Source organism: Hyperolius riggenbachi, chromosome 1 (assembly GCF_040937935.1).
Source record: "Hyperolius riggenbachi isolate aHypRig1 chromosome 1, aHypRig1.pri, whole genome shotgun sequence".
Lineage (NCBI taxonomy): Eukaryota > Metazoa > Chordata > Amphibia > Anura > Hyperoliidae > Hyperolius > Hyperolius riggenbachi.
In genome coordinates, this window is record NC_090646.1 from 257,882,753 (window position 1) to 257,954,841 (window position 72,089).

The window sequence follows — 72,089 nt, forward strand, 5'->3', positions numbered from 1 at the left end:
GGTATAACAAAACAAAATAAACAATACAACAGTTAATACAAGTCAATGGTGCATTACCACTGATGCAGTGAACAAAACCAACTAGAGATTTTTACACAGGGGTGGAAGGTATGCACACACATTATACAGCATTGAGAAACAAAAGGGGAAGAGAGCCTTGGCCAAACAACCTTACAGTCTAAAGGTTTAAGGGATAGGACAGTAGGTAAAGGGCTTTTTATGAGATGGTAGAAATGGCGGTCAGTGGCTGAAGTGTCCTAGGTAGGAGAGTATGCTTGCCTGAAGAGGTGAGTTTTCAGATTGTGCCTGAAAAGAATAAGTGTGGGTGGGTGGCGAATGTGTTGAGGGAGAGTGTTCCAGAGGAGAGGAGTGGATCGAGAGAAGTCTTGTAAGCAGGAGTGAGAAGAGGTGACCAGAGGAAGACAGGAGAATATTGTTAGTAGAGCGGAGATTATGTGTAGGATGGTATCTGGAAGGTTGTGGAGAGCCTTGTAGGCGAGGGTAAGAATTTTAAATTGTATCCTTTGTGTAACTGGCAGCCAGTGAAGGGACCAACAGAGTGGGATAGGGCTGAAGAAGCGGGAGGAGAAGTGAATGAGTCGTGTAGCATGATTGACTGTAGAGGGGCTAAATGGTTGGCAGTGAGGCCGCAGAGCCTCCCTGCAATAGTCTAGTCATGAAATAATCAGGGCATGCACCAGAAGTTTAGTAATGTCCTATTTGAGAAAAGGGCGGACGTGGGAGATGTTTTTTAGGTGGAAGCAACATGCTCCCTGAACAATTTAAGCCAGATGAATCCTGGCAGGAATATGCCTGTGCCATCAGGGAAGAAGAAGCTCGCTGATGGAATAAGCTGATCATTCAGTATACTCAGATAGTCAGCTGACCTCTTTTTCGGCCACATACCATAATCATCCATGCAGAAATAATCCAATGGAAGGCTCCTACCTATTTTATTTGTTAAATTTAAGTAGAGGCTTTTATTTTCTTTTTAGGACAGGCAGTGTATGCTCCACAACCCACCCTAGGCTGTTGGAAATAAATTATGCAATAGAGGTATGGCACCAGTACAATCAAATCTAAATCTATTCCTGTTTTTACCTGGACCTGTTTTATTATATTTTCTCACTTCACTATTGTGGAGATGATTTCATAAACTATAGTGGGTCAGTGCTTAAAGGGTACCTGTAACGAGCAAAAAAAAAGTTATAATTACATCACTAATTCGAGAAGCTTCCTGAATCTTCTGACGTTCCTCCTGCGCTGCGCTGGGACCCTCTAAACAATCTTAGGATACACGAGCCAAAAAGGATACATACGCCCGAAAAATGTACTGCTAAATTAACTTACCTTGGGCTTCCTCCAGTCCCTAGAAGCCTCTGTGTCCCTCACAGCAGTTCTGGCATCAGCCACTTTTCTGCCCCCTCTGTAGTGGCCGGGTCAGGGGCTCCTGCATACGCACAGGCACAGAGAGGACCCCAGAAGAAAGGCTGATGCTGTAATTGCGGGGAGGGACACAGAGGCTTCTAGGGACTGGAGGAAGACCCAAGTAAGTAAATCAGCAGTAATTTTTTTCAGCTCTTTTATCCTTTAACCGCTAAACTACCGGTCCACACCGATTGGCGTGAGCGGAGTGGCAGCCCCAGGACCACTCCATTTGGGGTGAAGTGCTAGGGGCTTAAATGATGGGGTTCTGCTCCGTCATCAGCCTCCCAGCGGCGATCAGCGCTAGGAGACTGTTAGACATCGAAACTGCCATCTAATAACACTGTACAGCTTTGCAATCTAGTTTTTTTATAAATATTTATTTATTTTTAAAACCCCTTTCCCTCCCCCCCCCTTCCCTGGCCAGCCAATCAGCGTGATCGGCTGTCATAAACTTCAGCCTATGACAGCGGATCACAACTTTGCCTCCCAGGAGGACAGCCATGTCGCACTGCTGTCCCCAGTGCAGCGCTGCCTTGCATTGCAGCGCTGTACTAAGTTATTAGACAGAGGTTTCGCCATCTAACAGTCTCCGAGCGTCTGCTGGGAGGCTGAAGGCGGAGCGGAACTCCGTCATCAGAGCTCTCCTGCAATCCCCATTACAGGCCATTCGCACCAATCGCCGTGGAGTGGTCCTGCAGCTGCCGCCGCGTTCACGCCGATTGGCGTGGAGTGGTCGGCTAATTAGTTAACAAAATAAACAAATAAATATTTATTAAAAAAAACACTCCATGAGTGATCAAAGCCCACCAACAGAGAGCTCTGTTGGTGGGCAGAAAAGGGGGATCACTTGTGTGCTGAGTTGTACGGCCCTACAGCAAGGCCTTAAAGCTGCAGTGGCCTATTTTGTCACTAGGGGGTTTAAGACCGCGGTCCTCAAGAGGTTAAAGTTGAATATTGCTTCTGGCCACACTCCCCTCTGTATGAATGTGGCTGCACTGCACAGGCACGAAGTATGGTTTGCTTCTGCAAAGTAACACATAGATGCATGTGCACAGCTTTTTTCTCTGTGCGCACACGACTCCATGCTACTTCACAGGCTTAAACCCACTGGCGCAGTGTGGTTGCACGGATGATGAAGAGAGTCCCAGCCAGCAGAGGAGGGGTCTGGGAGGATCCTGTGGCTTTCCCCTACTGAGGCAGACTATATATGTATATATTTTGCTGATGTGCTTAGTTTATCTGGCATGGAGGCAGCATACAGCACAGACCTACTACCTGTACGGGAGAATATACAACGGACGAAAAATCCCTGTAGGTGTACCACAGATACCTCCTGCTACACTAATCAATTAATCAGGGATATTGATATAGTAAAAACACAGGAAACCAAAAAATTGCAAAAAATACTTTTTCTTTTAATATTCAAAAAAAGTGCAGAATTTTGTATACAAAGACTTCCATCACGTAGAAAAGAGCGTGGAAAGGAAGTTTTTAGCAATTTTTTGGTTTCCTGTGTTTTCACTATATCAATATCCCTGATTAATTGATCAGACCTACCGTATTTTTCGGACCATAAGACGCACTTTTTTCCCTCAAAAAAGAGGGTGAAATTGTGCCTGCGTCTTATGGTCCGAATGTGCAACTACTGCCTCCCGTAAAAATTAATCCCTGGTAGTCTAGTGGTCCCGTCTCTCCTCCCTTCCTCCCTCGGAAGCCCTGCGGCTGGAGACTAAACAGAGAGCAGTGACAGCGGTGCATCGTGGCTGCAGCGTGTAATGTCACTCACGCTGGTGCTGTGGTGAGCGGTGATAGTGGTGTCCCCAAGCTAAGCTCCAGCTTCACTCTCTGTGTGCGCATCGTGGCTGCAGATCGACACTTGCCACTCACGCTGCTGGATCCCGGGAGCTGTGACAGCCGCAATGTCCCTACGGTAGGCTGATACCTCCCGCTCTATCTCCGTGCACAGCGGCTTCATCGTGGCTGCAGATTGTCACTTGCCACTCACGCTGCTGGATCCCGGGAGCTGTGACAGCCACAATGTCCCCACGCTAGGAGAATACCTCCCGCTCTATCTCCGTGCACAGCAGCTGAGGCCCGAACAGTCTGATCAGTCTGATCGCGCTGAAGTGTCCCGAGTGCAGCGGCTCTTCTTTCCATAGCCCGGCAGGCATTGTACTTTACGGTAGATTACTGTACTTTACGGTAGATTACCGTAAAGTGCAACACCTGCCGGGCTATGGAAAGAAGAGCCGCTGCACTCGGGACACTTCAGCGCGATCAGACTGTTCGGGCTGCAGCTGCTGTGCACGGAGATAGAGCGTGAGGAATCAGCCAACCGTGGGGACATTGCGGCTGTCACAGCTCCCGGGATCCAGCAGCATGAGTGGCAAGTGACGATCTGCAGCCACGATGCAGCCGCTGTGCACGGAGATAGAGCGGGAGGTATCAGCCAACCGTGGGGACATTGTGGCTGTCACAGCTCCCGGGATCCAGCATCGTGAGTGGCAAGTGTCGATCTGCACACAGAGAGTGAAGCTGGAGCTTAGCTTGGGGACACCACTATCACCGCTCACTACAGCACCAGCGTGAGTGACATTAAAAGCTGCAGCCACGATGCACACAGAGGAAGAAGTTGGAGCCTAGCCTGGGGACACCACTGTCACTGCTCCTGGGACGAGCAGGGTGAGTGACACTGATGGCGCTTCTCTCCTATCCTTCCTAGGCAGGCTGATTTCTATCAATATTTCTAGGCTGACTCTTCTCCATCTCCACACAGCCTCTCTAATTTTACTTTTTAATTCTTGCTAGCAAGCAGCATTTCCCAGCACATGGTCTCTCACTTCACTGCTCCATTCTTTTTACTTATACATTATATAATAAATGTTATTTTATTCACAACAGTACTTATCAAACATGGTGGTATTGTTTTTTTAAGGTGTTCTCTCCATTTACCTGGTTTCAGCTCTTATTATATGCACTAACTGCACTTTGCACTTAATTGTTTTTTTAAGCTGCTCTAATGTATTATTAATTGATATATTATACCATAATTGGTGAATTCAGCCTAGCCTGACTCAACTCACTGACCTTAGGAGCTCAGGGGGAGAAACTCCACAAGACGCCCTGCACCATGGACGCATCAGGTTTAGTATATTTTTTTTCCTGTTTTTTTCTCCTCTAAACCTAGGTGCGTCTTATGGTCCGGAGCGTCTTATAGTCCGAAAAATACGGTACTACCTGAACAGCAGTAGGTGCTGTCACAAATTGGTTTCCACTGAGCACTAGTAAGTCTCAATAGGATTTAGCTACATACTAACATCCAGGGCCGGATTTGTACTTTTTACCGCCCAAGGCCAACTATACCATCTGTATGGTTGTTATCTCTGTGTGCCCCAATGAGAATTCTTCTTACTTTCCATCATTGGTGTCACAGACAATAGCTATTTTAGTAATATGTGTATAGATTATAAGTTATGTTTTGAAATTCTATGTTATGCTTGCCATCTCATTAATGATGGACCCATTGCGTCACCATGAGAGTTAGGCTGATGTATACCTGCAGGATAGAGCTTACAGGTCTTGCAGGGACGGCACAAGTACAGGACAGAGAGTTCAAAGGTTAAAGCTGTTCTTGTAGATAGGGATGACTGCATAGAACAGCTTTCCTGCCCCTCACTGAGCCGCCCCCTAAACTTCTGGTGCCCTAGGCCATGGCCTATGTGGCCTTGCCAGAAATCCGGCCCTGCTAACATCCCTACTAACTCCCGCTCCATATATGATCACCCCAGTGCAGACCGGGGTTAGGATTTTAATGGATGTCCTCACTGCTGTAGACTGCATCCTGTGGTGCTCAGGTCTATGTAGCAATTTCAGGAAGCAGGGGCTTAAATATATTTAGCAAAAATCTGCCAGCTGGAAGCCCCTCCTTAGCAAAACCCATATGTCCCATAGCCAGATGTCCCCTAACCCCCCAATGTAGTAGCCTGATGTCCTCCCCCCCCCCCGCCATGAAGTAGCCTCATGTGCCCCTTGCCAACCCACTAAATTGTGTGGCTGCTGGCCAGAGGCCCTCCCTCTGTCTCCCTGTAGAGTGAAAGCTTGCCAGGCAATACATCCAAAGCCAACCATGAGTGAAGGGGTAATAAGGAGGAGAAGCATTGACTGCCATGTGAGTATATAGCAAAGATCTCCAGTGATTGTGCGGTCTGACACAGATGAACCCATAGTAATTGTTTTGCTCTAATGCTGGGAATACACAATGACATTTTTCATCAGATTTGCTGTCCGAACGTTTTTTTCGATCGTTTTTACCAATCGTTTTCCATTCACTTCTATGAGAAATCGATCAGAAATCAGATCGGACCTGTTGAAAATTATCTATTGAACCATCTATCTTCCAAAAGGTCTTATGGTGTCTTCCCAGCATTAGAGTAGATGTAGCATTTCATTAAACAAGACCTGATTGTAAAGACCCAACCTTATTTCTCCACCTAGCCCAGTGGAAACTCTTTCAGTTCAAATTCTACAGGCACACATTTTGGGTGGATGTCTACTACAATGGCCTCGATTCATAAAGCATTCCGGCATTCGGAAATGCTGAAAACGACTCACTTTACCGACCACACAGCAAAATCTGTATTCATAAAGGCTTTTTCCGCATGAAAAGCCGACATTCGCGAGCAGAGTGATAAATCACCGCCTTGCGCGATGATTATCATAGCAAAAGTAACAAGTAGTCAATTCATAAAGATTAGAGGTAGCGGTATGCGGACGGGTATTACCGCTACATCTGATGTGGCGAGAAGCGTGCGGAATACAGTGCAGTGAATGGGACAGACCTCCCAAGCAGCTGCAGAGAGAACACGGCACGGAGGGATTCCGCCTGCTTCTCCTGTTTCCGCATGTCTCCCGACAGCCTAACGCCTGCCTACAGCGGAATATCTCCGCACGCCTGTCACAACTAGCAACATTTTTATGAATTACCACCCTGAAGGCGGAAATACCGACAGCGGTGTTTCCCCGCTCGACTTTACCTTACCGACAGCACTTTTATGAATCGAGGCCAATATGTGTACAAATGTCCTCTGGTGTCATTGGCCTTACCATCACTAATCCTGTAAGTTCAAAAATATTCATTTGCTAAGATGTGTCCCAGCTTCCCCACACATTGGGACACTTTCTTCTCATTCTGACTCCTCCCCTCTTCATGGAACGGAACATACTGCTTGGCAGCAAGCTGAGCCGAAAACTAGGGATTGTAGGTAAGCTGATCACAAAATAACAAGGACGCAGAATCATAAGTTAAATCCCCACCAAAGGTAATATCTGCAAGGATTTTGTCTTCTCCCAATGTATATTTGCCCCCACCCTCCCCCTAGGAGACATAGTGGCTTGAAAATTGCATATATTCTTCAAATCTGTGAATAATATCTTGGTGCAATCAATATAACACATGAAATAACATTTATTCTCCCCCCCACCCCCTACTAATTAGCCCATTTAAGTCAGTACATCCAGAGTTGGAGTTTATTAAGCATTAAATCATCATCATTATAGGCAATAAAAAAAAGTATCGGTATACAAAATGGGCTACTAGACTCCATCACGTTTATTCCTCTAAAATATTAACTACACAACAGTATTTGGCAACAAAAAATATAATAAAACAAGATGGACTATACAAATATTTTAAGAAGTATAGCCTTTCCCTAAAATGCAGACAGAACTACAGTAAATAATGATATGATTAGTTAACATTTTAAAATATTTTTTAGTATAAAAATAAAGTGTACCATTTTATCAAAAATATTGTAGATGTATGAATTTATATCTACATGTACCCGATATACAGCACTTGAATATATACAGTACATTCATATGTACCGTAGTTTTGTTTATCATTGCTAATATTTAACTCCTTCAATTACCAATCTAAGAAGGCAGTAAACTATAAATTCACTTACTAATAGCAGTGCATTTTACTTAAATTAATAAATAATTCTGTCAGTAGCAAATCTGTCCTTTTGGAACGTCATATAGTTTAGAACACAACAAAGTACATGGCGTAAGCAGGTTTTCAATGTCGGATGCGCCTTATGCGGGGGATACACGGTACGTTTCTGTACAGTGTATCGACCAGCTGATCCGGCCAGCTGATAATATTCAGCTGGCCCGATCAAGCCGCTCGACTCCCGCCCGCTCGATCCCGGCCGGCGGACAATGGCAGGGAATCGAGCACTGATAAGAAAGCACCGGCGGGGACGAGCGGCAATCAATCCGCGCGGACGAGCGGGGACGCGGCTGGGGTCGATCCGGCAGCTAATCGGCCGCCGGATCGACCCGTGTATTCCCAGCATCAGGGCTCAAACCCACTTGCAGCCTTTTCTAAGTGCTTTTACAATCACAAGCTCCTAGATATGGCTTAGCTGGGCACTAACGGTCCAATTTCTAGCGAAAAATCGTTCGAGCGATCAGAAATTATGATCGGACGAAAAATCGTTCACTACACCATCAACTAACCAATCTTTGCTTCCCATCTATCACGACCACCAAGAAAATCCAAATTTTCGTTCGACGAAAATTCATTCGGGCGACATTTTTTTCACTCGTTCATAATCGATTGTGTCCACCAATGGAGATTATTTACAACCAATCCGATCAGAATTTCTGATCGCTCGAACGATTTTTCACTAGAAATTGGACCGTTAGTAGCCAGCTTAGTATTGTACTGCTAGTGTGTACCAGGGGTTTAGAAAATGCTGCTAGTGAGTTTGACCCCTAAAAGTGGCCACTAATGATCCAATCTCTTTCATCCAATCTTACCAAATCTATGTAGTATAAGGGTAAATTGAGTGAATATACTGAATGGATATTTCAGGCAGTTACCTTATATTACTGTACATAGAAATGGTAAGATTGGATAAAAAATATTGGATCAATAGTGGTCACCATTACACCTATTTGAGTAGTTTGTTCAGTGAAGTTGATTGCTATACACTAACCATTTGCTTCGACAACCATACAGTGCTGAGACTAACTCAGTTTACTTTTTCTCCTAAGTTTTCTCCTAGGAGATAATTTTCATCTTCTGTTTAAAATAACTTTTATGCACTCTGCAACTAGAAAAGTACCAAAAAGTACTTGAAAAGGTACTGTCCACATTATTCTGAGTATTTTTTTTACTTGCTGGTGGCTTAAAAGGCATTTTATTGATAACGTGAAATATAACCTAGGAGAAAACGTTGGAAAAAAAGTGAATGGGATTGGGCCCTTAGACTATTACAGATAAATATGAAAGATCTCCGTCAGTTGGCAGTCATGTCCAGTTATCCACAGTAACATGGTAGCATGGAAGATGGCATTCATTATCCAAATATCTTGTGATTATCTCTTCTTCTCTTGTCAGAACACTCATGAGTGTCTTATCACTGGAATGTGTTTCAGAAATCTAGAGGAGGGAAAAAAAGAGTTCATAAAACATAAAGTGGCTATATGAATATTCCTACAGTAAAGTGTTACTTTTATTACTTCTCACAGATAATGAATTAAACTTAGATTGTTTGAATCAGGAGATTTCTGTAGTCTTTGACTGAACAACAATATCCTACTGCACACCTTCAATTTTATAATATTATTTTATTATAAATATATTTACAATAATATCCAAAATCTTCTACATGCAAGAGGTAAAATTGGCCAGTCATTGACCAATCAAAATTGGATGTGTATGTGCATACGTATATGTAAGCCTCTGGTGAGCCGGGCACAGGGTGAGCTGAATAATGTGTTTCCCTGCTACCACTAAAAATCCCCAGCGGTGTAAAAAATTATACCACCTCCAAGAAACTCAGAGGGAGATGTATTTTGGGGTCCGGGTGAACCTGAATTACCCTTACGCACCTGCGCAGTATGACATTACTGATGTGCGGCGCCTAGTTTCAGCACTCAGTGTGTAGCGCAGTGCGCCAACGCAACCTAGGATATAGTAATGTGCCAGAGCTTCCCGCAGCTATATTCAAAGAAAGTAATATTTTCTCTATCTTATTTTACATGTGGGTTTGATATGGCTGTGTAAAATTTAAAGCTATAGGCTTGCTATACATAGTGTTGGGCGAACAGTGTTCGCCACTGTTCGGGTTCTGCAGAACATCACCCTGTTCGGGTGATGTTCGAGTTTGGCCGAACACCTGATGGTGTTCGGCCAAACTGTTGGGCCATATGGCCGAACGTTACCCGAACGTTCGGCTAGCGCTGTGATTGGCCGAACGGGTCACGTGGTTCGGACCTGAACGCGCTCTGATTGGCCGAACGGGTCACGTGGTTCGGGTAAATAAATACCCGATCCACGTCATTTCTCCGCCATTTGTCTGTGGGTTTAGCTTTGGGTAGGCAGGCAGGGTAGTTCTCTCTCCAGCCAGGCTAGCCAGGGTCCCACCAGTCATTGTGTCGCTGCTGGGAACAGTAGTACACCGCTCACCCACACTATATAGCATTGTGTTTACTGCCACTCTGTGTCTCTGCTGGGAACAGTAGTACACCGCTCACCCTGTATAGCATTGTGCTCTGTGTCGCTGCTGGGAATAGTAGTACACCGCTCACCCACACTATATAGCATTGTGTTTACTGCCACTCTGTGTCTCTGCTGGGAACAGTAGTACACCGCTAACCCACCACTGTATAGCATTGTGCTCTGTGTCGCTGCTGGGAATAGTAGTACACCGCTCACCCACACTATATAGAATTGTGTTTACTGCCACTCTGTGTCACTGCTGGGAACAGTAGTACACCGCTCACCCACCACTGTATAGCATTGCGCTCTGTGTCGCTGCTGGGAATAGTAGTACACCGCTCACCCACCACTGTATAGCATTGTGTTTACTGCCACTCTGTGTCTCTGCTGGGAACAGTAGTACACCGCTCACCCACCACTGTATAGCATTGTGCTCTGTGTCGCTGCTGGGAACAGTAGTACACCGCTCACCCACACTATATAGCATTGTGTTTACTGCCACTCTGTGTCTCTGCTGGGAACAGTAGTACACCGCTCACCCACCACTGTATAGCATTGTGCTCTGTGTCTCTGCTGGGAACAGTAGTACACCACTCACCCTGTATAGCATTGTGCTCTGTGTCGCTGCTGGGAATAGTAGTACACCGCTCACCCACCACTGTATAGCATTGTGCTCTGTGTCGCTGCTGGGAACAGTAGTACACCGCTCACCCACACTATATAGCATTGTGTTTACTGCCACTCTGTGTCTCTGCTGGGAACAGTAGTACACCGCTCACCCACCACTGTATAGCATTGTGCTCTGTGTCGCTGCTGGGAACAGTAGTACACCGCTCACCCACACTATATAGCATTGTGTTTACTGCCACTCTGTGTCTCTGCTGGGAACAGTAGTACACCGCTCACCCACCACTGTATAGCATTGTGCTCTGTGTCGCTGCTGGGAACAGTAGTACACCGCTCACCCACACTATATAGCATTGTGTTTACTGCCACTCTGTGTCTCTGCTGGGAACAGTAGTACACCGCTCACCCACCACTGTATAGCATTGCGCTCTGTGTCACTGCTGGGAATAGTAGTACACCGCTCACCCACCACTGTATAGCATTGTGTTTACTGCCACTCTGTGTCTCTGCTGGGAACAGTAGTACACCGCTCACCCACCACTGTATAGCATTGTGCTCTGTGTCGCTGCTGGGAACAGTAGTACACCGCTCACCCACACTATATAGCATTGTGTTTACTGCCACTCTGTGTCTCTGCTGGGAACAGTAGTACACCGCTCACCCACCACTGTATAGCATTGCGCTCTGTGTCGCTGCTGGGAATAGTAGTACACCGCTCACCCACCACTGTATAGCATTGTGTTTACTGCCACTCTGTGTCTCTGCTGGGAACAGTAGTACACCGCTCACCCACCACTGTATAGCATTGCGCTCTGTGTCGCTGCTGGGAATAGTAGTACACCGCTCACCCACCACTGTATAGCATTGTGTTTACTGCCACTCTGTGTCTCTGCTGGGAACAGTAGTACACCGCTCACCCACCACTGTATAGCATTGTGCTCTGTGTCGCTGCTGGAAACAGTAGTACACCGCTCACCCACACTATATAGCATTGTGTTTACTGCCACTCTGTGTCTCTGCTGGGAACAGTAGTACACCGCTCACCCGCCACTGTATAGCATTTCTGTACTGCCACTGTACTGCTGCCAGTCAGCGTGTACTTTAAGGATAAGTGAAATGAAGAAGAAATCCTGTGAAAGAGGGAGGGGCAAGGGAAGAGGTATTCCCCCTGACGGTTCACGTTCAGGCCACAGTGGAGCACCGAAGAAAACCCACTCAATACCGCCCATGTTGTCCAGGAAATCAACCCTCACAAATCCAAAAGAACAGGACCAGATAATTAATTGGATGACCTCTCAAGCGTCCAGCAGTGGGTTAAGCAGCACCAGCACATCACGCACGAGGTCCGAGTCCTCAGCCAGTTACAAGGAGCCAGTGGGCACAAAGCTGACACAACCGGCAGCGACACCACGCACACAACTGCCAAATAACCAGTCTGAAGAATTTCCTCAGGACACAATGGGGTATTCGCAGGAGCTATTCCCAGCCCAACAAACTTTCACCTTTCAAATGTCAATGGAACAGCCAGAAATGTTGTGCCCGGATTTGACTGTGGGAAATGCAGCGCGCACTGAAATGCAAGGCGAGTCCGAGGAGGACTTTGAAACCCAAATCCCAGAGTAAGTTGGGCAGGAGGGGTTTCAATTGCAGGAGGTCTTTCGAGAAGATCTTGAAGACGACGTTGGAGTGTGCTGCGCAGAGGTTGTTGTGGGGAGCTCTACTCCACGGCGGCGGCCCACAGTCACATATGACGAGTTTGAGGAGATGGAAGAGGAGGAGGGTATGGACAATATTGACAGAGACCCAGATTTTGTATGTGAAGGAGAACATCGCCGTCGTAGCAGCACAGATGAGTCTGTTGAAGAACCCACTGCTGCACGAGTTTGCCTTGTGCCACAAGGTAGGCGGCGCGAAATTTCAGGCACCACAAGCGTGGAAGTTCAAGTGAGACGCAAAAGAGGCGCAAACAGAAATCGCCAGCAAGGCAGGTGCTCCAAAGTCTGGCCCTTCTTTGAAGACTGCAGTGAGGATGGTACCATGGTGATTTGCAAGGTGTGCAAGACCCGCCTGAGCAGGGGGAAACATATTAACAACCTCTCCACCACCAGCATGACCCGCCACATGGTATCCAAGCATCCCACTCTGTGGGCGCCAGGACAGGGTACCAGCAACACTGCCTCCCTTGGGGTCACCAGACTCACCACCAGACCCTCCTCAGCAGCAGCAGTAGCCCAGCCATTGCGTGGTTCACAACAACATTCACAAACATCAGACGACGCTGACACTGTCACTTTCCGGAATAGTGCTCTTGAGGTCTCCCAGTCATCAAACACAACAACCAACAGCCGTTCAGTGTGCAGCCCTACGGTTCAGTTGTCTGTCTCGGAGATGCTTGAGCGCAAGAGGAAATTGCCAGCAAATGACCCCCGGGCCGTGGCACTAACAGCCAGCATAGCCAAGCTTCTGGCCTGCGAAATGCTGCCATATCGAGTGGTGGAGACAAACAGCTTCAAGGGCACGATGTCAGAGGCCATCCCACGTTACGTGGTTCCCAGCCACTACCACTTTGCGCTTTGCAGTGCCTGAGTTGCATGAGCACGTGGTCAGCAAAATAACCTGAAGCTTGAAGAATGCCGTTGCCTGCAAGGTTCACCTCACCACTGACACCTGGACGAGTGCGTTCGGCCTGGGTCGATACATCTCCCTTACCGCGCACTGGGTGAACCTTGTGGAGCCTGGCAGCGATTCCTCACCTGCTACGGCGCGGGTGTTGCCCACGCTGCAAACAGCTGCACCGCCGTCCCTCCCACTGGATAACAACAGCAGCACCTACCTCTCTGACTCCTTCTCCTCCAACGCATCTCAAAGCTGTACCTCATCCGGAAACGCTAACCCAGCAGCAGTAGGATCGTGGAAGCAGTGCAGCACAGCTGTTGGCATGCGTCAGCAAGTGTTGCTGAAGCTGATCTGCCTTGGGGATAAGCAGCACACAGGGGAGGAAATTTGGAGGGGAATAAAGGAACAGATGGATTTGTGGCTGGCACCGCTGGACCTGAAACCGGGCATGGTTGTGTGTGATAATGGGAGTAATCTCATTCGCGCTTTAAGGTTGGCTAAGCTGACACACATCCCTTGCCTGGCGCACATGATGAACCTAGTAGTTCAGCGGTTCCTGAGGACATACCCAGGCGTGGCCGATCTTCTGTTGAAGGTGCGACGAGTGGCCAAACATTGTAGAAATTCCAGTACTGCTTCGGGGGCACTTGCCAAGATGCAGGAGCGCTTCAATCTCCCCCACCATCGCTTGCTGTGTGATGTCCCTACGCGCTGGAATTCTACGCTGCACATGCTAGCCCGCTTTTGCGAGCAGAAGTGTGCAGTGGTCCAGTACACGACGGCGCAGTACCGAGGCGCATCCGGACAGCTGCCAAGCTTCTGTGGATCCGATTGGGCCAACATGTTGGACCTCTGCCAAGTCCTCCAAAATTTTGAGCAATCCACGTTGCTTGTGAGCAGTGACAACTCTTTAGTCAGCATTACCATACCACTGCTGTGTTTACTGAAGAAGTCAATGTTCAAAATCAAGGAAACAGCTGTCATGATGCAACTGGGGGAATCTGAAGGAGAAAATGATCAGCGTGATGATACCAACATCAGGCCATCCGCCTCAGGAAACGCTGGCCCCAGCAGCTATGACGAAGAAGAGGCGGAGGAACAGCTGGAGTTGGAGCAGGAATTTCCTGCCACCACTGACGAGGGCCAGAGCAGTGCACGTTGGACTTCCACAATTCAGCGCGAATGGTCAGCAGAAGCAGACCAGGAAGAAGGTGACGACTATGATGCATCACAACAACTATCACAACGCTCACAAGAGGATGATGAGGATTCTGGCAGGACTCTGGCACACATGGCTCAATTCATGCTAGACTGCATTGAACGCGACCCACGCATTGTGCGCATTCTGGACAACACCAATTACTGGGTTTATACCCTTCTGGATCCACGGTACAAACACAATGTTCCAAAACTGCTTGAAGAAAGAGTCAGACAGGTCAAAATGGAAGAATACCAGCAGGCCCTTGTGGAGACTTTAGAGAGGAGATTGACATCCTCCCCCTCCTCTAGCCAGTTGTACGCCGACAGACTGACTTCCGCAAACCCAGGACGACCAGGAGGGCAGCAAACAACACAAGCCGCAGCTAGTGCCCAAAAGGGAATGGTATCGGCAGTGTCCTTGGAGTGGGAAAATTTTCTGACACCCATGCAGCAGCCCACAGAACAGCAAGCGTGCAGATCCACCTCCAACACCGATCGCCTGGAGAAGATGGTCAAGGACTACATGTCAGATGGCGTAGCTGTGTTGAACAATCCATCTGCACCCTTCAACTATTGGGTATCGAAGCTAGACACCTGGCACGAACTGGCAATGTACGCAATAGAGGTGCTGGCTTGCCCGGCAGCCAGCGTTATGTCGGAACGCTGTTTCAGTGCTGCCGGAGGCTTAGTCACAGATCGGCGTATCCGCCTCTCCACAGAAAATGCAGACCGTCTGACTCAAATTAAAATGAATCAATCCTGGATTGGAAACGACTACGCAACACTCCCGGACCCCAACCAAGTAACATAAACAATGAACATCTGTGATGGGTTAGCGTTTCCGGTCCCTGTTTATTGAACCTCTCATCTGTATTACATTTATGACTGCATGCCGACAAAATGCAAATTGCTATCCGCACGCTTCTTGTCCTCATGCAAGGCCTGGGTTGTTGTGTCTCAAAGCGTGGCCTTCTCCTCCTGCGCCATCCTCCTCCTGTTCCATCACGTGTGCTGCTGCTGGGTTAGCGTTGCCGGTCCCTTTTTATGGAACCTCTTATCTGTATTACATTTATGACTGCATGGCGGCAAAATGCATGCTATCCGCACGCTTCTTGTCCTCATGCAAGGCCTGGGTTGTTGTGTCTCAAAGCGTGGCCTTCTCCTCCTGCGCCTCCTCCTGTTCCATCACGTGTGCTGCTGCTGGGTTAGCGTTACCGGTCCCTTTTCCTGGAACCTCTTATCTGTATTACATTTATGACTGCATGGCGGCAAAATGCATGCTATCCGCACGCTTCTTGTCCTCATGCAAGGCCTGGGTTGTTGTGTCTCAAAGCGTGGTCTTCTCCTCCTGCGCCTCCTCCTGTTCCATCACGTGTGCTGCTGCTGGGTTAGCGTTACCGGTCCCTTTTCCTGGAACCTCTTATCTGTATTACATTTATGACTGCATGGCGGCAAAATGCATGCTACCTGTGCAAAGAAAACAGACATTTCCCGCATTTTAAAGACAGTTTTCCCTTTGAAACTTTAAAATCGATTTTCTCAAAAACTATAAGCTCTTTTTGCTAATTTTTTTTCCTCTTGTACCCACTCCCAAGGTGCACATACCCTGTAAATTTGGGGTATGTAGCATGTAAGGAGGCTTTACAAAGCACGAAAGTTCGGGTCCCCATTGACTTCCATTATGTTTGGAGTTCGACTCGAACACCCGAACATTGCGGCTATGTTCAGGCCTGTTCGGCCCGAACCCGAACATCTAGATGTTCGCCCAACACTAGTTATACACCAGTGGTTCTGGATGCTTGCTTTGCTTACCAAGGGCGAAAAGGGATAATTTGCATATTCAGTAGTAGTGCATTGTGGGTAACCACAAATGTTCACTTATAGCTGAATTATTGCAGATTTCCTACTGTTTTAAGAAGGCAAATACACCAAGCTTTATTTTATAAGGAAATTGTTTGGATATGATAAAGAGAAAGCTTTACTTTAAAGGATAGCAGAATTATTAGACCAAAGGCCACCTATTATTTTGCTCCCAAGAGAACAGCCAGAAATGTTAGCAGTGGACAAATGAGTGTCGCACACCATTCCGTAAAGTATGCAATATTAATCCCATTAAACAAATCATGCTTTAACTGACAATATTTTCATGGCCACTGCAAGTCTTTTTTTTCAGTTAAGCATAACAGTATAGTACATACAGGTAGTCCCCGGTTAACGAATGAGATAGGGACTGTAGGTTTGTTCTTAACCTGAATCTGTTCTTAAGTTGGAACACTGTGCCATTTCTGTCCCCTGTATCTCCTCTGTGCCCGCCTGTGCCCCCTGTGTCTCCCTCTGTGTCACCTCTGCCCTCTGTACCTGCTTATACAAGTTTAAAAGCCAAGTCCAATTTAAAACATTTTTTTTTTACTTGTTCCCATGGAAACACAGAATCCATGCCGTTCGTATCGGTGGGTCGTTCGTAAGTCGGGCGTTCATAAGTCGGGGACTACCTGTACACTTACAGTATGTATGCACTATCTTGTTTTGTTTATCGTAATAAAGTGGACCCACTGTGGCATCACCCAACATGCTTTGTGCTATGGAATACATGCTGGATACTTTACAGAATGCTGTGCTGCCTACATTTGCCTGCTTGGTGGTGATTATTACAAAATACTGGGTTCAATAGTCTACTGCTTGTCTTTCCCCTCCCCACAAAGTGCTGTCATTAGAATCCAGCTTTGACACAGCATGCGACAAGGCGTTTCCAATATCACACCTGTTATTCTTTGTGGCAGTAATGCCAAAAACCCCACTCCCTGGCTTATGTCTGGTTATATTAAGTGATTGGGACAAGAGAATTCCAGTGGCAACTAGTGATGTGTGTGTGTGTGTGTGTGTGTGTGTGTATGTGTATGAGGTGTGTATGTGTGTGTGTGTGTGTGTGTGTGTGTGTGTGTGTGTGTGTATGTGTATGAGGTGTGTATGTGTGTGTGTGTGTGTGTGTGTGTGTGTGTGTGTGTGTGTGTGTGTGTGTGTGTGTGTGTGTGTGTGTATGTGTATGAGGTGTGTATGTGTGTGTGTGTGTGTGTATGTATGTGTATGAGGTGTGTATGTGTGTGTGTGTGTGTGTGTATGTGTATGTGTGGTGTGTGTATGTGTGGTGTGTGTATGTGTATGTGTGTGGTGTGTATGTGTGTGGTGTGTATGTGTGGTGTGTGTATGTGTGTGGTGTGTATGTGTGGTGTGTGTGTGTGTGTATGTATGTGTATGTATGTGTGGTGTGTGTGTGTGTGTGTATGTATGTGTGGTGTGTGTGTGTGTATGTATGTGTGGTGTGTGGTGTGTGTATGTGTGTGTGGTGTGTGTATGTGTGTGATGTGTGTGGTGTGTGTATGTGTGTGGTGTGTGATGTGTGTGGTGTGTGTGATGTGTGTGGTGTGTGTATGTGTGTGGTGTGTATGTGTGTGTGTGTGTGTGCATACCCGTTTCTAGGGGCCGTGCAGCCGTGCGGCAACCCTGAGCGCAGACAGCCAAAGGGTGCTGTGAACTCTCCCTCCCTCTCCCCAGGGGACTGCAAAGTAATTAGTTCAGGGAAGCACTGTATACAGCTACACTGACTGGCCAGGGGGGAAGGGGGGCAATCTCCCCCCAGGCCACCTTTCATTCAGTGATTTAGGGCAGGTCTGGTGTCTGGTGTATTTGGGTTTGTTGTAAGGCAATGTGAAACTTGAGGCTAGCTGATAAAAGTGCAATCAGAAGACAGGCAAGCTGGCAAATATACACAGCATGAATGATGCAGAGCTTGCCTGAAGGGTCTGTGGGCAAACATCTGTCTGGTCTCTCCCCATTGTTATTATGACTGCATGTGTAGGTAAGGTGTTATACAAGTTGAAAAGTTTTTGACAGTCCCTAGACTCCAGGAGGGCTGCTTTCTGACTTGTGTGAGGGACTGTCAGGGACAGGAGTAGTGTTGGGCGAACATCTAGATGTTCGGGTTCGGGCCGAACAGGCCGAACATGGCCGCGATGTTCGGGTGTTCGACCCGAACTCCGAACATAATGGAAGTCAATGGGGACCCGAACTTTTGTGCTTTGTAAAGCCTCCTTACATGCTACATACCCCAAATTTACAGGGTATGTGCACCTTGGGAGTGGGTACAAGAGGGAAAAAAATTTAGCAAAAAGAGCTTATAGTTTTTGAGAAAATTGATTGTAAAGTTTCAAAGGAAAAATTGTCTTTTAAATGCTGAAAATGTCATGTTTCTTTGCACAGGTAACATGGTTTTTACCGCCAGGCAGTCATAAATGTAATAAAGAGAAGAGGTTCCATAAACAGGGACCGGTAACGCTAACCCAGCAGCAGCAGCAGCACACGTGATGGAACAGGAGGAGGCGCAGGAGGAGAAGGCCACGCTTTTTGAGACACAACAACCCAGGCCTTGCATGAGGACAAGAAGCGTGCGGATAGCATGCTTTTTACCGCCATGCAGTCATAAATGTAATAAAGATAAGAGGTTCAATAAACAGGGACCGGTAACGCTAACCCAGCAGCAGCAGCAGCACACGTGATGGAACAGGAGGAGGCGCAGGAGGAGAAGGCCACGCTTTTTGAGACACAACAACCCAGGCCTTGCATGAGGACAAGAAGCGTGCGGATATAGCAGCAATGCTTTTTGCCGCCATGCAGTCATAAATGTAATAAAGAGAAGAGGCTCAATAAACAGGGACCGGTAACGCTAACCCAGCAGCAGCAGCAGCACAGAGCACACGTGACGGAACAGGAGGAGGCGCAGGAGGAGAAGGCCACGCTTTGAGACACAACAACCCAGGCCTTGCATGAGGACAAGAAGCGTGCAGATAGCATGCTTTTTACCGCCATGCAGTCATAAATGTAATAAAGATAAGAGGTTCAATAAACAGGGACCGGTAACGCTAACCCAGCAGCAGCAGCAGCAGCACAGAGCACACATGATGGAACAGGAGGAGGCGCAGGAGGAGAAGGCTACGCTTTGAGACACAACAACCCAGGCCTTGCATGAGGACAAGAAGCGTGCGGATATAGCAATGCTTTTTGCCGCCATGCAGTCATAAATGTAATACAGATGAGAGGTTCAATAAACAGGGACCGGTAACGCTAACCCAGCAGCAGCAGCAGCACAGAGCACACGTGATGGAACAGGAGGAGGCGCAGGAGGAGAAGGCCACGCTTTTTGAGACGCAACCCAGGCCTTGCATGAGGACAAAAAGCGTGCGGATATAGCAATGCTTTTTGCCGCCATGCAGTCATAAATGTAATACAGATGAGAGGTTCAATAAACAGGGACCGGTAACGCTAACCCAGCAGCAGCAGCAGCACAGAGCACACGTGATGGAACAGGAGGAGGCGCAGGAGGAGAAGGCCACGCTTTTTGAGACGCAACCCAGGCCTTGCATGAGGACAAAAAGCGTGCGGATATAGCAATGCTTTTTGCCGCCATGCAGTCATAAATGTAATACAGATGAGAGGTTCCATAAACAGGGACCGGAAACGCTAACCCAGCAGCAGCAGCACACGTGATGGAACAGGAGCAGGCGCAGGAGGAGAAGGCCATGCTTTTTGAGACACAACAACCCAGGCCTTGCATGAGGACAAAAAGCGTGCGGATATAGCAGCAATGCTTTTTGCCGCCATGCAGTCATAAATGTAATACAGATGAGAGGTTCAATAAACAGGGACCGGAAACGCTAAACCATCCCAGATGTTCATTGGTCATGTTACTTGGTTGGGGTCCTGGAGTGTTGCGTAGTCATTTCCAATCCCGGATTGATTCATTTTAATTTGAGTCAGACGGTCTGCATTTTCTGTGGAGAGGCGGATACGTGAACCTTGCAGGCAACGGCATTCTTCAAGCTTCGGGTTATTTTGCTGACCACGTGCTCATGCAACTCAGGCACTGCAGAGCGCGCAAAGTGGTAGCGGCTGGGAACCACGTAACGTGGGATGGCCACTGACATCATGCCCTTGAAGCTGTTTGTCTCCACCACTCGATATGGCAGCATTTCGCAGGCCAGAAGCTTGGCTATGCTGGCTCTTACTGCCACGGCCCGGGGGTCATTTGCTGGCAATTTCCTCTTGCGCTCAAACATCTCCGAGACAGACAACTGAACCGTAGGGCTGCACAACGAAGGGCTGTTGGTTGTTGTGTTTGATGAACACTGGGAGACCTCAAGAGCACTACTCCGGAAAGTGACAGTGTCAGCGTCATCTGATTTTTTGGAATGTTTTGAACCACGCAATGGCTGGGCTACTGCTGCTGCTGAGGCGGGTCTGGTGGTGAGTCTGGTGAACCCAAGGGAGGCAGTGTTGCTGGTGGTACCCTGTCCTGCCGCGTTTGCCCACAGAGTGGGATGTTTGGATAGCATGTGGCGGCTCATGCTGGTGGTGGAGAGGTTGTTAATACTTTTCCCCCTGCTCAGGCGGGTCTTGCACACCTTGCAAATCGCCATGGTAACATCCTCAGTGCAGTCTTCAAAGAAAGCCCAGAATTTGGAGCACCTGCCTTGCTGGCGATTTCTGTTTGCGCCTCTTTTGCCTCTCACTTGAACTTCCACGCTTGTGGTGCCTGAAATTGCGCGCCGCCTACCTTGTGGCACAAGGCGAACTCGTGCAGCAGTGGGTTCTTCAACAGACTCATCTGTGCTGCTGCTACGACGGCGATGTTCTCGTTCACAAACAAAATCTGGGTCTATGTCCACATTGTCCATACCCTCCTCTTCCATCTCCTCAAACTCGTCATATGTCATTGTGGGGGGCCGCCGCCGTGGAGTACAGCTCCCCAGCACAACCGTCAGGGGAAACACCTCTTCCCTTGCCCCTCCCTCTTTCACCGGATTTCTTCCTCATTTCACTTATCCTTACAGTACACGCTGACTGGCAGCAGTACAGTGGCAGTACAGAAATGCTATACAGTGGTGGGTGAGCGGTGTACCACTATTGCCAGCAGCGACACAGAGCACAATGCTATACAGTGGCGGGTGAGCGGTGTACTACTGTTCCCAGCAGACAAAGAGTGGCAGTAAACACAATGCTATATAGTGTGGCTGAGCCGTGTACACAGAGTGGCAGTAAACACAATGCTATATAGTCTGCTATATAGTCACCCCGAACGGGGTGATGTTCTGCAGCACCCGAACAGTGGCGAACACTGTTCGCCCAACACTACTGGGAACGCAGATTTTAGTACCTAAACACACGATACAACATGTTTTCCGGGGTCGGACTCTGAGGCACATACAGATGGTCCCGATCATCATCCTCATCATACAACTCTTCTCCTGAGTCTGACCCACCCACCACCTCTGCCACCCCAACATCCCCAGACACAGTCACAGACCCCTCATCGTCCTCAACATTAACTTGGGATGCTGGCCTGAGCCCGACCTCCTCCTCCACATCAGGCCCCATCATCCCCTCAATGGCAGCCCTCATTAATCGCTCTGGCGCCGGACCGATGGACACAACGTTCTCCTCCGGGGAGGGCTGCTGCTGACCACTGGCTGCTGGGGTGGATGTTATAGCTTGCGTGGGGCGTTGGCTGTTGCTGTTGTTGGGAGTGCTGCTCACAGCGGAGGTCTCTGAGGAACTCATGGTGAGCTCATATAGTGGTTGACGGTGAGTGGAGTATTACTGATCCCAGCAATATACACACTGACTGGCAGAGTACGCAATGCTATATAGTCTGGCTGAGCCGTGTACACAGAGTGGCAGTGAACAATGCTATATAGTCTGGCTGAGCGGTGTACACAGAGTGGCAGTACACACAATGCTATATAGTCTGGCTGAGCCATGTACACAGAGTGGCAGTAAACAATGGTATATAGTCTGGCTGAGCGGTGTACACAGAGTGTCAGTAAACAATGGTATATAGTCTGGCTGAGCGGTGTACACAGAGTGTCAGTAAACAATGGTATATAGTCTGGCTGAGCGGTGTACACAGAGTGTCAGTAAACAATGGTATATAGTCTGGCTGAGCGGTGTACACCGAGTGTCAGTAAACAATGGTATATAGTCTGGCTGAGCGGTGTACACAGAGTGTCAGTAAACAATGGTATATAGTCTGGCTGAGCGGTGTACACAGAGTGTCAGTAAACAATGGTATATAGTCTGGCTGAGCGGTGTACACAGAGTGTCAGTAAACAATGGTATATAGTCTGGCTGAGCGGTGTACACAGAGTGTCAGTAAACAATGGTATATAGTCTGGCTGAGCGGTGTACACAGAGTGTCAGTAAACAATGGTATATAGTCTGGCTGAGCGGTGTACACCGAGTGTCAGTAAACAATGGTATATAGTCTGGCTGAGCGGTGTACACAGAGTGTCAGTAAACAATGGTATATAGTCTGGCTGAGCGGTGTACACAGAGTGTCAGTAAACAATGGTATATAGTCTGGCTGAGCGGTGTACACAGAGTGTCAGTAAACAATGGTATATAGTCTGGCTGAGCGGTGTACACAGAGTGTCAGTAAACAATGGTATATAGTCTGGCTGAGCGGTGTACACAGAGTGTCAGTAAACAATGGTATATAGTCTGGCTGAGCGGTGTACACAGAGTGGCAGTACACACAATGCTATATAGTCTGGCTGAGCGGTGTACACAGAGTGGCAGTACACACAATGCTATAGAGTCTGGCTGAGCGGTGTACACAGAGTGGCAGTACACACAATGCTATGTAGTCTGGCTGAGCGGTGTACACAGAGTGGCAGTAAACACAATGCTATATATAGCGTGGCTGAGCGAGGTGCACAGTGGCAGTACACACAATGCTATATAGTCAGGCTGAGCCGTGTACACAGAGTGGCAGTACACACAATGCTATATAGTGTGGCTGAGCGAGCGGTGTACTACTATTCCCAGCAGACACAGAACAGTAAACACAATGCTATATAGTGTGGGTGAGCGAGCGGTGTACCACTATTCCCAGCAGACACAGAACAGTAAACAGAATGCTATATAGTGTGGCTGAACGAGCGGTGTACCACTATTCCCAGCAGACACAGAACAGTAAACAGAATGCTATATAGTGTGGCTGAGCGAGCGGTGTACCACTATTCCCAGCAGACACAGAACAGTGAACAGAATGCTATATAGTGTGGCTGAGCGAGCGGTGTACTACTATTCCCAGCAGACACAGAACAGTAAACAGAATGCTATATAGTGTGGCTGAGCGAGGTACACAGAGTGGCAGTAAACAGAATGCTATATAGTGTGGCTGAGCGAGCGGTGTACTACTGTTCCCAGCAGCGACACACAATGACTGGGGGGGACCCTGGCTAGCGTGGCTGGAGAGCGAACTACCCTGCCTGCCTACCCAAAGCTAAACCCACAGAGAAATGGCGGAGATATGACGTGGTTCGGGTATTTATTTACCCGAACCACGTGACCGTTCGGCCAATCAGAGCGCGTTCGGGCCCGAACCACGTGACCCGTTCGGCCAATCACAGCGCTAGCCGAACGTTCGGGGAACGTTCGGCCATGCGCTCTTAGTTCGGCCATGTGGCCGAACGGTTTGGCCGAGCACCGTCAGGTGTTCGGCCGAACTCGAACATCACCCGAACAGGGTGATGTTCTGCAGAACCCGAACAGTGGCGAACACTGTTCGCCCATCACTAGACAGGAGTCCTATTACAGGCAAGTAGCCTCTGTGTGATGTGCAATACAGATAAGCTCTCTGCTCCATCTCAGGCTATTCTCAATTTCTCTCCTCCTCTCTGGGCTAGTGCACGCCAAAATCGCAATAGCAATCGCTAGCAATTTGTGAGTGTGATTTTGTGAAGCGATTTTCAGAGCTATTTTTAATGAATTGCTCCAAAAAATGCTACACACTGCATGTAGCATTTTTTGGAGCAATTCATTAAAAAAACGCTCTGAAAATCGTTTCACAAAATCACACTCACAAATTGCTAGCGATTGCTATTGCGATTTTGGCGTGCACTAGCCCAGAGAGAGGAGGAGTGGAGAGAAATTGAGAATAGCCTGAGATGGAGCAGAGAGCTTATCTGTATTGCACATCACACAGAGGCTACTTGCCTGTAATAGGATTCCTGTCCCTGACAGTCTCTCACACAAGTCAGAAAGTAGCCCTCCTGGATTCTAGGGACTGTCAAAAACTTTAACTTGTATAACACCTTATCCACACATGCAGTCATAATAACAATGGGGAGAGACCAGACAGATGTTTGCACACGGACCCTCCAGGCAAGCTCTGCATCATGCTGTGTATATTTACCAGCTTGCCTGTCCTCTGATTGCACTTTTATCAGCTAGCATTGCCTTACAACAAACCCCAATACACCAGACACCAAACCTACCCTAAATCACTGAATGAAAGGTGTCCTGGGGGGAGATTGCCCCCCTGGCCAGTCCGCCCCTGAACTATACTGGATACCTATACTGGAGGCACCTACCTGGCTAATCTATACTGGGGGCAATTATACTGGGGCACCTATGCCTGGCTACCTATATTGGGGGGACCTATAGCCCACTACCTATACTGAGTGCAACTAGACCTAGCTAACCTATACTGCAGGCACCTATACCTGGCTCCGGCACGGGGGGGGCGCAATTTTTACACTCTCGCACTGGGTGCATTTTGTAGTGTGTGTGTGTGTGTGTGTGTGTATATATGTGTTGTGGGTGTGTGTGTATATATGTGTTGTGGGTGTGTGTGTATGTGTGTGGTGTGTGTGTATATGTGTGGTGTGTGTGTATGTGTGTGGTGTGTGTGGTGTGTGGCCACAAAAGTGATGGTAAAGATGTTTCAAGGGGTCTAACACCTGGAGGGGGGCATGGCGGAGTGGGATACACGCCAAAAGTCCCGGGAAAAAAATCTGGATTTGACGCAAAGCAGCGTTTTAAGGGCATAAATCACATTGAATGCTAAATTGCAGGCCTAAAGTGCTTTAAAACATCTTGCATGTGTATACATCAATCAGGGAGTGTAATTACAGTACTTCTTCACACTGACAGACCAAACTCACTGCGTAACGCACCGCAAACAGCTGTTTGCGTAGTGATGGCCATGCTGGACTGGTGCGCACCATGACAAGAGTGCAAGTAAAGGCGGCTTTCCTGCCCATATGGTCGCCGGGCTGAGGTAGCTAAATGACAGAACAGTGACTGTCCACTGGGTGTACTGTGAACAACAGGTAGGTAGGTATATGCAGTGATGGTTATTACAATGTGCACCTGTCACACACAGACAGGTAGCGGACAGGCACAGTGACACTGCGTGCGCTCAGCTCATGTAGGTGGGTGGGTGCACAGTGGACAACAGGTAGGTATATGCAGTGATGGGTAATGTGCACCTGTCACACACACAGGTAGTCACTGAATGTGCTGGGCCTGGCAGTGGCACACACAGTATGAATTATCAAGGCTGTCTATTCATACACAAGTGTCAGTGGGACACACAGAAAAAAAAATAGATCACAAGAACAAGATTAGCTCTCAAAAGAGCTGTTGTGGGGTGCTATTTTAGCAAGAAGAATCAGCAAGGAGCAAGCTAAGAAGCCTACAAGAGCCTAACTAATCTTTCCCTATGAGAGAGTCTGCAGCAGCTGTCCCTTCTCTATTTACTGCAGGCACACGAGTGAGCAAAATGGCCAGCGCTGCCTGCCTTTTATAAGGGGGGGGAGTGGCTCCAGGAGGGAGTGTAGCCTGAATGGCTACAATGTGTCTGCTGACTGTGATGTAGAGAGTCAAAGTTGACCCTAATGGTGCACTATGGGGGCGAATCAAACTTCCGGTAAAGTTCGTGGTTCTCCGCAACCACGAACCCCCGGAAGTTTGCCTGGAACCGTTCGCCGGCGAACCGTTCGGGCCATTTCTAGTCAGGACAATCTCCCCACCTGCTTGGACAGTGGTTGCCTAATTGGCAACCCTGGCTTGTGAGTATTCAATTAATATTATTACTCTTGCAATTATACATTACTAGTACATACTACACTATATTGGGCTCTTGGTGTTCTCTCTTTTTCTCATGTAGAAATGTATGAAATGTACAACATACCGATTTCTCCCACTCAGCAGAATCTTTACTTCTCTTATGCCAGGGCTGACACATCTTTTAGCACCAGAGTTTTTCAGTGTGACACTATGGAAAGATACGTTACAGAGAAATGTTAAAATGTTGATATTCCATGTCTCAGATTTAAAAAAATGACCCTGAAGAGAGATTCCCCTTTGTTTCATCACACTCATCTTAGTCAATGCATCCCATGTACAGTATATGTAACTCAGGTGTTCATTTTCTTATTTTGACAACAGGGCAAACCGAGAGCCGTTTACGGTGTAGTAGGGTGATGCAAAACAAGGTATATTTCAGCTAAGAATATACTAAGAGAATACTCACAAAATGATGTCGTCTGAAACAGAAACATAGAGCAACGGTGGATAACAAGCCCACCTCACACTTAGTTTGGGTCTGTTAAGTCATCGCAGTCCAGGAAAAAGGAAAAAGTAACACCCCCCCTCACTATCCACTAAAGTGGGGAACTGATAAACTGGGATAGGACACGTCAACAATATATATAAGAAAACTTAAAAACAGTTTAAGCTGGAGTAAGGGTGGATATTTCAAGACAGGTAAAAAGGGTGCCGGACATTTGTACGCCAGACATTTGGGTGCCAACATAGACTGCAATGGGAATTACGACTATAGCGGCACTCAAAGGGTCATGTGGGCTCTGGCAAACGACAGAGCCCAAATTACGAAAGAAAACTGTGTCATTCAGCCATCAGCAATATCTGGCAGCTGCACTGCATCCTACCCCTGAGTCCATTGCAGCCTGAAGCTGGAATAGTACTCTACGCCGCTGGGAAATTTGCAATAGCAGGGTGAGCTGTTTTTTGGGTTCACCCTGCGCCCACACTGTTTATATTAAGTTTTATACAGTATATTATTGGCGACTCTTATCCTAGTTTATTTTCTTATTTAAGCCACATATTCACTGCAAATTGCAGTTTATGTACTTTGAACTCATTTATTACTAATAAAATATGAAACTATCAATAAACATCCAGCAACACAAAACCTCTAATCATAAATCAGCTTGCATCAGTCACCTCACACCAAGCAAAAAGAAAAGTGAAGTCTTAGGCCCCTTCACACTATTCATTCTGTTGCAGTGAGATTGTTCTACAGTCGCACTGCAAGGGTCCCAAAAGGCCACACCACTGCAGTGAAACCATACAGTGAGGCATACTTTACAAAGAAAGTATGCCTCACTTCTGGGTTAACCCCACACGGCACACTGCAGATCCTGCATCGCCACTACGGGATCCACCACTCTGCAGCGCATTTCAATCAATGTGATATCCCCATAGGGCTATCACTGCTTCTGTGATGAGATGCAGCGTTTGTGCGAGACACGAAAGAAAGGACAACACAAAAAAAGTGTTAAAGGGTCTTAATGCCTTGTTATGGCCAATGTCTACCATTCGATCAGTGAATACAAAAGCATCTCAGATAAAATGAACACCATCTACTTACATGTACTCTGTGTTTTCACATGAAGAACTTCTTGGAAAAACCTCCAGTTTTGCTACCGCCATGACATTAAGCTGAGTAGATAGCTTATTACAGGAACAGCGTTGCCCTCCAAAGATTGCAAAACCTAACAAAAAGAAAAAATGTTGAGTGTCTATATAAACAATAGCTAATCAAGAACATCCGATAATCTGAATTTCCATCATTTAAAAGTATAAAAATAGCATAAAATGCTTGTACCTTGTATGAGAGGAGCAGAGATGAGGAGGACACAGAGGATGGCCATGTGTTTGTTATTCATGTTGTTAGCTGATGGACCTCTTACTAATGTAGAAGAACAGTGTGATGATGTCCAGCAGCTTTCTTCTCTATCTATTCTCTCTATATATGTATTTGTGAAGGATTGCATAATTCTAATATGTCCTGACTGGAAAAAACCAATGTTATCTGTCTTCCTTCCTATTTCTGTTTAGTACTGAAACAAAAACATGGCCTAAGAAGACGTTTCCCTTCTTCCATAAAACCACCATCAGTCTCATCCTTTCTTGAAGGTACTTTCCCATGAAATCTGTGTGACATACAGAAAGTAAAACAGAATGTTCTTTACTCAGCAGGATTAAAGGACACATCCTTATAAAGTACACAGTCATAAACTATTCCTATAAACCCCCTTTTTCTGCAAACCCTCCTCCCCACTCCTGTCCCACAATTTCTAGTTAGTTTACCACCGTAGATGGTAAAAGGTCTCCACTCTCCAGTGGATTAAATGGAGAAACATAATCTAGTAATTGGAGCGCTCTTCCACAAAAAAGCAAGCAGCGCTCTCGACAGAGACAGTTCCCAGATACAATGGAGCCTTTATTCCTGGTTTCAGAACTACTGCGAAGTCACCCTAAAGGAGTAATTAAAAACAGATGCACATAGTGCCTAATACTGTGAGATGACACAGCCAATACTGTGATCACAGCAATCAAGAGAACATAGGTCGGTGTGCCTAGGGGCATAGCAATAGCCATAGCAGCTGGAGCAGAAGGGGCCCAGGGGAAACTTGATGTGTTCACTATTAACTTTCTTGTGTTCGTCCACTCTCTGCCTTTATTTCACTGTCCATAAACTATATGCAATGTAAATTGCATGAGAACATGAATTTCCCTGTTAACTCATATCCATAGGGTATGGGCAGGTGCATTGCTGAAAAGTCCCTACATCTGATGGCCCCATGAAAGTTTCGCTATGGGGCACCATAATCTCTAGCTATGCCATTGGGTGTGGCCATTTCACCAAGAGGAAGATAGTCACACTCACCAGATATCTTCTTTCTTATATACGTATCAGCCCTCCAAAATCCTGGGCATCAGGCGAGCAATAGTAGCTAAAATTCAATAGATAGCCTCCAATAGTGTAAAAAATCTTTAATATAATCGATACAAAGGTGCAGTAAAATGCATACATGGTAGGTGGTATAAAAATGGCATGAGTCAGTAGTGATGAAATGCGTATTTTCGATTAACTGGAGTGCTCACTGGTAGTTAAGGAAACTGTGTTTTGACACTGGGCATGCACAAGCTTTATGCACTAGTAACAACTACTGTCTAATCTGAGGGCCAACCAATCGAATGTGACTTCAATGCATTAGGTGGTCCTAACTTGCTATAAAAATGTGGTAGAAAAGCACAATGCTTACACTGAATTGTACTGTAAGGTGTATGACCACCCTAGATGGGCCACGCATTGTGATGGCTTAGTCTGCTTACATTCTTCTGCTTATTCCAAATTAAATGTACACTGTGAAACTGAATTTTTGTGCCAAGAAAATGGTGAAAGGGAGCAGCAGAAAATCTTGATTACACATAGCAGGTCTAATCAGTTATGGACAGATTTGTACTAAATCAAGATTGCAGCCTAGTACATTGCGTAATAATTGAGCAATCATGAGTGTGGTCAGCCATCTATTTAGCTATGCATGACTATCCTAAAGGTGCACATATACACATTGATCTTCTCACAGCTGATTTGATCACTCTGATCAAAACGTATGGGAATGACTATCTTTAAATGTCCGATCGATCTAATAGCAATCAATTTTGACCAAAAATTGATGGAAAGTATTGATCGGACAGGGTGAAAAATCTAGGTCGATAGGGCAAGAGCAGCGTTAGACAGACAGCCCACTGCAATTTGATTGTTTTTCAATAGATTCCCTGCTGGAATCTATTGAAAATTGATGTGTGTGTGTTAGGAATTAGTTGTTTTGGAACCTTGGGTGGCTTTATTTCATGGGCCTAATGATGGCCATGGATACAATCAAACTGGACATTTGTGTGTACAGTTTTACCAGCATCTGTGTAATATGAGGACTAGAGGTGGTCAATGAGATGGTGATAATTGCACTTGAATGCAAATTGTATGGCCAGTATAAAGGTGCCCATACACTTATAGATTGCTACCTGATGTGACAAAAATGATTGAAAACTCTCTGATCAGAATCCATTCAGAGAGGCATCGAGTCCTTCCTACCACACTGAGCACATAGATTCAGTCCCTGGTATTAGGGGTCCTAATTGACAATTGCCCAGTTCGACCATATGAAAGCAAATAGATAAGAGAGCGAGTGCACACCAATGCCTCTAAACTTTACTTTTCACAGTTATAACAGCGGTGCAACATCCGGATGAAAAACAGCTTATGTCTATAACATTGAAGAGAGAAAAAATGGTATCCAGGAGCTACTCACCATGATTTACTTCAGTAAAAAATTCAACCTTTAATGCAATTCTTCCAATAAAATGTCAAAGGTAAAAGACAAAAACAGCGATACTTAACAGACAGGAGGTGGTACAATTGGTGCGGAGGCAGGTCGACGATCGTTTCGCCCCTCTATGAGGGCTTTCTCGAGACCATCTAACCCCCTCAGTGCATCTCCACTCTTATATACCGAAGGCCACTCCCTCCCAATCAATCACAGGCCAATGGCAGCAACTCACCTCTCTGGCACACCTGTAGAGCATGAGTGATGTCCGTCTGACCTCCAACCAGCTATTATGTTTCCGGGAATATAAATCACTTCCTGTCGGCGGGGCGCGCCGTGCGCTCCACTTACGTCAATGCGCACCATGGTGGAGCGCATCCAGACGCGTCATCCATTGCGCGCCGCTCGTCGCCTAATGCGGCCGCCCATACTGCGCTCTTCACTGTATTGACGTCATTCCGTACGCGTCAATCAGACGCGTGGACGCATCGGGGTCTGGGATGGGTTGCTGCCATCTTGTGGAACCTCTACTAACTACATCCACACTCCGTAATTCTTAAAGTCTATAAGATACGGATCCGCCATCGGGGCCTAGGGGCAAGATACTGCCACCACATGGCCAATCTACTAACTGCATCAACACTATATAATTTTGAAGTCCGTGAGATGCGGATCCGCCATCTCAACCGCCCACAAATAACAATTAATACTGAATACTAAGAGCCTGCGATCATATGAAAGCACTGGCTCTGGTTGTGAGTCAGTCACTTAACTAGTGCAAATTTAGTAGCTACTTATGTATCAAATGGTTTGCAATGGCTTTTATTAGTCTTCCTGATCCCTGCATTCAATATATTGCAAAGATAAAAGTTTTATTGAAACAAGTTATTCCTCTAGGGAAATTAGTGGATAAAGTTGCATAGCTACTCCTTCTTTACAATTTGTGCTGAGTGATGTAACTGATAAATATGGTAGTTTCTATAGGGTTTTTTCTTTGGCGATTCTTGTAAGGGCCAAGAATACCTAGGTGAGAAGTAGGAAGAGACCGGGAACCCAATGGTGCAGTATCGCCAGGTATAGGGAGGATAAACTTATATAAATATATACTCACAAAGGTGGGTTGCAGTTCCTGCAACCACTGTATAGGCCTGCAGCGAATTAACCGTCCTTGTTCGGTACTCCAGGTCCTGCTGAATACTGGATGGTCGCTCTCCTGTAGTACGATAGACTTTACAAAAATACATCATACAAGACATGTAGAGCACCATCCAAAAGAAAAACAATCAATACTACCTCAATGTAATACAGTACACTGAAATGTGCAGCATGGACAACCAGAAGCAATAACAAGAACAAACAAAAAACCGCACCAGATCAGTACACAAATATTGTTACAAAAAGTAAATCCTTTATTATAAATCCTCAAACAATTAAAACATACAATTTAAAATCAGGTGGGGATTTACATGTGAACCCAAATTGTCGGAGATCCGGGAGGACAATAAAGTGCAATAAGTGCAAATGACACACCCTGTGGGTGTGAAAAAATATGGGGGGCTAGTTTAAAGTGATTCTTTAGGAAGCATGTATAATGCCAGGAAGGATGGGGGAGGGGGGGGGGGGGAAAGAAGGAGGGGAAAAGGGAAGGTGGGGGGGGGGGGAGAAAGGGGAAACAAAGTGCAATGTGCAATGTGCATCAATCAAATTGCAAACAATGAGGATGACAACCACACAACCTCATGAGAGTAATCATTAAACTCACTAGTAAAAAGTCAATATAGAAAAAAACCTCACAAAGGAGTGAGTGAAAATGTGTGTAAAGAGGAAGAAAGGTAAAACCACACAGGGCTAGAGGTATAGCAAGTAAAGTGCAAAATACATGAGAGTGATCAAAGAGCGAAACCACCAGTATAGTGAACAGTCCTACCGGAAAGAGGTAGCTCCACGGGTCCCCCACCGCTGCTATTGCGATTCACCACCGTCCTGTGGCTTTCTCAAAGCCTTTGTTTCCCCTTTCTCCCCCCCCCCCCCCACCTTCCCTTTTCCCCTCCTTCTTCCCCCCCCCTCCCCCATCCTTCCAGGCATTATACATGCTTCCTAAAGAATCACTTTAACCACTTGAGGACCACAGTCTTTCTACCCCTTAAGGACCGGCCACTTTTTTTCCATTCAGACCACTGCAGCTTTCACGGTTTATTGCTCGCTCATACAACCTACCACCTAAATGAATTTTGGCTCCTTTTCTTGTCACTAATAAAGCTTTCTTTTGGTGCTATTTGATTGCTCCTGCGATTTTTACTTTTTATTATATTCATCAAAAAAGACATGAATTTTGGCAAAAAAATGATTTTTTTAACTTTCTGTGCTGACAATTTTCAAATAAAGTAAAATTTCTGTATACATGCAGCGCGAAAAATGTGGACAAACATGTTTTTGATAAAAAAAACAACCATTCAGTGTATATTTATTGGTTTGGGTAAAAGTTATAGCGTTTACAAACTATGGTGCAAAAAGTGAATTTTGCCATTTTCAAGCATCTATGACTTTTCTGACCCCCTGTCATGTTTCATGAGGGGCTAGAATTCCAGGATAGTATAAATACCCCCCAAATGACCCCATTTTGGAAAGAAGACATCCCAAAGTATTCACTGAGAGGCATAGTGAGTTCATAGAAGATATTATTTTTTGTCACAAGTAAGCGGAAAATGACACTTTGTGACAAAAAAAAAGAAAAAAAAAAAGAATCCATTTCTTCTAACTTGCGACAAAAAAAAATGAAATCTGCCACGGACTCACCATGCCCCTCTCTGAATACCTTGAAGTGTCTACTTTCCAAAATGGGGTCATTTGTGGGGTGTGTTTACTATCCTCGCATTTTGGGGGGTGCTAATTTGTAAGCACCCCTGTAAAGCCTAAAGGTGCTCATTGGACTTTGGGCCCCTTAGCGCAGTTAGGCTGCAAAAAAGTGCCACACATGTGGTATTGCCGTACTCAAGAGAAGTAGTAGAATGTGTTTTGGGGTGTATTTTTACACATACCCATGCTGGGTGGGAGAAATATCTCTGTAAATGACAATTTTTTCATTTTTTTTACACACAATTGTCCATTTACAGAGTTATTTCTCCCACCCAGCATGGGTATGTGTAAAAATACACCCCAAAACACATTGTACTACTTCTCCCGAGTACGGCGATACCACATGTGTGGCACTTTTTTGCACCCTAACTGCGCTAAAGGGCCCAAAGTCCAATGAGTACCTTTAGGATTTCACAAGTCATTTTGCCGGATTTGAATTCCAGACTACTCCTCACGGTTTAGGGCCCCTAAAATGCCAGGGCAGTATAGGAACCCCACAAATGACCCCATTTCAGAAAGAAGACACCCCAAGGTATTCCGTTAGGAGTATGGTGAGTTCATAGAAGATTTTATTTTTTGTCAAAAGTTAGCGGAAAATTGATTTTTATTGTTTTTTTCACAAAGTGTCATTTTCCACTAACTTGTGACAAAAAATAAAATCTTCTATGAACTCACCATACTACAAATGGAATACCTTGGGGTGTCTTCTTTCTAAAATGGGGTCATTTGTGGGGTTCCTATACTGCCCTGGCATTTTAGGGGCCCTAAACCGTGAGGAGTAGTCTGGAAATCAAATTCCGCAAAATGACCTGTGAAATCCTAAAGGTACTCATTGGACTTTGGGCCCTTTAGCGCAGTTAGGGTGCAAAAAAGTGCCACACATGTGGTATCGCCGTACTCGGGAGAAGTAGTACAATGTGTTTTGGGGTGTATTTTTACACATACCCATGCTGGGTGGGAGAAATACCTCTGTAAATGGACAATTGTGTGTAAAAAAATCAAAAGATTGTCATTTACAGAGGTATTTCTCCCACCCAGCATGGGTATGTGTAAAAATACACCCCAAAACACATTGTACTACTTCTCCCGAGTATGGCAATACCACATGTGTGGCACTTTTTTGCACCCTAACTGCGCTAAAGGGCCCAAAGTCCAATGAGTACCTTTAGGATTTCACAGGTCATTTTGCGGAATTTGATTTCCAGACTACTCCTCACGGTTTAGGGCCCCTAAAATGCCAGTTCAGTATAGGAACCCCACAAATGACCCCATTTTAGAAAGAAGACACCCCAAGGTATTCCGTTAGGAGTATGGTGAGTTCATAGAAGATTTTATTTTTTGTCAAAAGTTAGTGGAAAATGACACTTTGTGAAAAAAACAATAAAAATCAATTTTCCGCTAACTTTTGACAAAAAATAAAATCTTCTATGAACTCACCATACTCCTAACGGAATACCTTTGGGTGTCTTCTTTCTAGAATGGGGTCATTTGTGGGGTTACTATACTGCCCTGGCATTTTAGGGGCCCTAAACCGTGAGGAGTAGTCTTGAAACCAAATGTCGCAAAATGACCTGTGAAATCCTAAAGGTACTCATTGGACTTTGGGCCCCTTAGCGTACTTAGGGTGTAAAAAAGTGCCACACATGTGGTACCGCCGTACTCAGGAGAAGTAGTATAATGTGTTTTGGGGTGTATTTTTACACATACCCATGCTAAGTGGGAGAAATATCTCTGTAAATGACAATTGTTTGATTTGTTTTACACACAATTGACCATTTACATAGAAATTTCTCCCACCCAGCATGGGTATGTGTAAAAATACACCCCAAAACACATTATACTACTTTTCCTGAGTACGGCGGTACCACATGTGTGACACTTTTTTGCAGCCTAGGTGCGCTAAGGGGCCCAACGTCCTATTCACGGGTCATTTTGAGGCATTTGTTTTCTTGACTACTCCTCGTGGTTTAGGGCCCCTAAAATGCCAGGGCAGTATAGGAACCCCACAAGTGACCCCATTTTAGAAAGAAGACACCCCAAGGTATTCCGTTAGGTGTATGGCGAGTTCATAGAAGATTTTATTTTTTTGTCACAAGTTAGTGAAAAATGACACTTTGTGAAAAAAACCCAATAAAAATCAATTTCCGCTAACTTTTGACAAAAAATAAAATCTTCTATGAACTCGTCATACACCTAACAGAATACCTTGGGGTGTCTTTTTTTCTAAAATGGTGTCACTTGTGGGGTTCCTATACCGCCCTGGCATTTTACGGGCCCAAAACCGTGAGTAGTCTGGAAACCAAATGTCTCAAAATGACTGTTCAGGGGTATAAGCATCTGCAAATTTTGATGACAGGTGGTCTATGAGGGGGCGAATTTTGTGGAACCGGTCATAAGCAGGGTGGCCTTTTAGATGACAGGTTGTATTGGGCCTGATCTGATGGATAGGAGTGCTAGGGGGGTGACAGGAGGTGATTGATGGGTGTCTCAGGGGGTGGTTAGAGGGGAAAATAGATGCAATCAATGCACTGGGGAGGTGATCGGAAGGGGGTCTGAGGGGGATCTGAGGGTTTGGCCGAGTGATCAGGAGCCCACACGGGGCAAATTAGGGCCTGATCTGATGGGTAGGTGTGCTAGGGGGTGACAGGAGGTGATTGATGGGTGTCTCAAGGTGTGATTAGAGGGGGGAATAGATGCAAGCAATGCACTGGCGAGGTGATCAGGGCTGGGGTCTGAGGGCATTCTGAGGGTGTGGGCGGGTGATTGAGTGCCCTAGGGGCAGATAGGGGTCTAATCTGATAGGTAGCAGTGACAGGGGGTGATTGATGGGTAATTAGTGGGTGTTTAGGGTAGAGAACAGATGTGAACACTGCACTTGGGAGGTGATCGGACGTCGGATCTGCGGGCGATCTATTGGTGTGGGTGGGTGATCAGATTGCCCGCAAGGGGCAGGTTAGGGGCTGATTGATGGGTGGCAGTGACAGCGGGTGATTGATGGGTGGCAGTGACAGGGGGTGATTGATGGGTGATTGATAGGTGATTGACAGGTGATCAGTGGGTTATTACAGGGAAGGACAGATGTAAATAATGCCCTGGCGAATTGATAAGGGGGGGTCTGAGGGCAATCTGAGCGTGTAGGCGGGTGATTGGGTGCCCGCAAGGGGCAGATTAGGGTCTGATCTGATGGGTAACAGTGACAGGTGGTGATAGGGGGTGATTGATGGGTAATTAGTGGGTGTTTAGAGGAGAGAATAGATGGAAACACTGCGCTTGGGTGGTGATGTGATGTCGGATCTGCGGGCGATCTATTGGTGTGGGTGGGTGATCAGTTTGCCCGCAAGGGGAAGGTTAGGGGCTGATTGATGGGTGGCAGTGACAGGGGTGATTGATGGGTGGCAGTGACAGGGGGTGATTGACAGGTGATTGACAGGTGATCAGTGGGTTATTACAGGGAAGGACAGATGTAAATAATGCCCTGGCGAATTGATAAGGGGGGGTCTGAGGGCAATCTGAGCGTGTAGGCGGGTGATTGGGTGCCCGCAAGGGGCAGATTAGGGTCTGATCTGATGGGTAACAGTGACAGGTGGTGATAGGGGGTGATTGATGGGTAATTAGTGGGTGTTTAGAGGAGAGAATAGATGGAAACACTGCGCTTGGGTGGTGATCTGATGTCGGATCTGCGGGCGATCTATTGGTGTGGGTGGGTGATCAGTTTGCCCGCAAGGGCGGGTTAGGGGCTGATTGTTGGGTGGCAGTGACAGGGGGTGATTGATGGGTGATAGGTGATTGACAGGTGATCAGTGGGTTATTACAGGGAAGGACAGATGTAATTAATGCACTGGTGAATTGATAAGGGGGGGGGGGGGGGTCTGAGGGCAATCTGAGCGTGTGGGCGGGTGATTGGGTGCCCGCAAGGGGCAGCTTAGGGTCTGATCTGATAGGTAACAGTGACAGGTGGTGATAGGGGGTGATTGATGGGTGATTGATGGGTAATTAGTGGGTGTTTAGAGAAGATAACAGATGTAAACAATACATTTGGGAGGTAATCTGACGGCGGGTTTGCGGGCGATCTAATGGTGTGGGTGGGTGATCAGATTGCCCGCAAGGGGCAGGTTAGGGGCTGATTGATGGGTGGCAGTGACAGGGGGTGACAGGGGGTGATTGATGGGTGATAGGTGATTGGCAGGTGATTGACAGGTGATCAGTGGGTTATTACAGGGAAGAACAGATGTAATTAATGCACTGGCGAATTGATAAGGGGGGGTCAGAGGGCAATCTGAGCGTGTTGGCGGGTGATTGGGTGCCCGCAAGGGGCAGATTAGGGTCTGATCTGATAGGTAAAAGTGACAGGTGGTGATAGGGGGTGATTGATGGGTGATTGATGGGTAATTAGTGGGTGTTTAGAGGAGAGAATAGATGTAAACAATGGATTTGGGAGGTGATCTGATGTCGGATCTGCGGGCGATCTATTGGTGTGGGTGGGTGATCAGATTGCCCGCAAGGGGCAGGTTAGGGGCTGATTGTTGGGTGGCAGTGACAGGGGGTGATTGATGGGTGATTGATGGGTGATTGATGGGTGATTGACGGGTGATTGACAGGTTATCAGGGAAGATAGATGCATACAGTACACAGGGGGGGGGAGGGGTCTGGGGGGGGTCTGGGGAGAATCTGAGGGGTGGGGGGGTGATCAGGAGGGGGCAGGGGGCAGGGGGGGGATAAAAAAAAATAGCGTTGACAGATAGTGACAGGGAGTGATTGATGGGTTATTAGGGGGGTGATTGGGTGCAAACAGGGGTCTGGGGGGTGGGCAGTGGGGGGTCTGAGGGGTGCTGTGGGCGATCAGTGGGCGGGGGGGGGCAGATCAGTGTGTTTGGGTGCAGACTAGGGTGGCTGCAGCCTGCCCTGGTGGTCCCTCGGACACTGGGATCACCAGGGCAGGAGGCAGCCTGTATAATACACTTTGTATACATTACAAAGTGTATTATACACTTTGTAGCGGCGATCGCGGGGTTAACATCCCGCCGGCGCTTCCGTATGGCCGGCGGGATGTTACGGCGGGTGGGCGGAGCCAGTTGCCGGGGGAAGCGCGCGTCATCAATGACGCGATCGCTCCCCCGGCATGCCTAAAGGACGCGCCGCCTGAAGGCGTATTGCGGTCCTTTAGGCGTCCACTTTGCCGCCGCCCATGGGCTGTGGGCGGTCGGCAAGTGGTTAAACTAGCCCCCCATATTTTTTCACACCCACAGGGTGTGTCATTTGCACTTATTGCACTTTATTGTCCTCCCGGATCTCCGACAATTTGGGTTCACATGTAAATCCCCACCTGATTTTAAATTGTATGTTTTAATTGTTTGAGGATTTATAATAAAGGATTTACTTTTTGTAACAATATTTGTGTACAGACTTTACAAAAAAACTGCAAAGCTATTACCCCCAAAGGAGGTCTGACTGGTAATGGGTAGGAGCCTACACTCTATCCTCTATGCTATCAAGGCATTTTGTATTGACCTGAGGAAGCGGGCCATGACCCGTGAAGCACGTTGTCAGATTGCTTTTTGAATAAAAACTTTTTTCCAGATGAACTGGTGTCTATCTTTTTATTATATAATTTTTTATTTGTATTTAAAAATACTAAAATAGAACACACATTGGGCTCCGAGCCTCCTACCCATCATGGTTGTTTCTAAAGCACAATATTTAAAACAAAAATCACATTAAACCCTTGGGTGAGGTTAGATCTGTGTTCACATTGAAAGACTTGGTGATACCCCCTTTTAGCTCCTCCCTGACTATCTCATATGAGTGATGATGGAATGGGGGAGAAGTTTGGAAAGCCCACAGACTGCTTTTTCAGTCTAACAAAGCTGCATATAGCATTCACAAATGAACACAGTTTTGTAAGCCATAAAAAGCCAGGTAATAAAGCAATAATAATGCAAAACAGTTTAATGTTCAATGCAGCCTGCTAAGAATTACCAAATCTGTCAGTCAGGTCATTGAGCACTCTGAGCAAAAGTGGAATCTCCCATTAAAAGGATGTTCTGGTGTTAATATAGCACTTTTTTAAGTTGTGACTAATGTGACAAATGAGTTTCACATTTTGTTGTATGTCTGATTTCTCTTGTCTTTCCTCTTTTATTTTTTCTTGTGTCTTGTCTGTTAATTTTCAGTGTCGACTTTTATGTTTATTCTTTATAAGTTCTGACAACTGATCTGCAAATACATACATTTGGCTGTGATAACGTATCTTTACAAATGATCTGTAGCTTTCAAATTCAAATGTGTATAATCACCCCTACTGCTTATAGCACAGTCCTGTTTCTATAGTTTCCTGTTTTTTCATATTCACTGGAGGATAAAAGCAAGAATTTCACAAAGTGTCTTATGTGATTACTGCATCATCTCGAAATGACTTGCATGTCATTGACCATCTCTACTCAGTAACACAGCACATAGTTACTGGTTGCATGCATATTTGTGCACACGCAGTGCAATCCCATTTAATATAAATGAATAAGATCTACATTGCATCAGACAGTAGCGCAAGTGCCGTGCATGCTAAATATGAAGTGCAGCCACCTGCGTTTCAAGTGGACCAAGGCCTTAGAAAAATAAAAAAATCCTGAAACTGGTTTATAAATAGAAGTATAAAGCGGGCAGCGGCGTGTAATTGACGGGCGTCGCTCTCCTGCTACCTATCTACAGCGGTGAGCAGACTGTCCTACTGGCGAGGTAACGCCGCTGCCATCCTCCTCCTCTTCTACGGACGGCTGGATAACCCACCCGTGTACCCCCTGCCTGAGATGACAGTGGAAGAAGCCTGGTCCCCAGCTGCTGTTTAAAGGGGACAAACGCTTATATTGGCTGGGCACTCCTGACAGCCACAACACTATCAGGTAAGACCTGTCCTGTATAAGACAGCATTCTATCATTCTACTGTGATCTCAGAGTGCTCTTTCTTTGTTTTGCATTTATGTGATTGTGACATTATGATGGTAATAGTATTAGTAATAGTATACAGCTCTAAGTTATAATACAGCTCTAAGAGTATACAGCTCTAAGTTAAAATAAAGCTGTGCCGGAACCTCTTCGTTCTACTGAACCTATAAGGACATATGAAGAGATAGAACGCCTCCGTTTTACTGAACCTACAAGGACATATGAAGACATAGAACGCCTCCATTCTACTGAACCTACAAAGACATATAAAGAGATAGAACACCTCCATTTTACTGAACCTACAAGGACATGTGAAGACGTAGGACGCCTTGGTTCTACTGAACATACAAGAACATAACTCACAGATGGCCAATATGGATTTGCTCGTCCATGGTGGTATTCACACCCAGAAGAAACCTATTTGACTTGCTTGGGTCAAATAGGTGTAGAGGGTCCCAGTGCTGAATCCTTGGGCTGTATTAAGAGCTGGGAAGACTTACCAGAGGCTTCTCACTGCAGAGCACAATATATAACTTTTTGTTTTAACAGTCACTTCAGAATTGATTTAAAAGGGAGATTTTCATATATAATATACTGAATGGTATTGTACAGAACAATTGAAAGCCACACTAGAGAAGTACTGGTAAAATGTACATATGGTACATATGGTACATATGTACATACATATGGTAAAATGTAAGTGTCGGCACAGGTAAAGAGGGTGCAGGATGCACCCTGGTAAAAAGAGATGAATGTACGGCTATGACCAGTAAAAGGGCACCTGATTTAAAGGACCACTATCGCGAAAAAAGTAGGCAGTTAAAATGTGACAGAACTGACAGGTTTTGGGCCAGTCCATTTCCTCATGGGGGATTCTCAGGGTTTTCTTTGTTTTCAACATCATTTCCTGAACAGCAGTTGCAAAGTCTAACTGACAAAATAGTGTGCAAGTGATTATGGAGGCTAGCTGGTATCTTACTATTTTGCAAGTTAAACTGCTGTTCAGGAAATGCTGTTGAAAACAAAGACATCCCTGAGAATCACCCATGAGGAGATGGACTGACCCAAAACCTGTTGGTTCTGTCAGATTTTAACTGCCTACTTTTTTCGCAATAGTGGTCCTGTAATAGCTGCACTGCAGCTGCAGATAGGAAAGTTCCCCCACCAGGCACTAAAATTGCTCTGGCTAGCAAAGCAAAATTACACAGTGGCCTATCTCCAGCGCCACACTGCAGCTGCTTGCGTACCTGACTGGTTGGATATGTGTTGCTGATATAGTAGAATATTGGTAAAATTACTGATAATCTACAGTGTCTATAGACATTACCCTGTGCCTTTTTTAAATGTACTCGGTGAAATCTCCCCATCAGAATTACAGGCACTGATATATGGCTTAAAGAGTAACTGTCAGGCTGCAAAAGGTAATTTAAACCTCTATTCTCCTGTGTTAAACAGTTTAGAAGGAAGCCAAAAAGGCAATACTGCAGTTAAAAATCTCTCTTACTTTAGATGTTTGCTGACAGCAAGGCACCGTATTCCCAGGCTCCTAAGGAGGACGCAAGCCGAATAACAGATACTGAAAAGCATTCTGGGGCCCTCCCCTGGCTGCTAGTGAGGCTCAAGTTTCAACAGCATGTAACAGTCTAGCTCACAGCACTAATAAATCTCGGGCAGAGTACACTGCAGGAGTCCGCTATTGTTCCTAGCCACACATGGCTAATTAATATTCACTGCACAGTAGTGTTATTCATTACCAGCGTTTGTGAGAGTGGAATCATCAGGAAGCAGGCAGGACATGACGACACATTTGGCTTCATAGGAGACAGACGAACATGGAACCTGCCATGAGCTGTCAGGAGCATCATTCTCTGCAAATACTATATAAAGATTCTGTGAAATCCAAACGTGGACAGTGAAATGCATATGTAATGTAAGTACAGCCAATGTTTAGCTACTGATATATGTGTTTATTTTCTCTGAGACCCTATACCTAACAGCTCCTCTTTAAGGTGGCCATACACACACCCAGTGTGCCAAAACAATTGATTGCTCTCTGATCTGAATCTGATTGGAGATGGATGGATTCCAACATCACACAGCACTTTTAGCATGAAATCTATTGAAAATCAAACCGCAGTTCAGTCTGCAGTTTCCGTCTGATCCTACTGATAATTTTGATAGATTCTCAGTAAAATGAATCAAAGCTATGATCGAACCTGATATGTTGCGCAATAGCTCCCCAACAGATTGCATCAGAGTGACAGAATCTGCCTGTGAATAGAATGTAAAAATCGATGTGTGTATGCAGTGGCGTAGCAATAGGACATGCAGAGGTTGTAACCACACCAGCACCCTTGGACCCTCCTTCAACCACAGTTTTAGCTCTTCAATGGTGCTATGTTGGTAATAATCACTTCTATAGAATATGCTTTGAACAGTACAGCCTGTGCTTACATCTCTCATACTGTGGATGTTCTTGGCTGGTTTCGTTGTGGCATACGAATGATTATGCATAGAAACCTTGGGAGCGGGGCACGGGAGGGGGGGGGGGGGCAGAATTGGACAATGTAAAACCTTTCCCGACATAAGTGAAAAGCAAACAGAAAGAAAATTGAAGTCATGCTTTAAAGAACAACTGTAAGTTGAAGAAGAAAAAGTTGAATTTACCTGGGGCTTCTACCGCCTCCCCGGCCGCAGAAGTCCTGTGCCCGTGCCAGGACAAAATGATCCTCTGGTCACTGCTGCGGCTTACTTACAGTTTTTGCGACTTTAACACCGTTGGCCACTGCGGGTCTGGCTGTGTACGTCCTCACTCCCTCTCACTTCACCGGGAATGTCCTGCGCAGGTGCAGTACACGTCCTGCACCTACGCAGGACACTCCCGGAGTCGTGAGCGGGAGCGAGGACCTGCATGGCCAGGGCCGCTCAGGAGCAGTAATAATACATCCATAACTAGCAACACAAAAGAAGACTTGAAGTATAATGTTGCTAGCTGAACATTACACTTTAAGAAATATAACTGCTCCTTTAAGTGCTTTAAGTGCAGTCTAAAGAAGATGATGACACCATAACAAACACTTTTTAAATCCATTTTATTAAAAAAAAAATAGAGTACACGTCTTATGATTTATAAAGTAAAAAAATATTGACATAAATTAATCTGAATACTATATATTACTATGTGCTATGTACAGTATTTACATGTATAAATAAAAACTATTAGTCATAATTTGTTGCATTGTAAGTTTTGCTTTCTCTTTTACCCAGTCTATAAAGTCCCGCTGTCCGAAAGCACTTTGTTCTTGTCTGCTCAGGGGGTGGAGTTTAAAAAACTTTAGGCTCCCATTCTGCAAATCTGCTCCTTGTTCATAATATTGATTGTAATATCGATCATAAAAACAAAACAAATCAAGTGATAATTGAATAGTGTATGGTTGATTTGCATAGATAAAGCTTGTTATTTCCACTTTCTGAGCAGATGTATAAAAACCCATTAATGAGTGTTTTTCATACCTAGACAGGCTTATTTTACATAAAATAATTTAACAAAATATACAGCTCAATTAAAGATCAGCATCTCCAGGTTGCTTGGAGAGAAGCACAGCTATTCACAGTAATATGCCGCTTGGAAAGATGGAAGGTATGCCTTCAAATGTCATTGTCGTCTGCTGTTTCTCGTCTTGTCTGTACATTCACTGATGCTTTACTACTGGAATGTGTTTGAGGAATCTAGAAGATTAAAGAAACATAATTCATAAGACATCCAGTATTTGTCTATATGGATATACGAGGTCTAAATCAAAGACATTACTATACGCACAGCCATATTTGGATATAACAGGTCTAATCAAATACATTACTATAAGCACAGCTGAACATAGCACAAGGTACACTAGGCATGAGCCTAGTGTGCTGAGAGGGGGCTGTCATGGGTTTGTAAACCTGCGCTCACCATCCTGGAGCTCTGCTGACATCACTGCTCCTGGAGCAGATCAGCCTGCCTCTCCAGCTCTCAATGTTCCCTCACCATGCTGGTCATTGCCAAGACAGTATAGAGGCCTGGATGGGGCTGTGCAAGCAAGCCAGACAGGGGAAGGAGAGGAGGGGTGACAGTCAGGCCAGCCAGGGAACAGGGGCAGCCTGGATGCTTGCAGTGTGGTTCAGTGGGTGAAAACGCATCAGGTTTCGCAGGTTCGGTGGAATTTAGAGCATCAGATTGTCTCAGCCTATAGGCTCCCGAGATGTAAATCCAGCCTAGCCTACACTTAAGCTTACTCCGGGCTGTTCTGAATAGGAAGGATTACAACCTCTGCCAGGTTTTGATTTCTGTTTTTTTTTGCTTTTTAAGGAAAATTCCCAAACTTGTTTGTCGTAAACCAAGGGATTTCATAGGAATGCATTGTGTCACAAGTAACGACAGTAAATGACAGCAGCAGAAACCTGACAAAGGTTCTGTCTGTTCTCAAACATATAGGCTGGATTTAAAAATCGGCAGTTGTATAACCCACACATTAAAATGTGTGTGAACTGCAATGGAGACTGGACATTGACTTTAAAGCCTGCATGCAGTGAGTTAGAATAACGCGATCAATTACAACACAATGCAGTACTGTGAACAGCCCCAAAAAAGTTATATGGGCAGTGAGTAAGTATGCCTGGGTGTCCCGCCGATCTTCTTCCTCTGTCTAACCCTGAACAAGCATGCAGATCAAAGGTTTGACTTAAAGGACTCTTGAGGTGAATGAGTATAATCTATTTTTACTCACCTGGGGCTTCTTCCAGCCCCTATCAGCTGTTTCAGTCCCTCGCCACTGCATCAGTCCTTCTCGGTGTCCTGCTGTCCGCCCGTAATGATTGGTGACTCGCCCGTGGGTTGTCTTTCCCGTGCCTGCCTGTTCAAGTCATCTGGTCCATACTGCACCTGTGCAATACTACTGCGCAGGCGCAGTATGCACTAGATGACATGGACGCGCGGGCAGGCACAGAAGAGATGACTCGCCGGCGGGTTGCCACTCTGTGCGGGCGGCCAGGGGGACACAGAGGAGGATGAGAGCTGAGGCGAGGGAGTGAAACAGCTGATAGGGGCTGGAAGAAGCCCCAGGTGAGTAAAAATAGATTATACTCATTCGCCTTGGGAGTCCTAAGTTTGATAGCATTTGTCACATGCTTGTTTCAGGCGTGTGATCCAGACACTACTGATGCATTATAGATTAGCTGGATGCCAGGCAACCAGTATTGTTTAAAAGTAAATAAATATGGCAGCCTCAATCAAGTCAGTTGTCCTTTGAAGAGATCTAGCCACTCCTTCTATAAACAGGAAGTGAGAAAACATCTCTTTGACTGGTATTTTGACAGCAAAAAAAACTTTTTTACCAGTTTGTAACCCTTGTCCACTCTTTCCACTCTACCAGAAATTAAAATTAAAATGGTAAAGCTGGCGTCCTATTAATATAACACATAACTGATAACATAACACTGCTTTTAATAAACCGCTACCTTTTTCTACACAAGTACATCAAATGGTATCTTTCAAAAATGCATGCACATGGCACTCAGTGCTATGTTGTCAGTCATTTTACCTGACTTTTGTTGACTATTTCAGTCAGTTTGGGAGATATCAAAACAAAAGAATACAAGTATATACTGTACTCACATATATATATATATATATATATATATATATATATATATATATATATATATATATATATATATACCGTATATATATATAGGAATGATTGAGATCACAATTAACTGGAAAGATTATGGCCCAGTTGCTTGGCTTTGTTAAGACTTTGCTGAAAAAGATATTGCCCAGTTGCAATTTAAGAAAGTCAGTTGTAAAACACATCTGTAGAAATGTAGTAGCAGAGACACAACATACCGATTATTTCCGCTCAGCAGAGCCTTTACTTCTTTCAAGTCAGGACTAACACATCTTTTGGCACCAAAGGGTTTCATTGTGACACTGAGGAAAGATAGGAGATAGGGCACTGTTAGTAAATGTTGACATTTCCAGTGTGTGAAACAACTTCAGTTCCCCCTTACTGTCACTTCAGCAGTTTTCTAAGGTCAGGGCATTGTGGTTATTGAACCACAATTACAGATCTTTTTTGTTGTCATTCTTAGGCACAGCCCTGGCATATTTACTGTACTCAAAATACAAAACAAAGCCTCCTTTATGAGAAGTGATATATCACAGTGGAAGAAAGGGATTGGCTTTGCGAGACATTAAAAATGTCAGAAATAGTTTCATAATTAAAATAATATTTTATTGTGTTTAGAGTAAGTTTTAAGGCATTGATTAACAATGCAATTTTAGCAATTGACTGAACTTTCGCTCGATCTGATTTGATATTGTTGATGGTACCAACATATGATTGATTTGTCAATCATTTTATTTTGTGTATCGATTCCATTTGAAATGATTGGATCTGTTACATTTTCTATCTAATTTAGGGGCAGATCAATTTCTTCCAATCATAATTATCGAATTGGAAAGTCGACCGTTCAATAAAATTGCACTGTTAATGGGCACCCTTATGGTGCTCTTGCATAGGATCTGGTCCACTGGCTAACAACTGCTGACTGGCAGACACCAATGAGTTTTAAATAATTGTGTATTTTGTATTATTTGGGCAATACATTTACTCTCATTGATTAGACAGGAAACCAGTATTTCTACTTTCACTACTTTCTGTTCTAATCACATACTCAATTGTCATAGGTTGAAGAAAAGCCAGGAAATGTCATTTTTGGATCTGTGTCACAAATTTGTGATCTGGAAGATCAAAAAGGAGTTTCCTTCCAACTGGAGCTTTGTCAGTTTGAGAGGTCAGTAGCTAGCCTATTACACATTTGGTAAGTAATATGTGCATTTTTATTTGTATGCAGTAATTTTATTTAATAGGGCCTATTTTTAATGGCAAGTTTATCATCATGAGGAGGGGGTTCTCTTTTAAGATGAACAAACTTTTGAAATAAAGATAATGAGCCTGGTGAGTCAGGACAGGAAAAAAAAGAAAAGTAGAGGAAAATTGAAGCAGTTGCCCAGAACAACCAGTCCGTATCCTTCACCAGCTGAAACCCAATTGGTTGCTCTGGACAGCCTTTTGCTCCAGTTGTCTTTACATTGATGTATGTAGCATCTATGTAGGTAGCATGAGTACAGTGCTAGCACAATATATTTGCAAACTATGAAAGTAAGCAATGTCTATATGATGTGACCCATACTTACATGTACTCGATGTTTTCACATGAGGAACTTCTTGGGAAAACCTCCAGTTTTGCTATCGCCTTGACATTAAGATGAGGAGATATTTTGGTGCAGGAACAGCGCTTCCCTCGAAGGACTGCAAACCCTGATTACAAATGTAAAGAATGAATGATGAGTGCTTATCTAGACAATGGAAAAGGAAGCACATTAAATAATCTGTGTTTATATAACCTTTCACATAATATAAATAACATACAGTGACTGTACCTTGTATGAGAGGAACAGAGATCAGGAGGACACAGAGGATGGTGGTGTATTTGCTGTCCATGTTGTAAGATGATAGAGATCTCTCTAGGTTCTAGTGCAGACAGTTGTGAGAAGTATAGCAGGCTTCTTCTCTATATATACAATTGTGGAGGATTGTGTAATTCCATTATGTCATGACTGGTGGGAAACACCAGCATTATCTAGTTTCCTTCCTATTTTTATTTTGGTAGGTAAGAACTGAAAGTCAAGTTGAAGACTTTCCCCTGCCTACACATAACCGCTCAGTGGTCTGTTTCGTGCAAGAACATCCTTTTCCATGAAAGCTCTGCGGCTGACCATAGGTCAAACATTCAAGTCATGATGAAACTTTCCACACACCTACTGTATATAGTGACCCACGCATTTTCTTATGCAGCATTATGGTTTCTCAAGACCTCCTTACTACCACTACTACTACTACTACAGTATTAATTAATGTAGCAGCATAGGCCATCATGTAAATTTCCTTTACTAATTCTACCATAAAATAGGGGAAACATTCCTTATTTAAATCATTTTCATAAAAAAAAATAAAAATAAAAAAATAAATAAAAATAAAGAATACAACATGTGGGCAGCTAAAGGCATCTTTTGAGATCATTTTGACAGCAGTGTTAGGCAGGTGGCCATAAATTTAGAGGATTTAGCGCCCGATTAACCATCTGATTTTATTATTATAATCGGAATCAGATGAAAATCGAGGCTGCGAAGTGCATGCCCAATCAGCGATGCAACCAATTTCAGGCAGAAATTAGTCACATTAATCTGTTGGACATGATGCAAGATGTTTGATTTTGGAGGAATGCGATGAAACCCCCAGCTATGTTCCTGCAATTTAAATGTGCGCTTATACATTACCTGTCCTATATCACGGTGCCAGTCCATCTTCCGCCTCTCTTCAATTAGCCACATATAGGCCTGCTTCTGATATTGTTCACACTTATCCATGCAAATTCTGCACACAATTTTCCACACAAAAGGGGACTTTCTGTTACTTCTCTGCATTTCCGCCATGCAATTTTTCAATGCAATAAAATCGTAAAATGCAAAACACAGAAAAATAGAGAAGGTGATCAATAACACAATGCCACTGAAGTACATTGGATGTGTGATGACCACAAAAATGCACAATGATGCAAATTCTGATAAATATGAATGGGGCCTTAGTTATTACAGTATTAGGGTGCAGTAAGGGTTAATTACAATAATTATGTATAAATGATTTAGTCAGTCTTTGCCCATTGTAAAAGCTTTCCTCTCCCTGATTTACATTCTGACATTTATCACATGGTGACATTTTTACTGCTGGCAGGTGATGTCACTGGAATTAGCTGCTGCTTGCTTTTTTTGCAGTTGGAAACAGTTATTTTTCCACAATGCAACGAGGTTCACAGACAGGAAACTGCCAGGACCATAGTCCTCACAGTTTCCTGTGGAAGGGGTTTCATAACAATATTAGCCATACAGAGCCCCCTGATGATCTGTTTGTGAAAAGGAATAGATTTCTCATGTAAAATGAGCTACTGATCAGCGACTGAGTGGGATGAAGTTCAGTTCTTGGTTACAGTTTCTCTTTAAAATTAACTCCTTAATCCTATCTGGACGACCGTAATTGTCCAGATAGGAGCTGATCTGGTCTATCTGGACGCGTACACTCATGGCATGGAGATATAAAAACATCAACATATTTAGGGATAAAGGTTTCCAGAATACCAGATGATTTTATAGACCTTAACTAGACCCTGCTCATTGAGCATATCTGTGCTAAACGTAGGGCTTGGAATAAACTCTTCCTTAATGTCACAGGATGTGCTAACTAAAATGATTTTGTTATCTAAGGTCCTATACACCATGTGGCATCCCCCCATTTTCCTCCCATGAAAGCTATTTATTAAGTTTCACTCTCTCCTTGGCCAATTCCTTTGGAAAAATAGACGCAACCGACTTCCGCTCCAGTTGCTGCAAAGCTCTGTGCTGCCATTGTCCATGGTCAATTGTCCTAGGGCCCCGACTGCTTCATGGACCCCCATGCCCCCAGATCCCCCAGGTGGCCTTCCCCGACTGCTTTCCATGGCCCTGCATGTTCATTAGTTCAGCTGCCTTGAAATATCTCACCTATCTTGGCGGCTGCTGCGTCACCCGATCACCACCTTCAGCCACACTGCCTGGCTCTTCTCTATCCCGGGTGCATGTTATTAACAAATAACATGCACTAAATGGAGAAGATGCATGCAAAGATGGAGAAGATGTATGCGGGCAGAAGATGGAGATCGGGATGGAGCAGCTGCCTAGTAGTGTTGGGCGAACAGTGTTCGCCACTGTTCGGGTTCTGCAGAACATCACCCTGTTCGGGTGATGTTCGAGTTCGGCCGAACACCTGACGGTGCTCGGCCAAACCGTTCGGCCACATGGCCGAACTAAGAGCGCATGGCCGAACGTTCCCCGAACGTTCGGCTAGCGCTGTGATTGGCCGAACGGGTCACGTGGTTCGGACCCGAACGCGCTCTGATTGGCCGAACGGTCACGTGGTTCGGGTAAATAAATACCCGAACCACGTCATATCTCCGCCATTTGTCTGTGGGTTTAGCTTTGGGTAGGCAGGCAGGGTAGTTCGCGCTCCAGCCACGCTAGCCAGGGTCCCCCCCAGTCATTGTGTGTCACTGCTGGGAACAGTAGTACACCGCTCGTTCAGCCACACTATATAGCATTCTGTGTACTGTTCTGTGTCTGCTGGGAATAGTGGTACACCGCTCGTTCAGCCACACTATATAGCATTCTGTGTACTGTTCTGTGTCTGCTGGGAACAGTAGTACACCGCTCGTTCAGCCACACTATATAGCATTCTGTGTACTGTTCTGTGTCTGCTGGGAACAGTAGTACACCGCTCGTTCAGCCACACTATATAGCATTCTGTGTACTGTTCTGTGTCTGCTGGGAACAGTAGTACACCGCTCGTTCAGCCACACTATATAGCATTCTGTGTACTGTTCTGTGTCTGCTGGGGATAGTGGTACACCGCTCGTTCAGCCACACTATATAGCATTCTGTGTACTGTTCTGTGTCTGCTGGGAACAGTAGTACACCGCTCTTTCAGCCACACTATATAGCATTCTGTGTACTGTTCTGTGTCTGCTGGGAACAGTAGTACACCGCTCGTTCAGCCACACTATATAGCATTCTGTGTACTGTTCTGTGTCTGCTGGGAACAGTAGTACACCGCTCGTTCAGCCACACTATATAGCATTCTGTGTACTGTTCTGTGTCTGCTGGGAACAGTAGTACACCGCTCGTTCAGCCACACTATATAGCATTCTGTGTACTGTTCTGTGTCTGCTGGGAATAGTGGTACACCGCTCGTTCAGCCACACTATATAGCATTCTGTGTACTGTTCTGTGTCTGCTGGGAATAGTGGTACAACGCTCGTTCAGCCACACTATATAGCATTCTGTGTACTGTTCTGTGTCTGCTGGGAATAGTGGTACACCGCTCGCTCAGCCACACTATATAGCATTCTGTGTACTGTTCTGTGTCTGCTGGGAACAGTAGTACACCGCTCGTTCAGCCACACTATATAGCATTCTGTGTACTGTTCTGTGTCTGCTGGGAACAGTAGTACACCGCTCGTTCAGCCACACTATATAGCATTCTGTGTACTGTTCTGTGTCTGCTGGGAATAGTGGTACACCGCTCGTTCAGCCACACTATATAGCATTCTGTGTACTGTTCTGTGTCTGCTGGGAATAGTGGTACACCGCTCACCCGCCACTGTATAGCATTGTGCTCTGTGTCGCTGCTGGGAATAGTGGTACACCGCTCACCCGTCACTGTATAGCATTGTGCTCTGTGTCGCTGCTGGGAATAGTGGTACTGTATAGCATTTCTGTACTGCCACTGTACTGCTGCCAGTCAGCGTGTACTGTAAGGATAAGTGAAATGAGGAAGAAATCCGGTGAAAGAGGGAGGGGCAAGGGAAGAGGTGTTTCCCCTGACGGTTCACGTACAGGCCACAGGGGAGCACCCAAGAAAACCCACTCAATACCGCCCATGTTGTCCAGGACAACAACCCTCACAAATCCAAAAGAACAGGACCAGATAATTACTTGGATGACCTCTCAAGCGTCCAGCAGTGGGTTAAGCAGCACCAGCACATCACGCACGAGGTCCGAGTCCTCAGCCAGTTACAAGGAGCCAGTGGGCACAAAGCTGACACAACCGGCAGCGACACCACGCACACAACTGCCAGATAACCAGTCCGATGAATTACCTCAGGACACAATGGGGTATTCGCAGGAGCTATTCCCAGCCCAACAAACTTCCACCTTTCAAAGGTCAATGGAGGAACAGCCAGAAATGTTGTGCCTGGATTCACAACCGTTAACTGTGGGAAATGCACCGCGCACTGAAATACAAGGCGAGTCCGAAGAGGACTCGGAAACCCAAATCCCAGAGCAATTTGGGCAGGAGGGGTTGCAATTGCAGGAGGTCGGCCGACAAGATCTGGAAGACGACGTTGGAGTGTGCTGCGCAGAGGTTGTTGTGGGGAGCTCTACTCCACGGCGGCGGCCCACAATGACATATGACGAGTTTGAGGAGATGGAAGAGGAGGGTATGGACAATGTGGACAGAGACCCAGATTTTGTTTGTGAACGAGAACATCGCCGTCGTAGCAGCAGCACAGATGAGTCTGTTGAAGAACCCACTGCTGCACGAGCTCGCCTTGTGCCACAAGGTAGGCGGCGCGCAATTTCAGGCACCACAAGCGTGGAAGTTCAAGTGAGAGGCAAAAGAGGAGCAAACAGAAATCGCCAGCAAGGAGGCAGGTGCTCCAAAGTCTGGGCTTTCTTTGAAGACTGCACTGAGGATGTTACCATGGCGATTTGCAAGGTGTGCAAGACCCGCCTGAGCAGGGGGAAAAGTATTAACAACCTCTCCACCACCAGCATGAGCCGTCACATGCTATCCAAACATCCCACTCTTTGGGCAAACGCGTCAGGACAGGGTACCAGAAACAACACTGCCTCCCTTGGGTTCACCAGACCCGCCTCAGCAGCAGCAGTAGCCCAGCCATTGCGTGGTTCACAACATTCACAAACATCAGACGACGCTGACACTGTCACTTTCCGGAGTAGTGCTCTTGAGGTCTCCCAGTGTTCTTCAAACACAACAACCAACAGCCCTTCCGTGTGCAGCGCTACGGTTCAGTTGTCTGTGTCGGAGATGTTTGAGCGCAAGAGGAAATTGCCAGCAAATGACCCCCGGGCCGTGGCAGTAACAGCCAGCATAGCCAAGCTTCTGGCCTGCGAAATGCTGCCATATCGATTGGTGGAGACAAACAGCTTCAAGGGCATGATGTCAGTGGCCATCCCACGTTACGTGGTTCCCAGCCGCTACCACTTTGCACGCTCTGCAGTGCCTGAGTTGCATGAGCACGTGGTCAGCAAAATAACCCGAAGCTTGAAGAATGCCGTTGCCTGCAAGGTTCACCTCACCACTGACACCTGGACGAGTGCGTTCGGCCAGGGTCGATACATCTCCCTTACCGCGCACTGGGTGAACCTTGTGGAGCCTGGCAGCGATTCCTCACCTGCTACGGCACGGGTGTTGCCCACGCCACAAACAGCTGCACCGCCGTCCCTCCCACTGGATAACAGCAGCACCTACCTCTCTGACTCCTTCTCCTCCAACGCATCTCAAAGCTGTACCTCATCCGGAAACGCTAACCCAGCAGCAGTAGGATCGTGGAAGCAGTGCAGCACAGCTGTTGGCATGCGTCAGCAAGCGTTGCTGAAGCTAATCTGCCTTGGGGATAAGCAGCACACAGGGGAGGAAATTTGGAAGGGAATAAAGGAACAGACGGATTTGTGGCTGGCACCGCTGGACCTGAAACCGGGCATGGTTGTGTGTGATAATGGGAGTAATCTCATTCGCGCTTTAAGGTTGGCTAAGCTGACACACATCCCTTGCCTGGCGCACGTGATGAACCTAGTAGTTCAGCGGTTCCTGAGGACATACCCAGGCGTGGCCGATCTTCTGTTGAAGGTGCGTCGAGTGGCCAAACATTGTAGAACTTCCAGTACTGCTTCGGGGGCACTCGCCAAGATGCAGGAGCGCTTCAATCTCCCCCACCATCGCTTGCTGTGTGATGTCCCTACGCGCTGGAATTCTACGCTGCACATGCTAGCCCGCTTTTGCGAGCAGAAGAGTGCAGTGGTCCAGTACATGACGGCGCAGTACCGAGGCGCATCCGGCCAGCTGCCAAGCTTCTGTGGATCCGATTGGGCCAACATGTTGGACCTCTGCCAAGTCCTCCAAAATTTTGAGCAATCCACGTTGCTTGTGAGCAGTGACAACTCTTCAGTCAGCATTACCATACCACTGCTGTGTTTACTGAAGAGGTCGATGTTAAAAATCAAGGAAACAGCTGTCATGATGCAACTGGGGGAATCTGAAGGAGAAAACGATCAGCGTGATGGTACCAACATCAGGCCATCCGCCTCAGGGAACGCTGGCCCCAGCAGCTATGACGAAGAAGAGGAGGAGGAACAGCTGGAGTTGGAGCAGGAATTTCATGCCACCACTGACGAGGGCCAGAGCGGTGCACGTTGGACTTCCACAATTCAACGCGAATGGTCAGCAGAAGCAGACCAGGAGGAAGGTGACGACTATGATGCATCACAACAACTATCACAACGCTCACAAGAGGATGATGAGGATTCTGGTAGGACTCTGGCACACATGGCTCAATTCATGCTAGACTGCATTGAACGTGACCCACGCATTGTGCGCATTCTGGACAACACCAATTACTGGGTTTATACCCTTCTGGATCCACGGTACAAACACAATGTTCCAAAACTGCTTGAAGAAAGAGTCAGACAGGTCAAAATGGAAGAATACCAGCAGGCCCTTGTGGAGACTTTAGAGAGGAGATTGACATCCTCCCCCTCCTCTAGCCAGTTGTACGCAGACAGACTGACTTCCGCAAACCCAGGACGACCAGGAGGGCAGCAAACAACGCAAGCCGCAGCTAGTACCCAAAAGGGAATGGTATCGGCAGTGTCCTTGGAGTGGGAAAATTTTCTGACACCCATGCAGCAGCAGCCCACAGAACAGCAAGCGTGCAGATCCACCTCCAACACCGATCGCCTGGAGAAGATGGTCAAGGACTACATGTCAGATGACGTAGCTGTGTCTAACAATCCATCTGCACCCTTCAACTATTGGGTATCGAAGCTAGACACCTGGCACGAACTGGCAATGTACGCAATAGAGGTGCTGGCTTGCCCGGCAGCCAGCGTTATGTCGGAACGCTGTTTCAGTGCTGCCGGAGGCATCGTCACAGATCGGCGTATCCGCCTCTCCACAGAAAATGCAGACCGTCTGACTCAAATTAAAATGAATCAATCCTGGATTGGAAACGACTACGCAACACTCCAGGACCCCAACCAAGTAACATGACCAATGAACATCTGGGATGGTTTAGCGTTTCCGGTCCCTGTTTATTGAACCTCTCATCTGTATTACACTTATGACTGCATGGCGGCAAAAAGCATTGCTATATCCGCACGCTTTTTGTCCTCATGCAAGGCCTGTGTTGTTGTGTCTCAAAAAGCTTGGCCTTCTCCTCCTGCGCCTGCTCCTAGTCCTGTTCCATCACGTCTGCTGCTGCTGGGTTAGCATTTCCAGTCCCTGTTTATTGAACCTCTCATCTGTATTACATTTATGACTGCATGGCGGCAAAAAGCATTGCTATATCCGCACGCTTTTTGTCCTCATGCAAGGCCTGGGTTGCGTCTCAAAAAGCGTGGCCTTCTCCTCCTGCGCCTGCTCCTGTTCCATCACGTCTGCTGCTGCTGCTGGGTTAGCGTTGCCGCTCCCTGTTTATGGAACCTCTTATCTTTATTACATTTATGACTGCATGGCGGTACAAAGCATGCTATCCGCACGCTTCTTGCCCTCATGCAAGGCCTGGGTTGTTGTGTCTCACAAAGCGTGGCCTTCTCCTCCTGCACCTGCTCCTGTTCCATCACGTCTGCTGCTGCTGCTGCTGCTGCTGCTGGGTTAGCGTTGCCGGTCCCTGTTTATGGAACCTCTTATCTTTATTACATTTATGACTGCATGGCGGTACAAAGCATGCTATCCGCACGCTTCTTGCCCTCATGCAAGGCCGGGGTTGTTGTGTCTCACAAAGCGTGGCCTTCTCCTCCTGCGCCTCCTCCTGTTCCATCACGTGTGCTGCTGCTGGGTTAGCGTTACCGGTCCCTTTTCCTGGAACCTCTTATATGTATTACATTTATGACTGCATGCCGACAAAAAACATGTTACCTGTGCAAAGAAAACAGACATTTCCCGCATTTAAAAGACAGTTTTCCCTTTGAAACTTTAAAATCGATTTTCTCAAAAACTATAAGCTCTTTTTGCAAATTTTTTTTTTCCTCTTGTACCCACTCCCAAGGTGCACATACCCTGTAAATTTGGGGTATGTAGCATGTAAGGAGGCTTTACAAACCACAAAAGTTCGGGTCCCCATTGACTTCCATTATGTTCGGAGTTCGGGTCGAACACCCGAACATCGCGGCCATGTTCGGCCTGAACCCGAACATCTAGATGTTCGCCCAACACTACTGCCTAGGCAGGTGAGAGATTTTAAGGCAGCTGAAATACTGAATGGGGGCCATGGGGTGAAGTCAAGGGAAGGTCACCTGGGGGGTCTGGCGGCAAGAGGGCTCCGGGAGCTGACTTTCATGGGGGGAATCCCAAGTTACTTTTGCCCCAGGGCCCCTTTGTGGCTTAAACTGGCCCTGGCAAAGCCCTGAGGATTTAGAGGGGAATTGCTGTCCCTAATTGTTATTATTACTTTTTGGCAGCACAGTTGTCCCACCTATATACTGATATATGAAGTGGTAGGTCTAGTTTTCAAAATTTTGTTCTTTCCCAAACATGTTTTAGATTTCAGGACTTTTTTGCTGTTGTTTTGAAGGGTGCTAAACTCACCCCAAGCTTCAAGTCACTCTTAAGCAACTGCTTAGAGTTTGGAACATATCACATGCTTTCCTCTGCTTAGCCTCACCACTTAAATATACCGCACTATGGAAAAATCTTGGCATGGCATAAATTTGTAACCTCAAGTCTGTCCCATTGTGGATAAAGATGTTTTATTTATTTATCAGGTCATAGACGATGGTGCGATTAAAATGTATGATCAATTGGCTATTGAATTTGCTCTTAAGCTTTCTATGTATATCTCATATATTCAGTTGAAACATACTGTTATAGCTTAGTTTCCTGTCATTCCTTCTAGTCTGATTGACTCATAAATGCTAAACATAATTGAGGGCCACTCATCCAGGAAGCTAATTTCTGTTCCGTCTGCTTCTTTATTGACCCTGGGGGCAATGCACATATCTTTCCTCAAAAAAACCTCAATGGGAAATAGATATAGTTCCTATCAATGATGAAGAATGAGAAGAGTCCCTGTCATCAGTCAACAGAGTTTCACTTTACTTTCCATCTTTTTGCTTTATATGTCCTACATAGAGCTTATCTTACCTCAATAATACTAGCAAAATATAAATAAAGTGGGGGTGTCAGACAAATGCCCTAAATGCCAAACAGTAGCAAGGTACCTTTTTTCATTTAATGCGGGCAAGTGATTGTTATTGATCATTTGGGGTGCTCTGTTCTGGAGGACCCAAAGATATGTCTCTTGAATATTTTGCAGATGGGAAATATAAAAAGCAATTCCTCCCTGTAGTTCTCAACCTAGCACAGAAATCCTTGACTAAATATTGGATCCAATCGATAGTCCCTACATTTAAAGACCTACCCTCTTACGAAGCAATATAACAAAACAGGGACACACACAATAAATTCCTTAGAATGTGGACAGACTGGATAGGTTCAAAGCACACAAAAATGTAAGTGATTAAGCAGAGGTATGACATGTCTCAGGTATACGCTGGATTTACTACATATGTACAGGCATTGCATGTGGGTTGGCTGAAGGCATTATTACTGCATATATCTATGGTAGACCTTTTAATTTTAGACAGATGGTAGGATAAGTTAAAGGTCCTTAAAGATTATGTTTCAGGGTATGGAGGACAAATGTTCAAGATGTCTAGTGGAGATTGGGACATTTTTTCATATGACGTCGTCGTGTTCACATCTGCAAACTTATTAGGAGCAAGTTTGTAGGGCGCTCAGCAAAGTCTTCAAGACACTGATCTTCGTGGATCCAAAGCTGTTCCTGCTGGGTATTGCAGGTGAGACCATTGCCACTATTGCCAGGAAAGTGATACTCTGCTAAATACTGTGTTTTCATGTGCGGAAGCTCATCACATTGAACTGGATCCAGGCGCAGGCCCCACCACTGCAGATTGGGTTAAATTAGTCAACAAAGGAGTTGTGCTGCTAAATTAGACAGGGTGTGGACCCCTTGGTTGGCATAACTTAAAGATCAAGGAATTGACTATGAATCTAATTGAGCAACTATAGAGAGGAACACATGAAGCATTTTGCAAGCAATTAACAGCAAAAACAGTTACATGCAGATATACACTACAGAGCAGCAAGTCATGTGGTCAGTTGTATAGTCTGGGCCACCGAGCAGACAAGACTACTGGCCAATTACACCACAGTTGCAGTGATATGGGGTTTGAAAGCACAGAAGTGCAAACAGTTGCAAGGTATTAGGCATGCATACTTGCAGGCATGATGTTAAAGTTCTCTTCGGATAGCAGTATTCGCTGCTTGATGCGTCACATATAAGGCAGGATGGCTGAAAGCAATGTGGCTGGAGGTGGCTAAAGTTGCAGTCAAGCGATGCAAGATGTTGGTGAAAGCTGTAGTAATTCAACATGTTTCACCAGGATACACCCAGCGTCAACAGGAAACATGGGAAAAAGAGAATAAGAAGCCAACATGACGGAGGCGTAAATGACAGCGGAAAGGGTCTCCAACTAATCCAGTACCGCACCTCTGTCTGCGTCCCACCCACAGCAACAATCCCAGACAGCAGCACACATGGCAGCCGCACACACGGGAGCACACATGGCAGCCACACACACGGGGACGGGGATAGAGAACCACCACAGAGCCAGCTGCCAGGCTTCAAAAGCAAATAAATATCAAACCAAATATACATAGGAGGAAAGAAAAAGTGAATAAATATAGAAAAACGAGCAGCAATAGCAATTCTGCCAATAATAGTGTGGACATATAGGACATTGTCATATCACATGTCATATCACATGAAAGGGGAAGAGGGTACAGACAATGCAGCCTCAGGGGATTGGACAGCTAACAGTGAGACCCAGCAGAGTGCAGAGAAAGGCAGACAGACAGACACACACACAGAATCATAGCAAAAGAGCTGCATAGTTCACAGCATTGTTGAGGTCAGAGGGATTAATGGCCTTTAATCTAATGAACCATGCCCTCTCATGCTTCAACAAAATGTGATTCACTGCCTCCGCGGGGGTTCAAATGGACACAATCCAGAGCCAGGATTTTAAAGAAGGACATATTGGCTTTATGTTAGAAGTTAAAATGTCTCGACACTGCTGACTTAAAATTACAATTGCGAATATTGGAAACCTTTTCAGAAATTTGTTCTTTGAAAGGCCTCGTAGTCTTGTCCACATAGAAGGTCCTGTAGCAACAAAGGATTAAGTACACCACAAACGGGGTGTTGCAGTTTACAAAACTTCTTGCAGCATAAATCATGTCATCAGAGATTCTAGCCTCCTGCCCAACTAACAACCGCCTCTAGAAGGCACAACCCTACAGTGGGAGTGTACATAGCTGTGGAGAGAAGGGAATCCGGGAGGTCCAAGAGGTGTCAGACCACAGCAGATGCCAGTTGTCATGCAACAGTCAGCGAATGGTAGACATGGTTGGTTTCTCTTCAGTACGTGGCTACAGTAGGGACTCACAAGATGTATTAAAAGCTTGAGCATAGGCACAATTAATATTGCGATTGTCATAACCATGTTCAACAAAACGTTGTGCAAGTAGCCAAGTTTCCTTTATGAAATCATCCAATTCTGTGCAATTGTGTCACATTCGGTAAAATTTAGCCCATCAAAATACCACATATTGTGTGGCCAGGATGGAAGCTTGCTGCACATAGCAGACAATTGGTGGTTGTCTCTTTATGGAATAGTGTTGTACAGACAGGGCCGGTTTAAGGGGCCCTGGGGCCCCAAGGCAAACTTAATCTGTGGGGCCCTCCTTCCCCCCACAGTTTCCTCCTGACCACTAATAATAATAATTTGCCTCACCAGCATTGCACTTTTATTTAACTTTCCTGTATAACAAGAAGACACCCAACACTAGGGGAAGAGAGAAACAAAGGTGAATGAGGGAGGGCTGCTGCACACCAAGAGGGCTTCCGAGCATTTTTCAAATCGACAGTGATTTAAAAAGCGCTTGGCTATGACGGTGTTCTCACAGCAGGCAGCAGCATTGTGATTTTTTCAAAATTACAAACACAAAGCATATAGCATGTTTTTGAGCGATTCATTCAAAAATCGATCTGAAAAAATAAAATCGCTTCACAAAATCGCACTCACAAATTGCTAGCGATTGTGATTGTGATTTTGGCATGCACTAGCCCAGAGAGAGAAGGAGTGAAGAGAAATTGAGAATAGCCTGAGATGGAGCAGAGAGCTTATCTGTATTGCAGTCCCACATCACGCAGAGGCTATTTGCCTGTAATATGACTCCTGTCCCTGCCAGTCTCTCACACAAGTCAGAAAGCAGCCCTCCTGGAGTCTAGGGACTGTCAAAAACTTTTAAACTTGCTTAACACCTTATCCACAAATGCAGTCATTATAACAATGGGGAGAGACCAGACAGATATTTTCCCACAGACCCGTCAGGCAAGCTCTGCATCATGCGGTGTATATTTACCAGCTTGCCTGCCCTGGAATTGCACTTTTATCTGCTAGCCCAGTGTCTACATTGCCTTACAACAACAAACCTAAATACACCAGGCACTGGACCGGCCCTAAATCACTGAATAAAAGGCGGCCTGGGGGGAGATTGCCCCCCTTCCCCCAGCACTAGAGAAAGGGGGAAAACAAGGGTGAATGAGGGAGAGATGAGGAGTGGAGAGCTTGAGATAGGGCTGGTGCACACCAGAGCGGTTCTGGAGCAGTTTTGAAAACACTTGCAGGGGGGAAACCGCTTGGCTAATGAAAGTGAATGGGATGGTGCACACCAGAGCGGCTCGTTTTTTTCACAAATGCAAACTCGGGGGCTGCAGCATTTTTGAGATTTCTGAGGCATTTCTGCCTCAATATAAAGTATAGGAAAGTGGAAAACCGCTCTGAAAAACGCTAGATCAGAGCGGTTTTCCAGGCGTTTTTGTTACAGAAGCTGTTCAGTAACAGCTTTACTGGAACAAAAAAACCTCTCTAAACATGCCTAGAATCGCTCTGAAATCTGCTTCAAAAACCTCTAGCATTTTGCAGATCTGCTACAGGTTTTTGGTGTGCATTGTCTGGGCCATAGAGCAGAGAGCATATCTGTATTGCAATCCCACATCACACAGAGGCTAGTTGCCTGTAATGTGTCTCCTGTCCCTGCCAGTCTCTCACTCAAGTCAGAAAGCAGCCCTCCTGGAGTCTAGGGACTGTCAAAAACTTTTCAACCTGAGAAATACCTTATGTAGCTGTCCACATCAGTCTTTACAATAGTGAGAGAGCTTTTCCCACAGACCCTGCAGGAGGAGGCAAGCCTCTGTACAGTTACCAGCTTGCCAGTAGTGATGGACGAACAGTGTTCGCCACTGTTCGGGTTCGCCCGGATTTTGGCCTGTTCGGGTTCGGTTCGGCACCCCCGAACACCTCATGGTGTTCGGGAGGGTGCTCGGGCACGCTGCCCGAACCCGATCAGGCCTTCTGTGTTCGGCCGAACACAGCCGTGTCCGGCCGAACACAGCCGTGTCCGGCCGAACAAAGCCCCCTATAGAGTCCTAGCATAAAGGGAGAGCATGCCCCGAGCGCGGGGGGGGGGGGCTTCGGAAATGCCCCCCACCCCTCCCCGCTAGGCTCTCCCTTCTGCTGGACCCTGTAAAATTAAATAGAAGTCCCCCAAAGTACCTGTAGCAGGCTGGCAGGAAGAGGACAGGAAGCGGGCAGCCGGCGATCACAGGCGCTAGTACCATCTGGTACTTCCGCCCTCTCTCTGACGCACTTCCTGTTTACATTTGTAAGTCGCGTCAAGAGAGAACAGAAGTACCGTGATGACGCGTACGAGGGTACGTGTCATCATGTAGATGACGCGTACCCTCGTACACGTCATCGCGGTACTTCTGCTCTCTCTTGACGCGACTTACAAATGTAAACAGGAAGTGCATCAGAGAGAGGGCGGAAGTACCAGATGGTACTAGCGCCTATGCTCTCCGGCTGCCCGCTTGCTGTCCTCTTCCTGCCAGCCTGCTACAGGTACTTTGGGGGACTTCTATTTAATTTTATAGGGTCCAGCAGAAGGGAGAGCTTAGCGGGGAGGGGTGGGGGGCATTTCCGACCCCCCCCCCCCCCCCCGCGCTCGGGGCATGCTCTCCCTTTATGCTGGGACCCTATAGGGGCCCCAAAGGGACATGTTCGGGTTGGGTTCGGGGCTCGGCCCGAACATGCCGAATATCGGGGGCATGTTCGGCCGAACCCCCCCAAACCCGAACATCTGGATGTTCGCCCATCACTACTTGCCAGCTGCTTCAGCAATTTCAGGGAATTTTTTTAAAAAGGTACAGGAGGTATTCCAGACATCCAGCTAGCCATTCACCTTTTCTTGCACACAGTCACAGCATGTATCTATCCCTCAGCCCCCTCTCCCAGGAGATCAGGGGACATCTGCAGGCTGAAAGATAAGATGCAATGCACAGTGAGTTAGACTCACCTTGATGTGTCGTGTTCCTGGCTGCTTCCAGCCTTCTCAGCACACACAGACAGCATTTTTATTATTATTATTATTTGGTATTTATATAGCGCTGACATATTACGCAGCGCTGTACAGTGTATATATATATATCTTGTCACTAACTGTCCCACAAAGGAGCTCACAATATAATCCCTACTATTGCCATATGTCTATATTATGTAGTGTAAGTACTGTAGTCTAGGGCCAATTTTAGGGGGAGCCAATTAACTTATCCGTATGTTTTTGGAGTGTGGGAGGAAACCGGAGTGCCCGGAGGAAACCCACGCAGACACGGAGAGAACATACAAACATACAAACTCTTTGCATGTCTCCCTCCCTCAACCCCCCTCTCCCAGTGCAGTGAGTAACACAGACTCACTGAGATGTGTCCATGCTCTGGGCTGCTTCTGCTTCACAGTCTACCCCCCTGCTTGTACACACAGACACTATCACTATACCTCACAGATCAGCAGCTGCTGAATGCCTGGGGGTGGACATCAGAACTTCCTGAAGTGTGCTGGTAGGCGGGGCAGCCTGCATACACTTGGCTTGAACTTTCAAGCCTCTTTAGTAAAAACAAATAAACAGCAGTGGGGAAAACAACTCTGTCAGCAGGGGGCCTTTGAAGTGGTGGGGGCCCTAGGGCAAATGCCTAGTCTGCCTGAACGGTAGCGCCAGCCTTGTGTACAGACACACCCTTTGGGAGCAAATAAAATGTGAGGATCTAAAAAAAAGTGACTTAATTGGTATGATATGCTAAGGCAAACTTTAGATTTTGTAATTGTTGCAATTGATCTTGGCTACAAAGTTCTGAAAAGCACTTGCAGTGGAGTTTGCCTGGCAAAAAATGATATTGTTAATGTACATGTAGGCCTCGGGGCTTTGTCACAAACGTAAGATGGCAATGACACTATAAACATCTATAATTGTCTGTCGATATATTGGCTAATATTTTCTGTTAAAGGATACCTTAGCGCAAACATACATCTAAAAAAGGGGGCAGCAGGCATGTGTAGGGATCTCCTACCCGTGGCCGGGAGCGCTCTGAGCATGCACGATACATCACAACTACATAGTGTGCATGTGCAGAATGCTCCCTGCCACGGGCGTGCAATCAAGAACGCGTGTTGCTGGGCAGCTACTGTGCAGTCCGCATGACCCACCCGACCTGGAAGTAAGTTTGGGAGGTCGGTCGGAGGGGGATGGAGGAGAACGGGGAGAGAGGTGGGCATGACGATAGCCCACTACACATGTCTTCTCCCCCCATATTTAAATGTACAGTATATTTGCGCTAAGGTATCCTGTAAGGAGCCACCAGGGCCGGCCTTAGGTTTCACAGCGCCCTGAGCGTAACCAGATTTTGGTGCCCCCCCCCCCATTCATCCTCTTCACGCATGCACATGCGCGCACACACACTATTATAGGCAGATCCTAAGTATTAGCGCCATATCGCTATGCACATAAAGTAAATACCAATCGCGTGTAGCGCCGAAAACGTTGCGCTGTACGCCCTTAACGTTGCACCGTTCATGTGGAGGATGCATTGTTTAGCGTGCAAAGGCGAATTACCGCACAAACAGTGCAACGTTAACGGCGCACTGCAAAACCTTTTCTGCGCACGAACGGTACTAACTTTGTGAGGCCAAACTACCTAGCGCCCTAGTTTGCACGCCCAAACTCTTTAGGCATGCTAACTAGGTTAGCGCTGTATAGTGAATCAAGCCCTTAGTGTATATAGGCTACTAGTCTTATATAGTAGTAGTAGTATATGTAGGCAGATCCCCCCTTTAGTATATATAGACAGCCTATATATATTAAAGGGGGAATCTGCCTAGTACATATACAAGACTAGTAGCCTATATACACTAAGGGGGGGATCTGCCTATATATACACTAAAGGTGGGGGGGATCTGCCTACATATACAAGACTAGTAGCCTATATACACTAAGGGGGGGGGGATCTGCCTCTTATAGGCAGATCCCCCTTAGTGTATATAGGTTTTAGGCAGATCCCCCTTAGTGTATATAGGTTTAGGTTGCAGATCCCCTTTTAGTGTATGCAAATGGACACGAGGGAAAAAAAGAGAGGGGGGGGGAGAGAGGGGGGGGGGTGAGAGAGGGAGAGAGAGAGGAAGATAGAGAGAGGGGGAGAGAGGGGGGGAGAGAGGGATGGAGAGAGAGAGAGAGAGAGAGAGAGATAGAGGAGGGAGAGAGATAGATAGAGAGAGGGGGGAGAGTGCAGCTACACAGATTCCTGTTCTTCTCTTCCACTCCCATTAGCCTCAGCGGCAGCAGCAGGGCTCCAGTCAACCAATCACGAGGGGGATGTGAGTGGTGCCGATGTTGCAAGGATGGAAGCAGCAGGGACAGGAGGTGAATGGGATGCGGAAAGTGTTACCCATTGCTGTACGGCACAGTCGGTGCTCACAGGAGGTGCTCAGACTTGGCTGGGAGGGAGGGTGATTTTCTCACTTATGTGCCCCCTGGAAGGTGGGCGCCTCGGAGTCTCTCACTCCTAGAGGTAGAGCCGTAGCCCGCAGCAACAGTTTGTTGGTCTTCGCCCCCATCACCCCCAGCGGCACCAGGGGGCGGGGCAAGATGTTGCGAGACAGACCCAGCCGGAGCCCGCAGCCAGCTATGCAGCCAGAGTGGCAGGAGCGCCCCCTGGAAGCCGGCGCCCTGAGCGATCGCTCCGGTCGCTCAGGTCAAAGGCCGGCCCTGGGAGCCATAGACTGAAACATAAGTGCAGATCCTGCACCAATTCAAAACTGTCATTAATGTCTGTCAAGGCAAAGCCAAGGACACAACTCAAGACCTGTACTTGAGCTGGAGACAAAGTCTCCCCTGATAAATGAATCACCTGTAGAGATGGCCCGAATGGTTTGCCGGCGAACGGTTCCCGGCGAACTCCTGGGGGTTCGCGTTCGCAGCAAACCGCAAACTTTTCCGGAAGTTTGGTTCACCCCCCATAATGCACCATTAGGGTCAACTTTGACCCTCTACATCACAGTCAGCAGGCGCATTGTAGCCAATCAGGCTACACTCCCTCCTGGAGCCACTCCCCCCTTATAAAAGGCAGGCATTGCCGGCCATTTTACTCATTCGCGTGCCTGCAGTAAATAGAGAAGGGACAGCTGCTGCTGCAGACTCTCATAGGGAAAGATTAGTTAGGCTCTTGTAGGCTTCTTAGCTTGCTCCTTGCTGATTCTTATTGCTAAAATAGCACCCCACAACAGCTCTTTTGAGAGCTAATCTTGTTCTTGTGATCCTTTTTTTTTTTCTGTGTGTCCCACTGACACTTGTGTTGCATAGACAGCCTTGACAATTCATACTGTGTGTGTGCCACTGTGTGTGTGTGTGACAGGTGCACATTGTAATACCCATTACTGCATATACCTACCTACCTGTTGTTCACAGTGCACCCACCTACCTACGTGAGTTGAGCGCACGCAGTGTCACTGTGCCTGTCCTCTACCTGTCTGTATGTGACAGGTGCACATTGTAATACCCATTACTGCATATACCTACCTACCTGTTGTTCACAGTGCACCCACCTACCCATGTGAGTTGAGAGCACGCAGTGTCACTGTGTCTGTCCGCTACCTGTCTGTGTGTGACAGGTGCACATTGTATTACCCATTACTGCATATACCTACCTACCTGTTGTTCACAGTGCACCCACCTACCTACATGAGTTGAGCGCACGCAGTGTCACTGTGCCTGTCCGCTACCTGTCTGTGTGTGACAGGTGCACATTGTAATACCCATCACTGCATATACCTACCTACCTATTGTTCACAGTGCACCGACCTACCTACGTGAGTTGAGCGCACGCAGTGTCACTGTGCCTGTCCGCTACCTGTATGTGTGTGACAGGTGCACATTGTAATACCCATTACTGCATATACCTACCTACCTGTTGTTCACAGTGCACCCACCTACCCACGTGAGTTGAGCGCACGCAGTGTCACTGTGCCTGTCCGCTACCTGTCTGTATGTGACAGGTGCACATTGTAATACCCATTACTGCATATACCTAGCTACCTGTTGTTCACAGTGCACCCACCTACCTACGTGAGTTGAGCGCACGCAGTGTCACTGTGCCTGTCCGCTACCTGTCTGTATGTGACAGGTGCACATTGTAATACCAATTACTGCATATACCTACCTACCTGTTGTTCACAGTGCACCCACCTACCTACGTGAGTTGAGCGCACTGAGCGCACGCAGTGTCACTGTGCCTGTCCGCTACCTGTCTGTATGTGACAGGTGCACATTGTAATACTCATTATTGCATATACCTACCTACCTGTTGTTCACAGTGCACCCACCTACCTACGTGAGTTGAGCGCACGCAGTGTCACTGTGCCTGTCCGCTACCTGTCTTTGTGTGACAAGTGCACATTGTAATACCCATTACTGCATATACCTACCTACCTGTTGTTCACAGTGCATCCACCTACCTACGTGAGTTGAGCGCACGCAGTGTCACTGTGCCTGTCCGCAACCTGTCTGTGTGTGACAGGTGCACATTGTAATACCCATAACTGCATATACCTACCTACCTGTTGTTCACAGTGCACCCACCTACCTACGTGAGTTGAGCGCACGCAGTGTCACTGTGCCTGTCCGCAACCTGTCTGTATGTGACAGGTGCACATTGTAATACCCATTACTGCATATACCTACCTTCCTGTTGTTCACAGTGCACCCACCTACCTACGTGAGTTGAGCGCACGCAGTGTCACTGTGCCTGTCCGCTACCTGTCTGTGTGTGACAGGTGCACATTGTAATACCCATCACTGCATATACCTACCTACCTGTCGTTCACATTGCACCCACCTACGTACGTGAGTTGAGCGCACGCAGTGATACTGTGCCTGTCCGCTACCTGTCTGTGTGTGACAGGTGCACATTGTAATACCCATTACTGCATATACCTACCTACCTGTTGTTCACAGTGCACCCACCTACCTACATGAGTTGAGCGCACGCAGTGTCACTGTGCCTGCCCGCTACCTGTCTGTATGAGACAGGTGCACATTTCAATACCCATCACTGCATATACCTACCTGTTGTGTTCAGTGCACCCACCTCATCACTGCATATACCTACCTGTTGTGTTGAGTGCACCCACCTACCTACGTGAGTGCACGCAGTGTGATATACCACTCCGTGCATACCTGTTAACTGCACCTGTGTGACTGCACATTGTATTAGTCAAGCCAGTGCATACCTTTCACTTCATCCCCCCCCCCCGATATGGACACAACGGACAAAACAGGTAGAGGCAGAGGTAGAGGCAGACCCAGAGGAAGGCCACCCGGCAGGTCTGTGCGAGGTCGTGTTGATGTGATTTCGTGCGGCCCTGGCCCAAAGTACAGTACTCAGAAGAAGGCACGTCCCATCAACTCCCAAGATTGTCAGGACGTGGTTGACTATTTAACACAGAACACATCATCTTCTGCAGCCACCAGCGCTACTACAAACACCACATCCTCTGCATTTGACACTTCGCAGGAGTTAATTGGTGGGGAATTAACTGATTTACAGCCATTATTGTTGCAACCAGATAAAGGTGCTAAGCAAGTTACTCCACCTCATATGTCTGAGTTAGGCGGCGACACTATGGACTTAACTTTTGAGGAGGAGGATGATGAAGTACCTGTTGTTGGTGCATTTTTGGAGGTGTCTGAGGCAAGCGAAGCTGGGCAGGATGATTATGATGATACGGATCCCACATGGGTTCCTAAGAGACAAGATGACCAAGGGGACAGTTCAAAGGGGGAGTCAGAGAGGAGAAGGAGGAGACGAGTTCCTGAAAGAAGCAGGGGGAGCTTGTCATCAGAAACAGCTGTTGGCAGTGTCCAGCGCCATGTATCGCCACCTATGTACAGCCAGCCAACATGCCCTTCAACGTCAGCTGCTGATGCCACCATAGTGCCATCACCCCAGGGGGGCTCAGCGGTTTGGAATTTTTTAATGTGTCTGCCTCAGATCAGAGCAATGCCATCTGTTCTCTCTGCCTCCAAAAATTGAGCCGTGGAAAGGCCAACACTCACTTAGGGACAAGTGCCTTACGAAGGCACATGGAGAAAAGGCACAAACTGCAATGGGAAGAGCACCTGAGCAAAAGCAGCACACAACAACAACAACAACAACAAATAACATTTGTAAAGCGCTTTTCTCCCGTGGGACTCAAAGCGCATAAGCATGGCTCCGACCATCGTGGTACAGGGGAAGAATTTTATAAATCTGGAAATGCCAGGCTAAACAGGTGGCTTTTCAGTCTGGATTTGAATAGCTCCAGGGATGGTGCTGTCTTTACTGGGTGTGGTAGGGAGTTCCAAAGAGTAGGGACAGCATGACAGAAGGCTCTGTCTCCAGATTTTTTGAGGTGCACTCTGGGAGTGACCAAGTTTATAGAACTTGCTGATCTGAGGTTGTGAGAGGTGTGGTGCAGCTTCAGCAAGTCCTTCATGTATCCAGGGCCCAGATTGTGCAGGGATTTGAATGTCAGCAGTCCAATCTTGAAGAGTATTCTCCATTCTACTGGTAGCCAGTGCAGTGAACGAAGGATCGGTGTAATGTGACAGTGGCGAGGCTGGTTTGTTAGCAATCTGGCAGCAGCATTCTGCACTAATTGCAGGCGACGCAAGTCTTTTTTGGGGAGGCCAGCATAAAGGGCATTGCAGTAGTCCAGCCGTGATGTGATGAAGGCGTGGACTAGGGTTGGAAGATCCTCTGGGGGAATCAGATGTTTAATCTTTGCAATGTTCTTCAGATGAAAGAAGGAAGATTTAACTACAGATGAAATTTGGTTTCTGAAACTCAATTCCCCATCGATTAGTACGCCAAGGCTGCGCACAAGGTTGGAGCTGTTTATGTCTGAATTCCCAATCCTGATTGGTGTTGCTTTAGGATAGAGCTGTTTTGATGGCGAGCACTGGCTTTGGACAAACAGGACCTCAGTTTTGTCAGCATTCAGTTTCAACCAGTTATCATTCATCCATGCCTGAAGCTCAGCTAAGCAAGAGTTTATTTTTGGGGTAGGGTCTGTTCCACCAGGTTTGAAGGACAGGTATAGCTGTGTGTCATCGGCGTAGCAGTGGTACGTCAGGCCATGTCGTTGGATAAGTGTACCGAGTGGCAACATGTAGATTGCAAACAGCAGAGGGGATAGGATTGATCCTTGTGGCACTCCGAATTGTAGAGGTGCAGGTTTGGACATTATAGGTCCTAGGGATACTCTCTGTGTTCTGTCAGTCAGGAATGATCTGAACCACTGGAGGACTGATCCACTGATGCCACAGTACTCCTGCAGTCTGTTAAGCAGGATTTCATGGTCAACTGTATCAAAAGCAGCTGAGAGATCCAACAGGATTAGGATGGAGCATTCCCCTCTGTCCCTTGCCATGAGCAGATCGTTGCAGACTTGGATGAGGGCTGTTTCACAGCTGTGGTGTTTCTTAAAGCCAGATTGTAGAGGGTCCAGGATGTTGTTTACTGACAGCCTGGTTTCAAGTTGCAGATAGACAGCCTTTTCAATAACTTTACCTAAGAAGGGGAGGTTGGAGACAGGTCTGTAGCTGCTCATAGCATCTGGATCCATGGAAGGTTTTTTGAGAAGGGGCTTGATGATTCCTTCTTTTAGAGAGGTAGGAAACCTCCCTGCTTGCAGAGAGCAATTTACTATTTTGTGAAATGCTGGACCAAGCAGGTCAGGGCATTTCAGCATATGTTTAGTTGGTCCAGGGTCCAGGTCGCAGGTTGTCTGGTGGAGACGACAGAGGGTGTCTGAGATCTCTTCCTCACTAATACTTTTGAAATCAGTCCAGGGTGTTAGGTTGTTTTTGCAGCTATTTCCATTAGTTGCATGAGTCTTGGGTGCTGTGGACTGAATGAGAGACCGAATAGAAGATACTTTGTCAGCAAAGTAGCAGGCAAATTTCTCACATAGCTCCTTTGAGGGAGCTATGTGAGAAAAGCCACCCTCCTTCTCCTCTTCCTCCTTCAGGTGCAGCATCTTCAGCAGCTTTCTCCCTTGCACCTTCACAGCCACCCTCCTCCACTCCGCCTCTGACCTTGAGCGGTTCCTGCTCCTCTGCAGCCAGGTGTCCGTGAAGGAAATCTTTGAGCGGCAGAAGCCAATTTCTGCCAGTCAACCCCTTTCCCAGCGTCTGACAGCTGGCGTGGTGGAACTGTTAGCTCGCCAGCTGTTACCATACCATTATTATGATTATGAGGCTTCCGTAAATTTGTGACCATTGGGACACCGCAGTGGAAGATACCAGGCCGCAATTATTTCTCTAAAAAGGCGATACCCAAACTGTACCATGAAGTTGAGAGGCAAAAGGTGTCATCTCTGGCACACAGTGTTGGGTCAAGGGTCCACCTGACCATGGATGCCTGGTCTGCCAAGCACGGTCAGGGCAGTTACATAACTTACACAGCCCATTGGGTCAACCTGGTGACCAATGGCAAGCAGGGAGTACGTGGCTGTGCAGCGGACCAACTTGTGTCACCTCCACGGCATGCAGGCAGGCCTCCTGCCACCTCCTCTCCTCCTGCTACATCCTCTTTGCTGTTGTCCTCCTCCTCCTCCTTGGCTAAGTGGCTGTTCAACTGTACTGGTGCTGTGATCTCCTCTCCAGCTACACAGCCCCAGTTCCCCAGGGCCTATGCTGCATGCCTACGACGGTGTCACGCCATCTTAGACATGTCTTGCCTCAAAGTAGAGAGTCAGACCAGCTCTCCTGGCTGCTCTTAACAAACAGGTGGATCAGTGGCTGACCCCGCACCAGCTGGAGATCGGCAACATGGTGTGTGACAACAACAGCAATCTCCTTTCCGCATTGAATTGAATTTGGGAAAGCTGACACATGTACCCTGCATGGCACATGTGCTCAATCTAGTTATTCAAAGATTTGTGTCAAAGTACCCAGGCTTAGAGGACGTCCTGAAGCAGGCCAGGAAGTTGTGTGGGCATTTCAGGCGGTCTTACACGGCCATGGCACGCTTTGCGGACATTCACTGGAATTCGACCCTGGTCATGTTCTCTCGCCTGCTAGAACAGGAGAAAGCCGTCACCCAGTACCAGTACAATTACAGTAAAAGGACACAATCTGGGGAGATGGAGGTGTTCTGACCCAACAACTGGGCACTGATGCGAAATGCATGCAGGCTCATGCGGCCATTTGAGG

General features: G+C 46.6%; 2 protein-coding genes across 2 annotated transcripts; both read right to left on the minus strand.

The window, feature by feature from the left end:
- Positions 1 to 8,549: 8,549 nt before the first annotated feature.
- On the minus strand, positions 8,550 to 28,331 carry LOC137547733 (C-X-C motif chemokine 10-like). The gene is made up of 4 exons (XM_068271115.1): positions 28,131 to 28,331; positions 27,894 to 28,017; positions 26,412 to 26,495; positions 8,550 to 8,875 (listed from the first exon to the last, which is right to left on the minus strand). The coding sequence occupies exons 1-4, from the start codon at positions 28,297 to 28,299 to the stop codon at positions 8,839 to 8,841; spliced, it is 414 nt and encodes a 137-aa protein (XP_068127216.1). The 5' UTR covers positions 28,300 to 28,331; the 3' UTR covers positions 8,550 to 8,838.
- A 15,222-nt stretch (positions 28,332 to 43,553) lies between these two features.
- LOC137547749 (C-X-C motif chemokine 10-like) lies at positions 43,554 to 48,006 on the minus strand. The gene is made up of 4 exons (XM_068271116.1): positions 47,918 to 48,006; positions 47,672 to 47,795; positions 46,319 to 46,402; positions 43,554 to 44,163 (listed from the first exon to the last, which is right to left on the minus strand). Exons 1-4 carry the CDS (start codon positions 47,976 to 47,978, stop codon positions 44,127 to 44,129), a joined length of 306 nt encoding a protein of 101 aa, XP_068127217.1. The 5' UTR covers positions 47,979 to 48,006; the 3' UTR covers positions 43,554 to 44,126.
- Between the last annotated feature and the right edge of the window lie 24,083 nt (positions 48,007 to 72,089).

Bases quoted from the DNA above. Each gene is read 5' to 3' on its own strand.
- LOC137547733 (XM_068271115.1), bottom strand. From the start codon at position 28,299: ATGCAATCCTTCACAAATACATATATAGAGAGAATAGATAGAGAAGAA. The intron at 26,496-27,893 runs GTAAGTAGATGG...ATCTTTCCATAG, and splicing joins TGTGAAAACACAGAGTACAT to TGTCACACTGAAAAACTCTG. The intron at 8,876-26,411 runs GTATGTTGTACA...TCCCTCCTCTAG, and splicing joins CTGCTGAGTGGGAGAAATCG to ATTTCTGAAACACATTCCAG.
- LOC137547749 (XM_068271116.1), bottom strand. From the start codon at position 47,978: ATGGACAGCAAATACACCACCATCCTCTGTGTCCTCCTGATCTCTGTT. The intron at 47,796-47,917 runs GTACAGTCACTG...ATTTGTAATCAG, and splicing joins CTCTGTTCCTCTCATACAAG to GGTTTGCAGTCCTTCGAGGG. The intron at 44,164-46,318 runs GTATGTTGTGTC...TTAATCTTCTAG, and splicing joins CTGCTGAGCGGAAATAATCG to ATTCCTCAAACACATTCCAG.